This window comes from Cantharellus anzutake (assembly GCF_015039405.1).
Source record: "Cantharellus anzutake strain C23 chromosome Unknown EI90scaffold_110, whole genome shotgun sequence".
NCBI lineage: Eukaryota > Fungi > Basidiomycota > Agaricomycetes > Cantharellales > Hydnaceae > Cantharellus > Cantharellus anzutake.
Window position 1 is genome coordinate 91,560 of NW_024067060.1, and position 71,505 is coordinate 163,064.

The window sequence follows — 71,505 nt, forward strand, 5'->3', positions numbered from 1 at the left end:
TGCTCACCCCGCGACGGGACCGCCGCTACGCATAGCCGACACTTGTCCCATCAAGTCCCTCGCGCCGGGACCTCGCTGCTTTTGGAGCTGTCCCTGACAATAGTACATCGATACAAAGGAAGGTGGTCCGTGTAGATAGAAAGAAATAAACAGGAAGAGGAAGATGAGAAGAAAGAAATAAAGAAAGAAATAAAGAAAGGGGAAGGAGAGGGAGGAAGGAGGGGGGAGGGGGATAGACAGTGGGGAGCAGGTGTGGTGTGGCCAGGTGGGTCCGGGTGGACCCGGGTCAGGCGGGTGTGCCCTGACATCACCCCCTCCTTAAGCCGCTTCGCCTCGAAGCAGCCAGGGGGTTCGTTCTCTCCCTTCCTGGGGCGTGGGGGTGTGTTTGGTGGAACTCCTCGATCCGGTCAGGGGCATGGATTAGTTGGTCTCGGGGGAGCCATTCATTCTCTGAGTTTGGCCAACCCGCGAACTTTACTAAGTACCAGAGCTTCCGGCATAACCACTTAGAGTCCAGTATTTTTTCCACTTCATATTCCTCCTCTCCATCTACGAGTTCTGGGCCTGGGCAGGGGTTGGGGGGTCGTTCTACGATCTTGTCCGGGCGGTAGGGTCTTACGTTCGTCACAGATATGACTGGGTGAATTCCCTTTTGCCGTGCGGTGAGCTGGAGCTTGACAGCAGCCAGGGAGACAACCTTGACAACTTTGAAGGGGCCTAGCCACTTATGGTCTAGCTTCTTGGTCGGGCGGTCAGTCGTATAGTTTTGGGCGCTGAGCCAGACTCGGTCACCCTCCTGGTACTTGGGGGCTGTCTCTCGACCTCGGTCGTAGTAGCGGGCCATCTCGTCTGCTGCGTGCTCCAGGGCTGCCTTCGCCTCTTCCTGCATCTTCATCATCCTGGACAAGAAGGCGTCGGCGGCTTCTACCTCGGACGTATGCGTGGGCTCCGTCCCCATCCTGGGGTGCTGCCCGGTGTCAAGCTCGAAGGGGGTTCGACGGGTGGACGAGTGGATGCGGTTGTTGTAGGCAAATTCTGCCAGTGGGAGCCAGTCCGCCCAGTCATCCTGGTGGTGGTTGACGAACACCCGAAGATAGGCTTCGATTTCCTGGTTAACCTGCTCTGTCTGTCCATCAGTCTGGGGGTGGTAGGGCGTTGAGGGGGTTAGCTTGACCCCCAGAAGATCTGCAAGTTCTTTCGAGAAGCGCGAGATGAAGGCGCTCCCTCTGTCGCTAAGGATCTCTTCCGGGGGCCCGTGGTGTTTCCAGACGTGCTCTAGGAAGAGCCGGGCAATACCAGCCGAGTCCACGGATGTCACGGTGGGGATCACGTGGATGCATTTGGACAGACGGTCCACTACAACTAGGATGGCGTTATAACCTTTCGACTCTGGGAGCTCCCCCACCATGTCTACCGAGATTACCTGCCAACGGTGGGTGGGGACTTTATTTGGGGTGAGCTTCCCGACCTTCCGTGCGGGGAAGGATTTGACGCGGTTACAGGTGTCGCATCCACGTACGTATCGCCCGACATATTCTGCCATCCGAGGCCACCAGTAGTCGCGGGAGACGAGCTCTAGGGTTTTCCATCGCCCTGGATGTCCTGTCACCTGCACGTCATGGTGTAGCCGTACCAGATCGTGGCGGAGTTGTGGGTCTTTTGGAACGTACACCCTGCCTTGGTAGAGGACCAACTCTCCCTGTCTCTCCCACTCGTCCGGCCTTAACGTTCCTTCTCCCAGTTCCCTCATGGCCTTCACCACCTGCTTGTCGTGATCTCTTGCTCCTCGTACCCTCTCTAGGATATCCGCCTCCTCACCCTCCACTGAGACTGCTTCCGTCGCACGGGCCTCAAACCAGGCCGGTTGGAGGAGGGTCAGCCCCTCATTGTCGTCCCTTCCCTTCGGGTGGTCAGCACGGCAGGAGAGTGCATCTGGTTTCCCCATGAGCTTCCCTGGGCGGTGGACGAGGGTGAAATGGAAGCGGGAGAGGAAAAGGGACCATCTGGCCTGACGTCGATTTAACCTCTGGGCCGTCCGGAAGTAGCCCAGGTTACGGTGGTCGGTGTAGATCTCGACTTTCTCCTCAGCACCTTCCACGAAGTGTCACCATTCCTCGAGGGCTCGGACGATTGCAAGCATCTCTTTATCGTACACTTTGTAGTTGCGCTCTACATCCGTGAAACTTTTGGACATGAATGCTACCGGGTGGAACTCTCCATCCGGTTGGAGTTGGGAGAGGACCGCGCCGGTTGCAAAGTTGGATGCATCGCACTCGAGCCTGAAGCGGCCATGGTCGGTAGGGAAAGAGAGGACGGGGCTGTGGTGACGGCTTCCTTGAGGGCATGGAAGGCGTCGTCTTCATCTGGGCCCCAGTTCCAGGTTTGGGTCTTCCGGGTCAGCCTGTGAAGGGGGCAGGCCTTCTCAGAGAAGTCTCTGATGAACCAGCGATAGAAGTTTACGAATCCTAGGAAGGATTGTACTTCTTTAACCTTGGTTGGGGGGGGCCAGTCGAGGACACCCTGGATCTTCACCGGGTCCATCGTGACGTTACCTTCCGAGATAACGAGGCCCAGGTACTCGATCCGGGTTCGCTCAAACTTACACTTCTCTGGCTTGAGGAAGAGCCTCCTTCTCCTCAGCGTCTCTAGGACTTCTCGGACGACCCTTCGATGTTCCTCCAGGGTGGCCATGAAGATCAGGATGTCATTCATCATGGTCTGGAAGGTTGCCGGGGAGTTACACAGGCCGAAGAACATCACCATGGGCTCGAACAGCCCCCGGTTGGTCGCGAATGCCGCCTTCCACTCGTCTCCATCCTTGATCCGGACGTTGTTAAACCCCCAGCGTAGGTCCAAGGCTGAGAAGTATTTGGCGTTGTGGAGGCGGGCGAGGACGTCCGAGATGAGGGGGAGCGGGTACGAGTTCTTCACTGTGATCTCGTTCAGCTTCCTGTAGTCCTGGACCAGGCGTAGGGACCCATCCTTCTTCTTGACGAAGAAGACTGGTGCTCCCATGGGGGATTTGGACAGCCGTATGCGCCCGTTCTGTAGGTTCTCACGTAGGAACTCGTCCAGCTCTTTCTGTTCCGGGCACGAGAGTGGGAAGGTCTTCCCCCTGGGCAGTTTGGCATCCGGTACCAGGTCTATAGCGTGGCTTCCGGGGGGGCAATTGGTCAAAGGCTTCTTTGGAGAACACATCCCGGAAGTCCTGGTAGTGCTCTGGTACTAGCGTCTCAAACGATGCAGGCTCAGCCTCCGGGTCGCAGGCCTCTTGGGCCATCTGCTGCGAGGGGGTCGTGGTGGCTCTCAGGTCATGGCCCCAGCTTGGGGGAATGATAGCAGCGTAGATCCCATCCCCAGGCTCCAGTGCCGGGTCCTGATCATCTCGTATTCACGGTTGTCTGCAGGAGGATGGGCAGCGGGACATGATGACTCTCTGTCGTACCCAGTCCACTTCTGGGTTGTGGTGCAGCAACCACGAGTGTCCTATGATGAGGGACTGTCGCCCGAGATTTGCAACCACGAAGCATGCCCGCTCTGTGTGTCGTCCGAAGGTCAGTAGGGCTTCTAGCTCTTCTGTTATAGCTCCATTTTCGTTCGGGGTTCCATCAACATTACGGATGGGAACGGGCTGGGGAAGGGGGGTTGTCTCTAGGTTGTGCTTTCAGACGAACTCGGGGCTTACAAAGTTCCCGGTGGCTCCTGAGTCCAGGAGGGCTGATACAGATACCGACGCGAGGGAGGTTAGGGCGGTCAGTTTCACTGTGAGGTTAAGTGATCTGGGGGACTGCTTGGAAAGGACGTAAATGGCTGGGGGGGAGACTGCTACCTCGGGCGTTGCTGCCTTTGGGGTCTTCTTGTTCTCATGGGTGGAGGATGCGTTTCTCCTCTTTTTCTTCGTGATGACTCGGTGAAACTTTGGCATTGGCATTGGCTTATGCGCACTGCGGTATTTACACAAGCTATCTTCTATGGGCGGCTGGGACGCATCCCTTACCGGTCGCCTGCCTGAAAATCCCTCTGAGGTTCTTCCTCTGGTTCCCCCTCTACCGTCTCTGTCCCTTCGGTTAACTGTCTCTTCAGCCCTTCCATCAGCGTTCTCACCATCAGCGTTCTCAGGTCTTCCGGGTGGAGACGTCGTACTCGGCTGACCCTGGGGTGTGGGCATTCTCGCGCAAGATGACCTGGGGTGTTACAATTGTAGCACCGCCTCTGGTCAGTCCTCGACCTGTCGAGATCCATCAGCTGGGGGCCTGTCCCTGGTGTAGGACGGCTGCTGGGGTGGGGGGCGGAGGTGCGGGAGCAGGTCGTGGGGGGGTCTGTGTGGGTCGGGCCTGGGATGGGGTCGCGGTCAGCAGAGGTCGAGCTGGCGGGAATGGGGGTCTAGGTGGGGGTGCGCGTGGTTGGGTGGCTTGGAAACGTTGCCACTGGTTGTCCAGAAGTGTGGCTTCGCGCTTCCACTCAGTCCAAGTGGTGGGCATGGGGCGGAGGCGGTATATACTCTCCCTGAGCCGCAGGTTAATCGCTTGCTCAAACCGGTTGACCAGCCCGACATCGCTTAGCCTCGAGGTGGGTCCCAATATCTCGAACTCCTGGATGACCTTATCCACGGAGTCAGTCCCCTGGCGGATGACTGCCAGCTTCTGCCGAGCTGTGGCCTCCTGGTTCGGGTCTTGAAACATGGCATCGAGTTCCGTGTTGAACTTGTCCATGGTTATGGTGGGGGAGCTGGCTGTCAACAGGGTGATCGTCCATTGTGTCGCCCACGCCCCTGCGGGTCCTCCTTTCATGTAGGAGAGGACGAAGAGGATCTGGGATAGTTCAGTAGGGAACTCGGCTGTGCGGACATGGAAGTAGATCCTGCACTCGGCCTTGAAACGATCGAGGTCTTCACTGGCTCCCAAGAAGGGAGTGGGGGCAGCGACCTTCGGTGGTTTGGGTCTAGGCGCGAGTGTGGGTACGGGCACGGGTGGAGGGGCGGGTGCGGGTGCAGGTGCAGGTGGGGGTGGTTGCAGGTTTGGCTCTCCACAATGGCTTGGAGCTCCTCGAAGCGGGCCAGCAGGTTGTCATACTGTTCTTCTGACACCATGGCTGGGGAGATGGGGGAGGCAGGGGAGATAAGGTTAAAACCTTCTTCTGCTGTCAGGGACACGTCCGGGGTCAAGAGGGCCCGGGGGTAATGTCCGGCACTGAAGCCATCGCGGGGTGTGGAGCGGGCGTGCGTACTGGCGGGCCCGATCCGGGACAGTGGTCCCTGGCCACTCAGTCTGAAGTGGAGAATGTGTTATTATTATTAAAGGGGAAAACTATACTACTTACCTGAAGTGGAGAATGTGAGAAGAAGGTTACTTCTTCGGTTCCCACTTCAGGTACATTTATGTACATGCGGCTTGAGTCACATGATGAGTGCCACGTCATCCTCGGAGGCAGCCGCAGGCATCCGGGTGTCCCTGTGGGGGATCCCGAGAGCGTCCGCTGCATGCGCACGTGCTGGGCACAGCGGGAAGCCATCCGGGGTGTGTGGGTCGGACGGGTCAATAGTACATCAATACAAAGGAAGGTGGTCCGTGTAGATAGAAAGAAATAAACAGGAAGAGGAAGATGAGAAGAAAGAAATAAAGAAATAAATAAAGAAAGGGGAAGGAGAGGGAGGAAGGAGGGGGGAGGGGGATAGACAGTGGGGAGCGGGTGTGGTGTGGCTGGGTGGGTCCGGGTGGACCCGGGTCAGGCAGGTGTGCCCTGACAATATCCATACCAACTCCACCCAACCTCCAACCTACTCCACCACCATTCTGGTTGACCTCTGGTTTGTCCTCTCCCTCACCTCCACCATGTCCTCCAGTATACTTCCGGTCCACCTCTGGTGCCCCTTATTCTCATCATAGAAGTTTATTAATATTTCTATCTGCCCAACATTACTACGGACCTCCTAGGACCTCCACCAACCCCACAAAGGTTTTCCCACTATCCAATAGCTGTCACCAATCCCACCCTTCATCTACCCACTCCACATTGCTCAATAAGGCAATTCTCTCACGAGCTCGCCAACCCAGCAAGTGGGTAAGTCCATCTTGGGTTTTCCCTTTGTTCTTATTTGTCTTGTATTATGTATATAAGTCATGTATCGTAGTTGATGGCACTTCAGTGCAAAAATCAACAACTAGATCCCCCCAGAGTTCATGCCCCCTTGTTCTGAAGTTAAGGACCCAACACTAGGGTTACCAAATGTAGGTACAGCCCTCCTCTCCGAGTCACTGAGGCCATGGTCCCTCCACTCGTCCTCTACCTCTGGCCTCCCTTCTGGGGAAAGGTCCAGACATGCACATTCCCTCCTTGCCATGTCCTGACACATGGGTCTCAGAGTATGGTGTTCGATTGGGATCAGCAGTGGCCACACAAAACAGATCAGGACAATTCTCAACAATATCACCTGGTGGTAGAACAGAATAAGAAAGATGTATATGGCCATCCATACTGGATTCCATGGCAGTCATGGAACACCTGATCAGTGCAGCCAATGAGTGCTTGTCACTACTTGAAGTGTCACTCTCAATCTCCTCATCACTGGGAATGTCATGGCAAGATGTCAGAGCACCACTTCAGGTCCATGCAGATGGTAGTGTGTGGGAAACGCACTTGGTATCATTGGAAAGCTACCATCAAGATGAGTAGAATGAGTCCAAGATCAGGATATTTGGTGCAGTCATTGTGGAGATTGTCAGAATTTATTGATTGTGTGGCTGTTCCTATATATTTTTTATGTTTTCTGTTGTTTTGTTTGTTCTATGTTGTTCTGTCTATTTCTGTCCATCCCTAACACCGTTGGATTGCTCAGACTTTAGTTCGGATGACTATGGTTTATATACAACATGTATCTAGTATGATACAGAGATTCTCCCCTCTGCTCCACTAAGTACTAGGTCCATGTGCCTGGGGTGGTGTCTGAGTGCTTGCTGTCTTGGGGACAGTGCTTTGCAGGCAGTACTGCTAGCTTGTCTTCCAGGGAGGTCCACCTAGTGTTGATTTTTAGGCTGAGTTAGTCCAGACCAGGGTCACAGTGAGTCCGAAACCCTAGGTGCCCTTTCCACCCCCCCTTCTTCTTTCCCTTTGGTGAGGGAGCAGCTGAGAGTGGCGACCCTTGACTGTGGTCTAGCCTTCCTCCCTGCTTGCATTTCGCTCTGCAAGCAGGGAGCAGAGCACAAGGGGTTGGGGACCAGATAAGAATGGATGCGCAGCACAGCAGCGCACCAACCTACCACCACCACCACAACCTCTACTACTTCACACCACACCTACTCCCACCCAGCAGGATGAGAAATGAAAAGGGGGCCAGCAAGCAGCTTCTTTGGGCAGAATTAAGACCAAACTAAAAACTCAACTGGACTCGGTGTCCTATAACTCGGTGTGGATCTCCCTGAGGACACTGTGAGGCTACCTTGCCTCCCTCAAGCCTACTACACTCGACCACACTTCTAGCACACTTCACTTGGTGACCAGATCTGAATGTAGTGGATGGGAAATCTCTGTTACAAAACTAGTTGAACTGCCTTCAGCTGGTTGCAAACTCCTTAAGCACCCATTCACAACTACTCTTAACATGTTCTCAGATGCACATGAGCCACCCAGTGGCGGCTGTATTCATGTTGTACAATGTCAAGCTTTTGCTTGCTCCTTGACCCAATGACCTTTTGTTGTATGCCACACCACATTGTTAGGAGCCATCCATTGGGTTTTGTGTTTTGGTACACCATTGAGTTTCACAGTTACAGATCATTTTACAATGAGTTACAGTACAATGGCACAGTCAACTACAGCAGAACAGTCAAATTGCGTTCGGAATGACACCCAGTCTCAGGAGCTCACTCTCCTTTGGCACCTTGGGAGGTGGGAGGAGTTGTGGTACAGATGGCATGGGTGAAGGCATTTCATGTGTCTGAGAATGTGTTGAGGTCGCATAGTCATTTCGCTGGATAGTAGTACCTACTGTGACAGCATCAGTGAGGTGAAAGTCCACAACATATAGAGTGATTCGAATCATGGCATCTGGTTGGGAGATTTTGGTCACAAAGTTCCAATTTGTTGGACGCTATGGGAGAGATGTGATCCACTGAGGAATGTTTAGACTGGTAACAGATGAACCAACAAACACATGGGGAGGTGAGGTCAACTGTTCACCTGATGTTCTACAAAGGTGACCCATCCTTGGTTTGTTTCCCAATTCTACACTGATGTAGGACCCAGTGGTTGTGATGTCATGATAAATATGAACTCACTGCAGTCAATAACATACCACCTCATTGCTGAAGGGTGAAGTTTGCCATCGATCTGTTGGTGTCCATAGTCTTTTAGTATTGTAGTTCAGCAGGAAGAGCAGTGGAGGTTGTGTGGTCTGAGGTTATGGCTGTTGCTGGCCATAATGCCACATGCATTTAGATGAATGTCGGACCCACCATGGTGGTGTGGAACACACTGAGGGACCCAATGTTAACCACTTCATACTCTTTAATGTACTGACCTGTAGCTCAGACTCCATCACCATGTCTGTACAGATGCTTATGCTTGCTCTTTCATGGTGGATGACATTGGTTTGCCAGTGATTCAACTTCACCTTCTGGCATGTGATTGAGGCAGACTGAATGGACTCTATGGTGCTTCCCAAAAGGGCAAGGCCAAGAGGGGAAGGAGTGGAGTGGGTTGTGGGGAATGACAGCTGACATAATATGGAAAGGAAGCAGCCATCTAAAGAAGGAAGAGGCAACAAGAGGATTAAATGGCACCATACAGTAGAGACTGCAGGGTCTGGAGTAAGTTCCAGAGGTCTGGAGTTGGAAGTCTAAGTCTGGAATATTGGCAAGATGTAATAAATGAAATGCAATAAGGAATACAAGGAGATAAGACAGAGGAGGAGGTCAAAGTCCAGGGGCAGAGATGTGACCGGAGTTCCGGAGGTTGAGGTGCGATGGGGTTCTGGTACAGGAGTCTGGAGCTGGAGGTGTGGAGCATCACAAGCTCTGGTCTGGAAGGTATGAGGTTGGGATCAGACTCGGAGTAAACTGGAGTCAGACTGGAGGTAGTGTTGGATGTTGTGTTGGAGCCAGAGGTAGTGTGGGCTCTCAACAACCAACAGGGGGAGGAGGAGGTGGAGGATGTGGAGTTCTGGAGGAGGAGATGGAGGTCCAGAATCAGGAGTGGAGGTCCGGAGTTGTATGGGTGTGGCATGCTTAACCTGTCAATATTGGCACTTGATCTGCTTTGCTTTAGTTCATTTCTTGCCTCCCATTTCCCGGGCTCTTGTCCTTCATTCAGTTTGACAATCTCCGCTTATTTCCACACCGGACTGACTGGCCTTCTATGTCTTTCCTCCTGCCTATTTATATCCTGTAAATACTTCTGGGGACCTCAGTCTGAAATCAACTAGAGTACCCCCCTGTTCTGGTCTGAGTCCCTCCTTCTGCAAAGGGGGCTTCCCCCCTCTGAGTCCATGCTTACAGAGTCCATGGTCATGAATGTTCCTGGGGATAGATCCGATCGCTACCCAGGCAGCGCTGTCTGGTGGAGCTCAGTATTCCGGGTCATCCAATGGTGGGTCGGAGACAGACCAGAGGTGGGGCGGAGCTCCGAGGGTGACAGGGTGTTGAAGGGACTCAGCTTCAGCAACTCGGAATGGAGTGCTGTGCCCGTTATGTTCTTGTTGTCCCCAATTTGTCAGGGGAGCTGGTGATGGAGGAACCAAGGCCACCAGCAGAAGGGGGCCGGAAGCCCCCCCTCACTACTTAACGATGGAGGCATTAGTGAGGGTCAATCATTCATGACACAATTCATTTGGGTTTTATACCAAGGCACCTTTAGACATGCCTGTTACTCAGTTCTTGGTTCAGGGTAGAGCAGCAGACAAGTGGGATGCAATAGACCTCCCAGAGAAGGTTTGGATTTGAGGACTTAAGACTCATATTATAACTGGGGGAACTATTTACTGGAGGGGTATGTGTGTACATATATCAGAAACAATTGGATCTGAAGGTAAACAAAGGTTACCAAGGGGAAGGAGAAGCTAAGAATAAGCAGGGGACTACAGAGGAAGACATCCAGAAAGGTCCAGAGCCCGGAAGTTGTAGTCCAGAAGATTGGGGTTGTAGGAAATATCAAATGGTAAAACAATAAAGATTATCAAGACCGGAGGTAAGGTAGGAGTGGGGAGGTACCAGAGGTGTGGAGACCAGAAGTAAGAAGGAGGGGGGATAGGCAAGTTGAGGTTTACCAACAATGAGCAGGTCCATCTCCTTTGAACAAGAGGTCCGAGGAGGTGGAGGTGTGGTAGTGGAGGTCCGGAGGTGATGTGGACGTAGATGGGAGGCAGAGCAGGAGAGAGTCGAAGGAGGAGGTAGTCCTAGGGTCATTGGCATCGACTGGAGGCAGCAGAGAGAGATTGGGAGGGCTGGTGGAGGTCATAGGAGTCATATAAAAATAGGGCAGAGGGAGGTGGAAGATCCAGGATATGACATCCACACTCCTCCTACATATCCGCTCTGCCCACAAGTCTTGTTTGAAGTCTGCTGTAAGTGTCAATCTGTAAATACAGGATCTCCCCCAAATGTCAAGCTCAGGGCACAGTGCTCCACTTGAGTCGCTGAGGCCATGATCCCACTCTGCTAACCTTGAACAGCGCTTCCGGAGGTGCCGCATATTTCCACCTGCACATCTGCATGTGTGTGCTCCCACAGACCTCTGCCACAACCTCCGACCCTGACTCAGACAGAAACCAGTCTGTCTTCTGCCTGTCTCTGACACCTCTGCAGTGTTGGTGCTGGTGGCTGAGGATGTTTTGGTACCTCCGAACTTCTGTTTTCATTTGTTTGGCGAAGTTGCTGTGCTTCCACTGTTGCCTCCCTCCACCACAGACACTGCCCTGAGGTAAGCAATGTTTTCGATCAGCCAGTGGGTACGATTGCTGGAATCGCATTTCCATTTGGCTTGTACATTCACATTTGTTCCTGGACAGGGAACACGGAAGTTGTCAAAATGTCGGTTGTTATCATCAAAATGCAGTCGGACCTCAAACCGGACTTCCATTTTTTCCTGATTCCACAGTGCACATATGAGCTGAAGTTATGGCCCCACACCTGAATCTAAGCACGCACCTTGGCACCATAAGTACTCAGGTTCAAACCAAATTCTTGACTGGAACTGTTAGCTATGGTTGTCACTTGGCCCACGAAGTGGGTGGCAGCGAGTTGGGCATTGGAGGGCTGCATGTCATCTGTCAGAATGCCCACATTTTCCACCATTGAAGTGTCCAAAATCATGACTCGACCATCTACTATGTCCAGACGATGAGCAAGGAACTGGACACATAAGCCACGGAGTCCTCTTCAGCATTGTCCATTGCACATAGACAGACATTGTGATCTCCTGAATGTTCTGGTCTCCAACAGGCCTGTCACTGGCCAAACCTAAAGTGTAAGAACAGTGGGGCTATCGGCAATGGCACAAACAAATGGGAAAAATACCTGATAGATGGGAGGATGACATCAGAGAGAGTTGAGGTGGCAAGCAGAGGTTTCAATGGATAGTTGAAAGAGAAGTGGTATATTATGGGAAAGCCATACTATAACAGAAATCCCCAGAAAGAATGCCAACCCAGCTGAACACATGGGCAAACACTTTAATGGGACATCAACATCATGATCCATCCTGATTTCCAATTTCACTCATCCATATGAAAATGCAGTGAGACAGTGTACGAAGTTCCTAACAGTTGTATGACAATCTGTTCTGATTTCCAATTAAACTCATTCCTACTAGAAAGGCTGCTTCACAGCCATGACCTTGCTTTCCAATCACATGAACACTGCTAGGCTCACAAGCTCAAGATGATGTGGTTTGACATTTGGTTCCTGATTCAAGGGGTGTTGATTCAGCCATTGCCAAACCCCGGGTTGGAGGGTGGGTGGCAGGCTGCACAACTGGTGTATTTTCAGACACCATTACATATGCTACATCTATGAATCTTGTCATATCCATACATACCTGATCCCAATTTGACTTCCAGACCCTGCAGCATCACCTCCCTTTCCACTATCTCCAACCCTCCTGGCCACTTGGCTACACCCTACTCATTTATTGTCGAACACCACATGCCTTTTCCTCGCTTAGCCCTCTTGTTAATATTGTCGCTTATATATATATTGACACTTGATCTGTCGCCATATTGGCATCAGGTTGTCAGCCCCCTCAGTCTTTCTCTCTATGCCATCTCCATGTTAATATTGTTTATTTCACTTCCATCCGTTCCTTAAAAACCTGTCTTCCTGGTTCATGCCACTCATTCAGTTCGCCATGGTTACCACTCCGCTTCCCATTCAGGTGCCAGACCGACCAGCCCCTTCTTTGTTCTCTTTTCATATTTATACTTGTAGTTTACTATCAATAGGGTGGTTCATGGTTGAGTAAATTCGTCTAGAGTGAACCTAAAGTGAAATTTCTGAAGTGAACAAAAGTTCGGGCAAACTGGATCTAAAGCGTGACTTTTGATCTTTTTCAACTTGGGGCTCAAGAGCCCCAATTCATGTAAAGTCACTCACCTCAACTGCCTCTAGACTCGGCTTTACTCCCCAGTAAGTCCGTGAACCATGAGAAGTCAAGTACTGTACAGTTTCTCAGCTCAGGTCACCTGCCCTCACCATCCGCATTCCCATCACATACTACTGCATCAGACTGTTGATGCCACCAAAATGAAAGAACCTTGCAGAGGGTGTTACTCCATCTCAGCCACGGCCTGGCTGCCATCCATGCATGCCCAGGGATGGTGAGGCTGATGCCACACTGACCATTGTCAAGGCCGAGGCTAAGTCAGAATCAAGGCCTCCGAAAATCCAATGGGATTCCAATGAACACTGGACTTACCGCTTGATTGATTACCTCTCAAATAACTTGGATGTTTGACTGAAGATGTTCAGTGACTCAGTAAAGGACGCAAAGAAGCAGTCTCGTAAAAAAGTGAGTATTCCGACATTTCATGGACAGCTTATTGTTCACCATTACCTAGGTTGTTGGTAGCAAGCCTAAGGTTGAGTATTATCGTGAAATAGCCAAGGCAGTTTTTGATGTCGAGGGTGAGGGTGAGTGTGCAGTGTACCAAATGGAGCCTGAACGTTATGCAACATCTGTTATGGGTCGGATTACCTAGTAAGTCATCTCACGGTGCCTGCTTCGGGCCATCTGATGGTTCCTCAACTCAAAAGACATATACTGCATGTCGCAAGATGCTGAGGAGTACTGGTGAAGGCTTGAAAGACAAAAACCTTGGTGATGCAGGGGATTCTGAGTCTTACCATAACCAGTTAGGTGAAGTGTTTTCCAATTATTTCCATACTACTACTGATGTTTTGGATTCAAGAATCAATTCGATCATTTTTCCCTTGGTGGGACACACTGAATGGTTGGTGGTCCGAGCATCCCAAGTACGCATTTCAGATGGTGTCAAACTCAGTAAGCGGTGTTGAAAAGATGGTTGGCAACTTGGAGCAAGCTGTCTCCAGTCCTGCTGAGCTTGACAAGCAGGTTCTGGATGAGGAAGATGAGAATGGTCTTGATTCAGTGAGTTTGTGTGCTTTAATCCCCCTTTTTTTCAACTAATGGCAAGTTTAATTAGGTCCGGGGAACTACTTCCCATCCACCCTCACTTTCCAGGTCATCTCCACCTCTTGAATCTCCGATCTTGTTCCAACCCAGCCCACTTCCTCACATTGATCCAGCACTTCTTGACATGGAACCACCACTTTTCTGCATGGATCTACCACTTCCCCATGTGGACCCACAGCTCCCTGATATCAAGCCAGGGCTGGATTTGGAAGATCCTAGCATGCCATCCCAATCCTCTTCTTGTACATTGGCACGGACCCCCGCATCTATTGTGGCAAAATCAAAGGGTGACCCAGCCCGGCAAACATCGTGCACTCCAGGCCCAAAGGCCCAAAAGGATTTTATGACTGACTTCCATGAAGCCACACGGATTGACCAGGCTCAAGCTCAGCAAGAGGCACAATACCACCATGTGCAGCAAATGGCATGACTTGAACTCAAGAAAGAGAAGATGCACCGAAAATATGAAATTGAGTCCCTCAAACTTCAAGTCCAATTAGCGCAGGTTCAAGCGCAGCAACACCAAGCATGATTGCAGCATTTTTATTGAGGCACTAAGTCCACCATGTTTATATACTTTTTGCCAATGAAATTTCGAGTTCTAGTACAGAGCATCAAATAGCGCTTCTTGTACATGACGGCACTTCTGTTGCGCTTCTGTCTCCCCTGGCAGAGGTGGTCCTACCCCACCCCATACAAAACCTTCAACAGGTCTGTCCTCCTCCCTCTCATCTTCATCAATCCTACCCTCATCAACCCATTCCCAAAAATCACTCTCATACTCATGATCCTCCACATGTGCCGCAAATGAGTGGATAATCAAGCAGGTGCAGACCCATGCAAGTGCAAGTACGTAGTCACGCTCTGAATTAATTTGTTGATGGAGTCCACGCAGTGACTGAAACTGACCTTTAAGGTACCCTACAGCATGCTCAGACCTGATGCGTACCTGGTTTGCACAAGCATTAGGTAATTTATAAATCCATATTAGATATGTAACACACCATTGACAGGTGGTAGTTGAATTGGTGGTTATATGGTATGAGTGACTGTGGGTGCTTATAAGGTACCATGCACCACAGCAACAGTGCATATGCTGAATCGGCCCACAACCACTCACCTTCACAGAAGAGCTGGCTGGAATCCTTGAAAGCGCGAGATTCCTTGAATGCTGTTGAGTCGTGCATGCTGCCAGGAGGGCCAAGCACATAGTCAATGATCCGAAGGTTTGGCAGTGTCACAAGCTAGAAAATCCATCAGCACCAGTAATTCACACTAAGGATTGCACGCACTGAAAGACTAAGAGAATAGTTGGACTTATGATCAAAGAATTGCTCCCCAAAGTGCCCAGGTTTTGATGCAAAAGGAATCAGTGTGCCATCAACCATGCAAAAACCTGGCCTCCAGGCTCGGCACGACACACTCTCTACCCAATCTGATGCTTCTTGCTTTTCATCTACATTTGGCCATTGAATGGCCTGGTTGTGAAGCGGTAAAAAGGCGATAACGATGCAACATGTGGCCTTCACAACAGTCCCAGCACTACAACCTGCCCACTGTGCAATCGCATCAACAGATGCAGCACTGCCAAAATGACCAAACCGAAATAGGGCAATGGCAAGCTGCTGTGCAATAGGCCATTGGTTATTTTGAGAGTCGTTATAAAAGCAGGGGTGATCTTGAATAAGAGTGAGGAGAATGTTGAATGTACAAGGTGAGACATGGAGGTTTCGACGAAAGCACACATGGTCATCCTCTTTATAACACCTAAGAACAAGCCCTAGCTGGCTGCATTTTGAGACATCATGTGGGAATAGGACACAGATGGAAAGGAGAGTGGAAAGGAAGTGTTGAACATGGAACAAAGACTGGAAATATGAGCAGTGGAGAGTTTGCAGCGCTTGGTCACATTCCGCATTAGAAGATGCGACAGATAGGCAACAGGAGCTGTTGTTGTTGCTGTTGTTGTTGCTGCTGTTGTTGTTGCTGCTGTTGTTGTTGCTGCTGTTGTTGTTGCTGCTGTTGTTGTTGCTGCTGTTGTTGCTGCTGCTGTCGCTGCTGCTGCTGTCACTGCTGCTGCTGCTGGATAAGGAGTCTACACTGGCACTGTGTCCGTCGCTAGGGTCATAAGAGCCACCACTAGAATTCGAAAAATTGCTGGATCTGAGATGTCGGCATTGATGATAGTAATGGGCACGTAGTTGGAGGGCATGCTGGGTGGCAGCATGTATGAGACGCTGGTGGTCAGACACAACAGGCATCAGAACTGTGGAGTTATTACATAATACAGTGCAAGGTGATGAGTGATGGACTTATGGAAATCGGGTCCGAGCAACTTTAGACACAGTTTAGAAGCAGTGTGACTGTGAACACCCGACCTGATGTTCTAAACTCAACCTGAACTCACTCTGAACTCATGTCCCATGTGAGGTGAAACTCGGGCCAATCTGGATGCAATTTAGAATCAGTTTGGGCCCAATTTAACCCACTGTGAACGGCCCTAATGTACCTTAGTTCGAATATTGACTAGAAATCCCCCCCAAGTTCTCTTGTCTCTAAGTTCGCCTCTAAGTTCCATCTTCACCTGAGTAAACATCACCGCAAGGTCCTCCTGCTAACCTGAAATACAGGACAGCCTGGAATGTGTGGTGCAACACTCCAGTTGAGTTGTTGATGTTAGAACAGGTGGATACAGATGACTCCGGAGTGGAATCGGAGACTTAGCATGGAGGGACCTTGGCCTCAGCGACTCAAGTGGAGCGCTGTGCCATTGCTGTTTGTCCATTTGGTCCTTAATTTCACAGTAGGCAAGCAGGAAGTCTCTAGGGGGCATTTCAGGTCGATTTCAGACTGAGCCCAAAACGAGTATGTACAAGCGCCGATATATATAATGGAGGGGGCAAAAGCACAAGGAGACAAAGGGGGTCTGAATCAGAATGAAAACGTCTGAATGGGAACAAAGGGTAGACAGAAGCGGAGCGGTACCGAAGGTCATAAGGCAGGACCTGTGATATGTCCAAAAGGAGGTAGGGAGGGCAAGGCCCAGAGGGGCAGGAGGATGAGGAGAAGTGGGGATGATGACTAACTGGCTAGAATGGGAAGAAGCAGCAGTCCAAATAGGGATGAGGGGAAAACACAAAAGATACATTACAAGCGGTGAAAGTGCTGAAGGTGATCCACGAAGCTCGGAGGTTGCAGAGCTTACGGAGGTTATGGAGGCAGGGTTGAAAGTCCGAGGAATATTGGCAATGGTGTTTACATAGTATGAGGTCACCAATGCAATGGACTAAGACTGAGGTGGAGTCAAAGTCCGAGGTGTTAGAAACCACCTCCGCCTAATGCGGGCATTTAGTGTAATGGTAACACACTCAAGGTACCTATGCAGGGCTCTGCGGTTCGACTCCCAGAATGTCCATATTTTATGCATTAAGGTTCCTGAGACCACGTGTACAAATTCCAACATGGTGGACATTCTGCGGAATACACCGAGCACACCCAAATCCGGTTGCTGCCACGTGAGCTGGGCACGTGAAGTCAAGCATTAAATTAGCCGGCCTGACAAAGTTTCAGGGGGTGTAGCTCAGAGCACTAAGGACCCAAAATCCAGCTGCTTCAGACCACATGACATGGACATGTAGGAGATTAGCAGTAAGTCTGGCCTGAATATGAATTCAGGGGGTGACGGCTCACGGGTTGTTGGAACCCCGGTGGTTTGGGTCACATGTGGATCACATGGTCGATCCAATGTGAAGGGGGTGTGTTGAAATAACCACCTCAGCCTAACAGGGCGTATGGTGTAATGGCTGTGCACACTGAGTTCGCGATCCAGAGGACTGGAGTTCGATTCCCAGTATGTCCAACTTTTAGGTTTCCCTAAAAGACCACGTGCAAATTCCAACACGAGGTAGGGACTATGATGGAAGCTCGGAGCAAAGGTACAAGCAGTGCCAGAGTACGAAGTATGGGACAGCGGTGGAAGGTCATAACTTGGCGGGAGGTCAGCGGAAGAGTACCAGAGGGAGGAGAGAGGAGAAAGGGAAGAGAGAAGGAGTGGCGGAAAGGAGAGTTGTCAGGTCCGAAGGTGAGTATCGGAGCAGATGGGGGAAGCGTAGGAGGGTGACGGAAGGGTGGGGGTGTTGTGAGGGAGGAGCGGAGGAGTAGGAGGAGGGTGGCGAGGGGGGCGGTGTTCGGTCCGAGGTGAGTATCGGAATGGACGGAGATAGGGGAGGAGAGGGAAGGAAGGAGTAGAGGTGGCATGGGAGGTAGAAAGAGGTGTATTGCCAGGACTGAAGGTGAGTATCGGAACGGCAGCGGTAGGGTATGACTCTGGAGGTGAAGAGGGTGGAGGTCCAGAAGTTGGGTCGAGGTCGGGTATGCATGGATATGACAGTTGAAGCCGAAGTCCCATCTCTCAAGATGCCTTGCAACAGAGTTGCACACTAGCTAAGTGCCCACTCATGCTGCCACACTCTGCTCCACTTCCTGCGATCACCTCGAATACCGTTTCTGACAGTGACCTCATTTCATGTAAACACCATTGCCAATATTCCTCAGACTTTCAACCCCACCTCTGTAAGCTCCATTACCTCTGAGCTTCACAGACTTACCTTGGCACTTTCACTGTTTGTATTGTATATCTTGCACTTCTCCCTCACCCTATTTGGACTACTGCTTCTTTGCATTCAACCAGTTAGTCATCAACCCCACTGTCACAACCAACAAGTCCTGGGGCTCTGTCAGCGGTGAATCAATGCCAATAGGCGAATCCGCCAACATGAAACCCATCTCAACCAGCCCCCAACCCAATGTCTGGCCCCTGTCCTATCAAGTGAGACTTGGTCAACAATTCAACCCTGGACCTTGCTGGCATTCTGACCTTACCTCCAGTTCCCGAGCCCTTGGCACTCCCAGCATAGTCCCTCTAGTTCCTCTTGCCTCATCTCCATCTGAACCACATGCATCACTCTGCTATGTGGTCACAGCCATGCACTGCATCCAGACCTCCACCCGCATCCAGACTTCTGCCTGCATCTGGACCTCCACCCACATCTGTACCTCTGTGTTAGAACAGGGCTGATACAGACGACTCTGGAGTGGAATCGGAGACTTAGCGTGGAGGGACCTTGGCCTCAGCGACTCAAGCGGAGTGCTGTGCCATTGCTGTTTGTCCATTTGGTCCTTAATTTCACAGTAGGTGAGCAGGAAGTCTCTAGGGGGCATTTCAGGTCGATTTCGAACTGAACCAAAATGAGTATGTACAAGCGCCGATATATATAATGGAAGGGGCAAAAGCACAAGGAAACAAAGGGGTACCAAATCGGAGCGAAGACGTCCGAACGGGAACAAAGGGTAGAAGAAGCGGAGCAGTACCGAAGGTCATAAGGTAGGACCTGTGATACTTCCGAAAGGAGGTAGGGAGGGCAAGGCCCAGAGGGGCAGGAGGATGAGGAGAAGTGGGGGTGATGACTAACTGGCTAGAATGGGAAGGAGCAGTAGTCCAAATAGGGATGAGGGGTAAACGCGAGAAATACATTAAAGGCAGCGAAAGTGCCAAAGGCGATCCACGAAGCTCGGAGGTTGCAGAGCTTACGGAGGTTATGGAGGCGGGGTTGAAAGTCCGAGGGATATTGGCAATGGTGTTTACGTAGTATGAGGTCACCAACGCAATGGACTAAGACCGAGGTGGAGCCAAAGTCCGAGGTCGGGACTATGATGGAGGCTCGGAGCGAAGGTACGGTCAGTGTCCGAGTAGGAAGTACGGGACAGCGGCAGAAGGTTGTAACTTGGTGGAAGGGTGGCGGAGGAGTACCAGAGGGAGGAGAGAGGGGAAAGGTAAGGGGGAAGGAGTGATGGAGAGGAGGGTTGTCAGGTCCGAAGGTGAGTATCGGAGCGGACGGGGGAAGTGTAGGAGGATGACGGGAGGGTGGAGGTGTTGCGGAGGGGGAGTGGAGTAGGAGGAGGAGGAGTAGTAGGAGGGTGGCGAGAGGGGCGGTGTTCGGTCCGAGGTGAGTATCGGAGCGGATGGAGATAGGGTAGGAGAGGAAGGGAGGAGTAGAGGTGGCGTGGGGGGGTAGAAGGAGGTGTGTTGCCAGGACCGAAGGTGAGTATCGGAACGGCAGCGGTAGGGTATGACTCCGGAGGTGAAAAGGGGTGGAGGTCCGGAAGTCAGGTCGGGGTCAGGTATGCATGGATATGACACTCTGCCTGCCTCTGATGCTTCCAGTTGCCCTCCACACCCTGTGGTCAGGTCAACACCCCCACTCCCCTCAGGACCTCTGCTGGTCATCATGCTGTCCTTGTGACAGTACTGATGGATCAACCCCTGTTTCGCAGACTTGTGTCAGCACCGCACCAACCCCACTTTCTGACCTGTGGACTTGTATCGGCACCAGCACTGACCTCCGCTTTGCCTCTGGCTGTTTTGTCACTTGGCAGTTGACCATTTATTCCTTGCTGAGTGCCTTTTATTCATTCACTTAACTTGCCAATATCAGCATTTGATCCACTCTTTATTGGGACTAGGTTATTGATCTCATTCAGTTATTGTTCTTCCCATCAATAACCCTTGCCACTTATTGTTTACTGATCCATTCCTCACTTCCAGTTCCTGGGCTCTTGTCCTTTATTAGTTTGACAATCCCTACTTATTTCTGTGCCAGACCATGCCGGACTGACCAGCCCTTCTATATTTCCTCTTGCCTATTTATATCTTGTAAATACTTTTGGGGACCTCAGTCTAGAGTACCCCCCCTGTCTGGTCTGAGTCCCTCCTTCTGCAAAGGGGCTTCCCCCCTTCTGAGTCCATGCTTGCAGAGTCTGTGCTCCTCCTACAGGTCCGCTCCACCTGCAAGTCTTGTTTGAAGTCCGCTGTCATGAACCCACCTGGGGATGGATCCGATTGCTACCCAGGTGGGTGCTGTCTGGTGGAGCTCAGTGTTCCAGGTCATCTGATGGTGGGTTGGAGACTGACTGGAGGTGGGGTGGAGCTCCAACAGTGACGGGGTGTTGAAGGGACTTGGCTTCAGTGACTCAGAATGGAGCACTGTGCCTGTTACATTCTCGTTGTCCCCAATTTGTCAGGGGGGCTGGCGATGAAGGAACCGAGGCCACCAGCAGAAGGGGGCCTGAAGCCCCCCCTCACTACTTAATGATGGAGGCATTAGCAAGGGTCAATCATTCATCACATGATTTGTTGGGTTTTATACCAAGGCACCTTTAGATGTGCCTGTTACTCAGTTCTTGGTTCAGGGTGGAGCAGCAGACAAGTGGAATGCGATAGACGTCCTGGAGGGGGTCTGGGTTCAAGGACTTAGGACTTGATATTATAACTGGGGGGAACTATTTACTAGGGGGTACACATGTACATATATCAGAGACAATGGGATCCGAAGGTAAACAAAGGTTACCAAGGGGAAGGAGAAGTAAATAGAAAAGAATCCACAGGACAAATAAGGAATAGGCCAAAAGCCCGAATTACGTCTGAGGTTTGTGGAGTGGGAGGATTAGAAGCCAACTGAATGGTAAGGCCTGGGCCCGTCTATGAATGAGCAGGGGACTACAGGGGAAGACATCTGGAAAGGTCCGGAGCCCGGAAGTTGTAGTCCAGAAGATCGGGGTTATAGAAAATATCAAATGATAAAACAATAAAGAATAACATGACTGGAGGTAAGGTAGGAGTGGGGAGGTACCGGAGGTGTGGAGACCGGAAGTAAGGAGGGTGGATAGACAAGTTGAGGTTTACCAACAACAAGCAGATCTGTATCCTTTGAACAAGAGGTCTGAGGAGGTGGAGGTGTGGTAGGGTGTCAGGGATGCATCCAGGGTCGAGGTGGTCCAGGTGTAGCATCTGGCACTGAGGACCTCACAGGGGGTGGATCGGGCATGTGTACTGGCAGGCCCGATGTGGGGCAGGCATCCCTTGCCACTTAGACTGAAGTGGGAATGATGAGTTGTTATTAAAAGGGGGAACTATACTACTTACCTGAAGTGGGAATGATGAGAAGAAGGTTACTTCTTCGGTTCCCACCCCAGGTGTGTTTATATACATGTGGCTCGGGTCACATGAGGTTTGCCACGTCACCCCACATACAGCTGCAGTCATCTGGGTGTCCCCATGGGGGATCCCAAGGGTGTATGCTGCACATGTGCGTACTGGGTTGCACCCTGGGGCCATCCGGGGCTGGGTCTGTTGTGCGCACATGGTGGGTGGGTCAATAGTACATGGATATAAAGGGAAGTTGTCTGTGTAAGATAGAAATAGAGATAGGAATAGAAAGATAGGAATAGAAATAGAAATAGAAATAGAAACAGAGGAGAAGATGGAGAGAAGGAGGAGCAGGAAAGGAGAACATGAAATAAAGAAAGGGGAGAGAGGGGGCATCAGGTGGTACTGGGTCAGGCAGGTCCGGGTGGAGGCGGGTCAGGCGGGTGTGCCCTGACATAGGGATGTCCAGAGGTGATGCAGATGTAGATGGGAGGTGGAGTGGGAGAGAGTCAAAGGAGGAGGTAATCCTAGGATTGTGTCAGGGCACACACCCTGACTAGCCCAGACCCAGACCCGCACCTGCATGTGCGCTTCCGCCCCACACACTCCGTGCACTGTAGGCAGGATAATCGCCCACACGCAGAGCTGGCTCAGATACCTGCTTCCACCATTCAGAAAACCCCTTTTGTCATATCCGTGCATATCTGATCCTGACCTGACTCCCGGACCTCCTTCACCACCTCTGGAGTCCTACCCTACTGCTGTCTGTTCCGATGTTCACCTTCGGTCCTGGCACCACACCTCCTCTCACCTCCCATGCCACCTCCACTCCTCTGTCCCTCTCTGTCCTATCTCCGTCCGCTCTGATACTCACCTCAGACCAAACACCACACCTCTTGCCACCCTCCTCCTACTCCTCCTCCCACTCCTCTGCTTCCTCCCCACAACACCTCCACCCTTCCACCACCCTCCTACTCTTCTCCCATCTGCTCCGATACTCACCTTCAGACCTGACACCTTTCCTCTCCTCCACACCTTTCCTCCTTCCTCCTTCCTCTCTCTCCCCTCTGGCCCTCTTCCATCAACCCCCTGCCAAGTTACGACCTTCTGCCGCTGTCCCGTACTTCGTACTCGGACACTGCTCATACCTTTGCTCTGAGCCTCCATCATAGCTCCTACCTCGGACTTTGACTCCACCTCGGCCTTAGTCCATTGCATTGGTGACCTCATACTACGTAAACACCATTGCCAATATCCCTTGGACTTTCAACCCCGCCTCCATAACCTCTGTAAGCTCCATGGATCACCTTCAGCACTTTCGCTGCTTGTAATGTATCTCTTGCATTTTCCCTCATCCCTATTTGGACTGTTGCTTCTTCCCATTCTAGCCAGTTAGTCATCATCCCCACTTCCCCTCATCCTCCTGCCCCTCTGGGCCTTGCCCTCCTTACCTCCTTTTGGACGTACCACAGGTTCTGCCTTATGACCTTCAGTACCGCTCCACTTCGGTCTTCCCTTTGTTCCCGTTCAGACGCCTTCATTCCAATTTGGATCCCCTTTGTTTCCTTGTGCTTTCGCCCTCCCATTATATATATCGGCACCTGTACATACTCGTTTTAGGCCTTAGTCTAAAATCGACCTGAAATGCCCCCTAGAGACTTCCTGCTCGCCTCCTATGAAATTAAGGACCAAATGGACAAACAGCAATGGCACAGTGCTCCGCTTGAGTCGCTGAGGCCAAGGTCCCTCCTTGCTAAGTCTCTGATTCCCCTCCGGAATCGTCCGCCCTTGCCCAGTTCTAACACCTTTCATTCATGCGACAACTCGATACGAATTTGGTACGTAAAGATAGGACTAATTCCTACGATCCCATCGATACCAAGAACATCCTAATCAGTGGAGAATTGATGGAGTTCTGTGTAGGGCAAGTTAGGCATGGTAGGTCACAAGCATGTGCAGGCATGGGAATTTCAAGCAGCAACCCAGAATTCCTGCCTCACTCGTTCCCACGGCGTCTAATAAATTGGTAAAAATGCTTATTGGCTGCGTGAGAGTTATCTCCACCTGCATTTCTAATTTCGGCTCTTAACTCCGTAAATCCATTGAGATATCGCTTATTTTCTTATTTTTGCCATCATTTCAGTTATTGATCAATATTCATTTATTGTTACTGTTACCCTTTTTTTATTATTTCGCCTAATAAGGTACCCAGGTGTCAGGGCACACCCACCTGACCCGGCCCCAGCTGACCCAGTCCCCCATCACCCACCTGACCCAGTTCCCTGCTACCCACTCCTTCCCTACTTCCTTTCTCTTTTCTTTCTTTCCTTACTTATTACATGGATGACTCCCTCCTATCAGTGTACCATTGGCCTGGCTGCAGTATGACATGCCCGGACCCGCTGGGCGGCCTCTCACACACCAGGTGCTCCTGGGATCTCTTGCGGAGATACCCAGATGGACGTGGCTGTGTGCACAGATGACATGGCCTTAACTACATGTATATAAACACAGCCTAAGTGGGAACTGAGAAGCAACCTTCTTCTCACACTTCCCACTTTAGCCCAAGTGGCCAGGGACCCTTGTCTGCCTTGGGCCTGTTGTTACACACGCCTGCACTACACCCTACCAGGCCCTCAGCCCTAGGCGATATACCCAGACGCTCTTGACCCCGGGTTGGTCCCTGACACCAGGTGCCATATGGCACCAATATTTGCCATCTATTCTTTCTAAAAATAATTATTAGATATAATCCTGTACATACTGGATTTTGGCAAAAGAAGTTCTCCCCTCCCCCAATTTCTCTAAGGTGCTAGGATGCGCTAGAGTTGGTGTGAGTGAGTGGAATTCCAACAGTAGGAATAAGGGCAACAATCTAGCCTGCAATGAGTGGGTAGTGGATTTGTTGAGCCCGGACCTTGCAGAAATCCCAGAGAACCCACCACGGAGTTTAAGGATCAAGCATAGCAAAGTTAAGTCAAGAAAGTAGGATTTTGGAGAGTTTGGCCCCATGAACTTCATCAGCATCGAGAGCCATGAGCCCTCTTGCAGCACCACATGCTCCAGGCCCGGTTCCCATCCTTCATGTGACTTCCAGGTATCCCTGGAAGTTTTGCTGATATGGTGGCCACTGTGGGAAGATGAGAAGTTAGCTTCCTTCTCATCTCCTTACCCACAGTAGGTTGTGCCCTGGATAGGGCTGGTTACACCAGAGGCTGTGGACTATAGGGAGGGCCATGGGGACCCAGGAGTCATCCCCTGACAGATCATTGGCATCGACCAGAGGCAGTAGAGAGAGATTGGGAGGGCTGGTGGAGGTCATAGGAGCTGTATAGGAATAGGGCGGAGGGAGGTGGAAGATCCAGGATATGACACCCTCCTTATATACAATGTACCTAGTAACTTGTAACCTCAGTCCGAAATTGGCTTGATTCCCCCCTAAGAGACTTCCCCTCTGCTAGATCTGAAATTAGGGACCCCCAGGACAACCAGCAATGGCACAGTGCTCCACATGAGTCACTGAGGCTGAGGTCTTTCCATGCTAAGTCTCTGATTCCATTCCGGAGTCGAATCTGCCATATCTAACAGCTTTATTGGGTGGTATTTTTAATTTACTTCATTTGGAACACCTTTTTAAAACTGATTTATACCCTACATAACATGCATGGTTACATTGCCACACTTTGGTAAGAAATGAGATGAAAGATAAAGTTCAAATTTTTGGATTTCAGAGTTTTCCTCATATTTTGTACATAGCAATAAACAAATAAGGTGCTGATTTTAGTAAACACAAAAGGTATATGAGCTCATAGAGCTTTCAGAGCAATGACAATGGCCATTTTACACACACATATACAGTTTTTCACCCCCCAATGAGACTGATTTCACTAATCTGCACCTCAGAGTTGCAAAACATCATTAAAAATTTCATTAAAATTGTAGAGTAACAAGAATGTGAATACCTGCCAAAAAGACCCAAAATTATGAACAATGTTCTATTGTGAAGTACATGTGTGAGCAGGCCTCCCAAATACCCATTTCACCTCTCAATGATATTGCATGACATCATGTGACATTGTACTCACACACTCATGCCGAACCCCTTCCACCACTTGCTCCATGTCCCCTGATGCCTCCAATGTTGCAGGAGGCTTGATCTGCTGAAGTTGGGGATAGTTATAAGCCATCCAGTCCCTCATTAGGATCTCGGATGGCTTTGTGGTACCTTTTGTTCCACCTTCATGCCACCTCCCTGGCCCTCTAATGAGTGTGCATGCCAACCCATTAAAAGAAACAAGCAAGACAGAATCTGACTTAGGGAATACAGGGATGGTTAATTGGTGGATTGTTTGGGTTAAAGTTATGAATGGTGGATAGCAACATGCTCCCAACTAGCTTCCATGTATCATCAAAACAAATAAAGCCTGGCATGTATAATGATGGCCTTTTACCCACTGGCTGCTTGGCTAGCTCTTGGTAAGGTGGAGAGAGCTACTTGAGGTTGGCATGGTTAAGTGGTACACATGGCCACTTTTTTATGCCCAAGTTTGCTATGCTTCCTAATTTTCGCATCCATTTGGCCTCAAATTTGGTACACAAGTAGCCCTAACAACTATGTACATACACACCAAATTTCATTATCAAATGTGAAGAAATGAGAGAAATTTGTGGTAATGTATCATTGAGCAGGCAATCTCATTGGGGGGTGAAAGACTGTATCCATATCATCTTTGCGCTACTGGTTGGACATCCTTAACCTTATGGGGCTCAGGCCAGTCCTGAACAGCCTTAACCTTCTCTGTGGACATGGTGAGTCCAGCTGGAGATAAGCAGTAGCCAAGATACTCCATAGTATCGGTGTGGAATTCACATTTCTTCGGATTGGCATAAAGGCTGTTAGCACGGAGTCTCCGGAGAACCTCATGGACATGCTCCTGGTGAGAAGCAATGTCCTCGGAATAAGTGAGGATATCATCCAGATACACAACCATGGAAATGTCCAAGAGGTCACCAAAGATCGTGTTGATGAATCATTGGAAGGCTGCAGGGGCATTAGTCAGACCAAATGGCATGACTAGCCATTCGTAGGATCCATAGTGGGTGCAAAAAGAAGTCTTCCACTCATTGCCTGCAGCAATACGGACCAAGTGGTATGCATGGTGGAGGTCGAGTTTAGTGTAGACTTTGGCACAGCTAGGAGCGTCAAGGAGGTCTGATATGTGGGGAAGTGGATAATGATCCTTCTTTGTGATCTTGTTCAGTCCTCAGAAGTCAATGCAAGTGCTGAGCAATCCATCCTTCTTGTGGACAAAGAGAACTGGTGCTGCATGGGAGGATGTAGCGGGGCAGATGAAACCGGAAGCTAAGTGTTCCTCCAAGAACATGTGAAGAGCTTCAAGTTCCAGGAGAGAGAGGGAGTAAAAGGTTCCTAGGGGTGGTGTTGTGCCTTCCTCAAGGTCGATCTTTAAGTCGTATTCACGATGTGGTGCTAGTATAGAGGCTTTGCTCCTGCTAAACACATCTGCAAAATCATGGTACTGCTCTGGAATGGCTGAAAGGTCAACAGTTTCGGAGGATGAAGCAGCATGGAGCTTAGCTTCTATCGGGAGTGTGCTCAGGCTATATGAAGTAGAGCCTTCAAGTTTGCACAACTTCACAAACATGGAGTGGCTAACAAACTCGATGGATGGAGCCTGGCAGTCAGATGCAATCGGTGTAATCAGGGTAGAGGAGTCAACAGGTGGCATAGGTTCCAGATGTGACAGAGGGGTGCACATGGAGGCAGGACTGGTATGTTTGGAGGTTCGGAACAAGATACTGCTCTTTACCCAGTCAATCAATGGATTGTGGCAGGTGAGCCAGTTGTGTCCTAGAACCATGGAACAAGTACCATCCAACAAGGTGATGTAGAAATTCATCTGGGTGATGTTACCGGAAGCAAAATGGAGTTTTATGTCTACTGCTTCAGTGATGATGGAATTTGTGGTCCCATCAAACAAGTGGAGAGACAAAGGTGAAACCAGATAGGTCGACAGGTTGTTTTTGATCACAAACTTTCATCAATGAAACAATCCGATGTCCTTAATCAACGAGAGCTTGGTATTGCTCATCAGGGGTGTTTTTATTAATGGGAGGGACAGAAGTAACAGACAAAGGAGAAACCGGAAGTGAGGACAAAGGTGTTAGAATGGGCGGATTCGGACGACTCCGGAGTGGAATCGGAGACTTAGCGTGGAAGGACCTCGGCCTCAGCGACTCAGGCGGAGCGCTGTGCCATTGCTGGTTGTCCTAGGGGTCCCTAATTTCGGATCTAGCAGAGGGAAAGTCTCAAAAGGAGCGAGGGTAGGACAAAAGGAGACAAAGGGAGATGGAAAGAGGAACAACACCAAGGGTCAAGGGTTTGACTCAATGGTGTTTCTCAAAGGAGGAATGAAGGGCCAAGGCCCAAGGAGGAAGGAAGGAGGTTGGGAGTGGGGAATGGCTAGCTGACTGAATAGAAAGGAAGCAGCAGCCCAAATAGGAATGAGGGAGAATAGCGGAATTGAATAGGACAATGCAATAGTTGCAAGGTCCGAGGTAAGTCCAGAAAGTCCGAACTCGGAAGTTAAACTCCGGAATATTGGCAAACGTAATTAAATGGAATGCGCTAACCAATACAATGGGTATAAGCGGAGGTGGGGTCAAAGTCCGAGGTCGGAGCTAAGACCGGAGGTTCCGGAGACAGAGACGCGAACGGGATTCCGGAGCATAGGTTTTGCATACTCGTCTGGAAGGTGTCGGGGTTGGGGTCGGACCCGGAATGTTCCGGAGTCGGACCAAAGGTGGTGTCCGAGCCGGAGGTGGGATAACCTCTTGGGAGTCGGCAAGGAGAAGGTGACGGAAGGGAAGTAGGACTCCGGAAGTCGGAGTTCGGAGTTCCGGGAGCCCGGAGCGGAGGTCAGGATTGTATGGATATGACAAAAGGATTCGGAGCAACAGATGATGAAGGAGGTAGACCATTTGGAGAAAACAGTTTTCCTGGATCAACAACAGATGGGAGAGAAAGAGGAGAGAGTAGACCATTTTCAGAAAAAAGAGAAGAAGAAAAGGGACAAAAGAAATGGGAATGGTGAGGGAGGATGTTTCGGATATTGAGGTGGCACTTTGTCAGGGCTCGGTCCTTGATCAGGGACAGCCTGACCTCAGGCTTAGGTGTGTGTGGTGTTCTGGGTGGTTGGGCGCTAGACCCTGTCCTCAGCTCCTCAAACTCACTGAAGGGACTAAGCAGGGATTGAGTTGTCATGTATTACAGAGGGTAACTACAACTTGCCTAAGCGGGGATTGAGTTGAGAAGAAGGGTAAGTTTCCCTATTCCCCGCTTGGCTACTATAAAAGGGAAGTGTATTGTACAGTTCATAACGTGACTCCGGGTAGAAGCCGAGCATGTTCCCGCGACTCGGAAAAGGTGTCACATGGGTTAAGGCGAGTTGCTCGCCTTGACCCACGTGATTTTTCCCGCGGGCTCACATGCGGGCTGAAGTTGTGAGAGATATGTAGGGATGGGGAGGTCAGGGAAGTGGGGGAAGTCTGGGAAGGTGGTTCTGGGGTGTGGTTGGGTGCCCTGACAGTGGGGTCAGGGGCCGATCCCTGACACACTTAAGCAAACCTCTTTGATAGCATGTGAGGGAGTAATGCAACCCCGGGTTTGTGCTGAGTCCACAGAGTCGCAAACTAATTTTTTGGCTCTAAAGGAGGAGCCATAGAGCATGCAGTTTGGGCAATTCGTGCCTTAGAAGCATGAGAAGATGATTTTGGGCAGTCCTTGACCATATGGCCAGACAAACCACAAAACATACAAAGATTCCCATCGAAACGGTGCTTACGCTCTTCCGGTGTTAGCTTGTCATGCTCACCGAGTTTTGAAGAGAGGTCTGGTTTGGCTGCAGGGCATCCTTATGGTCTTTAGGAGGCTTTGCAATCACAGCAGAAGTGGAGGCAGAGGGAGTAGAGGAAGGATGGAAGGGAATACTTGCCAATCGAGAAACAGTAGACTTGTTGAAGGTAGTGGTGGAGGAGGAGGTCTAACATGTCATCCAGCTTCAGCCTTACACTTCCAATATCATGCATTGAATGTCTGTGCGAGTTTTCGGAGGGCAGAAAGTGAAGTAGGCTTGGTGATGTGCAAGAAATTGTCCTTGAGATGCTCTGGCTATCCATTGTAAAAGAACCAACGAAGTGCAGGCTTGCCATAACCATGCAACTGCATAGCATATCGATTAAACTCAACAATGTACTTGTTTATGTGATGTCCATCTTTCATACTCAACTGGAGGATCTCATCTTCAGCGTCACCCATTGGATCATGGGGACCAAAGTTCTCCTTGAGCTATAAGACAAACTCCTGAAAGTTATCCATCCACAAAGGTCGAGTGCTCTCAGGCAGCCCTTCCAAAAGGTCCGGTTCGAAATGATCAAGGACATCCCTGTCAAGAATGACTGCACATAAATAATCTTCAAGCGGTCACTCATGAAGGCCAGGGGGTGGTCCTGAAAGTTCAGTTCACACTGGACCACGAAGGTGCGGAGTTTGCAAGGATCAACCCCATCAAACTGGTTGGGTTCTCAAACCTTAGTTCAAAGGGAGGTGGATGGAGCAGGAGGTTGTACCAGAGCAGGAACTGGAACAGGGATTGGAGTGGGACAAGTGGTGGAGCAAGCAAGATTGGTGATCGCCTGTGCTAACTGGGTGAGTACCGGAACAGGAACTTGCTCAACTTTGTTGTCATCACCAACGAGAATAGGAATAGGTGGAATAGGGAGGTTGAGGTCAATGAGAGGAATGGGTTCATGAGGAACCAGCCCATCTTCATTAACAGCCTTGACAAAGATGGCCAAGTCGTGCATGCTACTGGCAACATGTCAGGGCACACCCGCCTGACCCGGCTCCACCTGGCCCAACCTGACCCGGTACCCCGCTGGTCCACCCTTCCTCACCTCCTCCCCCTTTCCCTTCTCTCCCCCTCATCCTTCCCTCCTCAGTTTCTCCTTATCTTACTTCTTCTTTATTTTCTCTTTATTCTACATGGACGACTTTCTCTGTATCAATGTACCATTGACCCATCTGCAGCGTGCCCACCATGTACCCGGCCCGGGCACCTCGGGCGACTTCCCGCTGTGCCCAGCATGCACGCCTGCACCGGATGCCCTCGGGATCTCCCACGGAGACACCCGGGTGGTTACGGCTGTGTGCGAGGGTGACGTGGCACCCGTCATGTGATCCAAGCCGCATGTATATAAACGAACCTGAAGTGGGAACCGAAGAAGTAGCCTTCTTCTCAACTTTCCACTTCAGTCTAAGTGGCCAGGGACCGCTGTCCCGCATCGGGCCTGTCAGTATGCACGCCCAATCCGCCCCCCGCCAGGCTCTTGGTCCCGGACGCTACACCCGGACCCCCTCGACCCTGGACGAGTCCCTGACACAACAACACAGTTGAAGTCGGAACCTATAAAAGAGTGGTTTGTAGCTTGAGAGTGGGAGCATGAATGTCTAGGTCACAAATGTAAAGAACGTGAACGTGAATGTCTTTCGGAGCAAGATCGTGAGCTAGTAGTAGATGGAACAGTACGAGAAATAGGACTAGGAGACTCAGCTCCAGCACATCTATCTGGAACAGGACGACCAGAACTGGTGCCTGCTCTCAGTGTCGCATCTATAATCAAGCCACGAGTCTGTGAACAGGTATGAATCACTCTAGACATAGTCAGCATTAAAGGAACAACTTGAGTGCAAAATACTGTCAGAACATGGCAAGGAAGGAACATGCCTGTCTGGACCTTTCCCTGGAAGGGAGGCTGGAGGTGAAGGACAAGTGGAGGGACCATGGCCTCAGTGACTCAGAGAGGAGTGCTGTGCCTATGTTTGGTAACGCTAGTGTTGGGTCCTTAACTTCAGAACGAGGGGGCATGAACTCTGGGGGGATCTAGTCATCAATTTTGCGCTGAAGTGCCATCAACTATGATACATGACTTATATACATAATACAAGACAAATAAGAACAAAGGGAAAACCCAAGATGGACTTACCCACTTGCCGGGTTGGCGAGCTTGTGAGAGAATTGCCTTATTGATCACTGTGGAGTGGGTAGATGAAGGGTGGGATTAGCAACAGCTATTGGATAGTGGGAAAACCTTTGTGGGGTTGGCAGAGGTCCTAGGAGGTCCGTAGTAATATTGGGTAGGTAGAGATATTAATAAACTTCTATGATGAGGATAAGGGGTACCAGAGAAGGTACCGGAGATTGGAGGTGGAGGTGAACCGGAACGGTGGTGGAGTAGGTCAGAGGCTGGGCAGAGTTGGTATGGATATGACAACCATCCCATACCCCGAACTCAGACACTGCTCATACCTCCACTCTGAGCTCCTGTCATGGTCCCAACCTCGGACTTTGACTCCACCTTGGCTTACGTCCATTGCATTGGTGACCTCATTTCATGTAAACACCATTGCCAATATTCCTTGGACTTCCAACCCCATCTCTGCAAGCTCCATAAGCTCCACTACCTCTGAGCTTCACAGACCATCCTTGGCACCTTTGCTGCTTGTAGTATATACTTTGCACTTCTCCCTCACCCCTATTTAGACTACTGCTTCTTTTCATTTAGCCATTAGTCATCACCCCCACTTCCCCTCATCCTCCTGCCCCTCTGGGCTTCACCCTCCTTTCAGATGTACCATAGAGTCTAACCCTTGACCCTCAGTACCATTCTGCTTCCATAATCCCCTTTGTCTCTGTTCAGACACCTTTGTTCTGTTTTGGACCACCTTTGTTTTCCTGTGCTTTCATCTCTCTGTTATATGTACATACTCGATTAACCCTCAATCTAGAATGCCCCCCAGAGACTACTACCTTTCTATGTCTGAAATCAAGGACCAAACAGACAACCAACAATGGCACAGCACTCCCCTTGAGTCACTGAGGCCAAGGTCCCTCCTCACTAAGTCTCTGGTTCCACTCTGGAATTGTCTGCACTTACCCTGTTCTAACAGGAGGGGACACTCTGCAAGCATCAGTTGGTTCAGGGTTTTGACATAACAAGCATTGCCCCATTGGCCAGACCCACAAACATGACCTCAATAGCCTACTTACTTGAATTTGGCCACCCCAATGTTGTTTTAGACCTTGCATGTAAGTACATGTCCAGGCCCCCCCCTGGCATACCTTTCAACTGGGAAATGCTGACACCCCCTTGCATGCAAGTCTGCACAGGAGCCACCTTAGGTAGATTTCCCTCAATTCCTCCCTTTGTATATATGCATGAACCTTAACCATTAGATCATAATGATAGTTTGTATAGTGTCAACTACAGCTGAGTTAATAATGTCAGCATTAGAGTTATGTTTAGAAAAGAAAGACTATGTAGTGTGAGCTCAGTCAGACTCAGAGAAGAGTTCTTGTTGGAGGGCAGTACATGTAGTGCCTTTAGGCACTAGTGTGACCTCTTCCAGACATTGCTGGAAGGTTTGAATTACTTAGTTAGGCCATGTGACTTGTTCCCAAAGTCATGCTTCCTTTCTTATTTTGGCTATTTCGGACTTATCTGTGATGGCTGCATACTATATTCAATCATTTGAGTTAATTTCTTTTTCCCTCAGTTCTCATGCATTATTGCTTGAGACTGAGGTCAGTTACTTGCTCTTTATTTCTACATCTTGTTACTCATTGTACATATATTTATATTATCCAACAATTATTCTGTTAGTTCTGAGTGGAAGGTCTGCTGTAAATGTGATGTTCCAAATATGATAACCCACTTCAGCAGCTCACTTGCAGTCCAGAATGTACTTTTCTCAATAATTTACTGGTTGATTCAGTCCCAAATTATATATTTTGGAAGCTATTCAAATGGGCTATTCATTAATGTAAAGTGTGTTGACACTGTGGGAAACAGTCCTGACACCCCTTTAGTGTCAGGGCACACCTTCTGGGCAGCAGCATAAGTAGTGCAGTGCCATTTAGCCTGGATTCCCACATAGTTCTTCTTCTTCTTCACTTCTTGATCTCTGGTGTAGGAGAAATAACAGTATTGGTTGTTTATTGGCATGCAAGTATAAGTGCCACCTATGCCATGTGAAGTCCCATTGTAACAGTGTGCCTAAGCATCAAGATGTGGTGCAATGCATAGCAACATGTTGTCAGAAATTGGGAATCGCCGTTGCAATGCGTTACAATGATTTCTGAGGCTGTATCCATTACAACGCTGTAGGAGCGCATAACGGGTGTGCTCAATTTCATGGAACCTTATGCAGCAAATACATCAAAATTGGGCTCCTGCCCTTGTACATTATTAGGAAAAAGGAATCATAGGGGGGAGTAATAAGAAGGAAGAAAAAGGGTTTTCTTACGAACCGAAAGAGCCTTTTTGCGAAGGAATTGGTGGAGATTTGGTGGAGAAAGTCAACCTGAGATGTCCTCATGTGCATAGTCCATGCACTTGACTGCAACCATGGAAACAAGGTCAAAAGTTGACGGAAGAGGACGATCTTGGCGGTCATTAAATCCATAAAAATGCCCAAAGACTCAGTATTAAATTTCACCCTAATCGGTTCAGTGGTTGTGGAGATATTCTGATTATCAGGCATGATGGGAGTCACAGGATGATATGAACTATGCAGATGCTCACATGCAAGCTAGTCTCAGTGAAATTCCAAGGGAATACGGGCTAGTTAAATGATACGAATGCTAAAGAAGTCATTGGAGAGGTCTTGGAATTATGGCATATTATTTGGTCCAAGTTTCCCTGTGCACGGATAATCAAGATATATATTTCATGACAGAGAATTCCCATTCTCAGTCAAATCTCCACCAAATTTCACAAAATCGGTATCGTTAGAAAGCTATGGATGAGGAGAGTCGAATGGAATAAAGGGACGGAGTTTTGACGCAGTGTTTGGAGTGGTATGAGGAAGTTTGTGTTTTTCTTTTCATTTTCTTTTGTTGTTTGGAATTTTATTCTAAGCCAACAGCAGCTGAACCTTACTGTTGTTGTTGGTGGAGGCTTAGCTCAGCCAAACCCATATATTTCGGACTCTTTTCATAAGTTGTATGTCTGGTGTATGGGTATATGTACCTAGTGATTGAAACAGAATAGACAATTCCCCCTCTCCCTCCATTTTTGAAGTCTGTGTACTAGTGTGTTGTGAGCGGCCACTCGACTGGTAAGGCCCTTAGGGAAATCCACCACGACAAGAAATTCATAGTGTTACCTTGAGTTCCCCCCCCTAGTTGATTTCACGGACCTGTCAATCATGACACCCCTAGCCCCTGTCATTCCCATACAACTCCGGACCTCCACTCCTGATTCTGGACCTCCATCTTGTGATAACTGTGCAGTGTGATACCTCAATTAGTTAGGTATGAGTAGTGATGGACGGACTTGCCTGTGCAGCGTGATACCTCAATTAGTGAGGTATCAGCTGCTAGCGCAAGTCCGGTCCTTATATACATCTTGTAATGACTCTATGCCACTGAGGTGAAACATGAGTGGTAAACAACAAGTTGAAAACAAAAGCACAAAAACAAAGAGTCAAAGAGGTTGCTGCTGTTTGTGCCTCAAAGCGCCCCTCCCCTTCCCAAAGCATGAATGTCTGGCCTGGGTGACTCCCTTGACCACCAGTGGCGTTGGGCTGCAACTTCTAACACTCCCCCACAGTCCAATGTCCACGCATCTATCTAGGCCACGAACTCCATCCCAAGCATCAGGCAGAAGCGATCATGCTTTGCCTTGACTAAGGACTTCATAAGTACATCAGCCGCCATATCATTCGTTCCAATAAGCTTCAAATCAACCGTTCCATCTGTGACACATTCCCATATGAAATGATACCTGACGTCGATACTTTTGGTCACAGCGTGATTGACAGGGTTTCGAGCAAGTAGGTTTGCAGCTTGGTTATCAATGTGTAACGTGGTTGAGCTGGGCATTCCTTCATGTAATTCCTCCAGGAGGCGTTGAAGCCAGACTACTTCTTTGGCTGCTTCAGATGCTGCAACATACTCCACGTGTGTTGAGGATGATGCTATGCCAGCTTGCTGCTTTGACATCCACAAAACCACTCCCCCAGATAAAAGAAAGGCATATCCAGATACTGACTTTCTGTTTACCATGTCATTCACCCAATCTGCATCGGTGTGTCAGGGCAACCACACCTGACCATACAACCCCAGAACCACCTTCCCTGACCTCCCCCCACCTCCCTGATCCTCCCATCTTTACACACCTTTCACAACTACAGCCCGCATGTGAACCTGCAGGAAAAATCACGTGGGTCAAGGCGAGCAACTCGCCTTAACCCATGTGACACCTTTTCCGCATCGCGGGAACATGCTCGGCTCCTACCCCTAGTCATGTTACGAACTGTACAGTACATTTCCCTTTTATAGTCGCCAAGCGGGGAATAGGGAAACTTACCCTTCTTCTCAATTCAATCCCCGCTTATGTCATATCCCGGAATCCCGACCCCGCGCACTCCCACCACACCACACCTTCCTAACAACTTCACCATCCCCTACACCATGCCTCCCCACTCCCCAAGTCACCTTCCCTCCTGACTGTCTCAGCTCCAGTCTGGTTGCGGTACACCGAACCTTGGCCACTCCCATCCCGGAAGCTCGGTCCCGAGTCGGAACATTCGGAGATCCCGGATTTGCTCCAATATCCTGACGGACCTCCGACATCCCGTGACATGCCCTTAAACTATTCCTCCACCCGTTTCGTTTGTTTGAGTCACCTAACATCCTTTGGATACGCAACTCCACTTTCAGAGCTACCTGCATCCTTCGGTGATCTCCCTCACGTTATCACTTATTAGTCACCTTCCATTCTTAGCACGACTACCTTCTTACTACCATTCAGTCGGCTAACCTCCTTTACCCATTTGTCTTCCCCATTCATTTTCCAGCCTCCAACTCCGCCCTCCTTGGCCTGACACCTCGGTTCCCCATTTAAAATATCGTTCAGGACCTTTCGGTACCTCTCGGTATCATTCGGCACCTTTCGGTGTTGTCCCATTTGTCATTTCGGACTTTGACTAAGTCCTCGCCATTCTCCTTTATAAATACCCATAGATTAGAACCTGTAGTTCCTCAGTTCTAATCTCGACTAAAATGCCACCCAAAGTCCCTCTGAGTGAATCCTGTTCCTGTTCTACAAGATACCTCAGACATAAGAAATACAAGGACTAACTGAGACGTAACGGAGGCACAGTGCTCCCTCCGAGTCGCTGAGGCCGTGTCCTTCTTAGAGCCTCTTGTACCACCCAGCAGAACCGGGCTCCCTGAGAAGCTTCGGTTCACTACCGGAGCCCTCGGACCCCCCTCTAGTTGAGCCCTGCCTGCATTCGGACTCACGCATTTACCCCCTTTCGAACTCGGGTTTTTGACAGCTTAGGCAAGTTGTAGCTACCTTCCATAATACATGACAACTCAATCCCCACTTAGTGAGTTTGAGGAGCTTGGGGTAGGATCCAGCACCTGGCTGCCTGGGACACCGTGAGTGTCCAGTTCTGAGGTAGGGCCACCCCCAGACAGAGGCCGGGCCCTGACATGGTGTAACCTACGAGGTCCCTGCTCCCAGCTGTATATACTATCCCTCGGTTCATAGTCCCCACAAGATATTTCATTATGTGCCTAAGTCCCTCGATGTGTTCTTGTCCGAAGGTTGATGCGAATGGCGCCAGCACTCTCACGGATGTGCAGATGTCTGGACGGGTTCCTAGAGCAGCATACATGAGAGATCCGATGACTTCGAGGAAGGGGTATGAGGAAACTCTCAAATGGTCTTCCGTTGGTACTGGTTTGTAGTGTATCCCAGTGGGTAATGGCATGGTGCATGGCGTGCAATCTGTCATGTCGAAACGAGCAAGAATATCCTTGATATACTGCGACTGGTCAATCGATAGCATGCCAGCCGATATGTCTTGGTGAACTCGGATCCCAAGGATCCATGATGCTTCCCCTTTGTGAAACGGTCCCCGATGGTGTCTTGGATAGATGTAAGCAGTTTTTCGTCATTTCCAGCAAGGAGTTTGTCGTCAGCGTAGACAGGAATGATTACAATGGATCATCCTCATTTGAATACGAAGACTGAGTGGTCAGCATGTGTTTGACAAAATCCAAGGTGAATCAAGAAGTCATGTAAGGTTGCATACCACTCCTGTCTGGCTTGCTTCAATCCATAGAGCCCCTTCTTAAGTTTTGCAACCATTTGTTCCCTCCCCTTTTCCTCATATCCCTTTGGTTGATGCATGTATATATCTTCCGAGAGCACCCCGTTGAGATATGCCGATTTGATATCCATCTGGCAGACTTTCCAACTGTGACAGGCACATATGGCAAGAAAAACGCGTAGGGAGGCTGATTTCACGATGGGGGTGAACGTCTCTGAGTAATTGATCCCCTCCCGTTGACCAATGCCTTGAGCCACCAGATGAGCCTTAAAAAAGGTTACCTTTCCATCAGTGCCACGCTTCTTGGTGAGCACAAATCAACAGCCGATGACGTTACGGATACTTGGAGATGGGTCAACCAGATCCCAGGTGCCAGTGTCCCAGATGGCAGCAAGCTCTTCTAGCATGGCAGCATGCCATTGGTCCTGCTTGGGGCCAGCCAATGCTTCCCACAAGGTCGGAGTGTCTGGCAGATCGGCGTCTTTATCTAATATGGGGTTCGCCAGATGGGCCTCATCCAACACAATATCCAGGATGTCTTCCATGGTGACAGTCGCTGCAATCGGTACCTCATTCAGGAAGTCTTCATACACATTGGCAATCAGGTCCTTGTGCTGGCCATGTGCACTGTAGTCTGATGGGTCGAAGCGATGAGGTGGACATCGTTCCCTCTGTGGTCGAGCAGTGGGCTGGGTGGCAGCAGGAGGTACAGTAGGGGGTACAGGCGGAGATGTGGGTCTGGAAGATGCCGCCTCAGTCAGGTGATCTGAGTCATCTGACTCATCACCAGAATCATCATGTGCCCTTGACTCAAAGACGGCACATGGCTGGATCTTTGCCTCCTCCTGGAAGATAGGCGAGCAGATGATCTTGACCTTGTGGGTCAGCTCATCATATGCCTTATACCCAGAAGAATTCTCTGGATACCCCAGAAACTTAGCTGGTCGCCCCCTCTCCCCCAACTTCTGCACTCCCAAATCTTTCGGCTGATGAATAAACATGTTAGCGTACCAAACCCTCATGTGCACGACACTTGGCTTCCTTCCGTGGAATCGTTCAAAGGGCATCATTGTATTCAACTGGGTATCAATGGTCCGGTTCATAGCGTAGACAGCTGTGGCGAAAGCGTCAGCCCATAAGTTTGGAGCCTCAGCGTCCTTCAGCAAGGTGCATCCTTTATCCAAGATCTTCCGATTAGTCCATTCAGCCACTCCATTTTGTTCAGGGGTGTGCGGAACTGTCTGCTCCATGGCAATTCCCTTGTCTTTACAATACATCCGAAGGGTCGAGTTCAAGTACTCTCCTCCTCCATCCGTCCTCAAAACCTTGACATGGGACCCATACTGATTCGCAAAGTGTGTGTCCATCTTGATGAACCACCCTGTGAAATCTGACTTAAGTGAGCACGGATAGAACCAGGTGAAACCTGTCTTGTCGTCCACAAGTGTGCAGAAATATTGCCTCTTTCCAAGTGACATCACCTCCATCGGCCCGCAGATATCGGAGTGTATTCGCCCTAGTCTCTCACCAGCAACCTCATGTCCCCTTCCAAACGATCCCCCATCATCTTTCCCCTGATACACGCTTCACAATCGAAACCTCTCGAGTCATCCCAAACATCTTCCATTCCCAGAACCGACCCACTCTTTATCATAATTTCCTTTAATGCATCCTTCCCAGGGTGGGCCAGGCATTTGTGGAGAAGGTCGAAGGAGGGGGTGGAGGCTTCCGCAGCCGGGTTTGCCCTTTCGGATGCAGTGGGTGTCAGCTGCGAGGTTGGGTAATTCAGGTAGAACATCGGTGCAAGTTCTTTTAGCGTTTCGGTGATCAGCTTCCCATCTTTTTCAATCCTGCAGACATTGTCAAGGCCAAAGGTAATCCGGGCACCCCGACGGATGAGGACTCTACAGGAAAGGAGACTGTACTTGAGACTAGGTACATACTGTACGTCTGGTATTCGACAGGTGAAGCGCCTCCCTCCGGCAGTGCAGGCGATCAAGATGGTCCCCTCCCCAAGCGAGGGAATGCGGCTATCGTTTCCCAAGGCAATCTGGTGTGGAGGATCAAAAGGTGTGTATTCCACAAAGTTGTTTTTGTTTGGGCAAAAATGGTTACTGCATCCTGAGTCCACGATCCAGGGTTTCGGCATGTCTGTGTTCCTGTCGGTGACCAGTGCAGTGTCCATGATATGTTCAGCACATAGAGCCTTTTTGTCAGGGATTGCTTGTCAGTCCGAGTCGAATATCGCCCGAACACCTAGTTGTAGACAAAGCTGAGGTTCCAACTGTCATATCCATGCATACCCGACCCCGACCCGACTTCCGGACCTCCTCCTTCTCCACCTCCGGAGTCCTACCCTACTGCCGCCCGTTCCGATACTCACCTTCGGTCCTGGCAACACACCTCCTCTTACCTCCGATGCCACCCCCACTCCTCCTTCCCTCTCCTCCCCTATCTCCGTCTGCTCCAATACTCACCTTGGACCGAACACCCCCCCTCTTGCCACCCTCCTCCTACTCCTCCGCTCCGCCCCCACAAAACCTCCACCCTTCTGTCATCCTCCTACACTCCTCCCATCCGCTCCGATACTCACCTTCGGACCTGACAACTCCCCTTTCTGCCACTCCTTCCCTCTTCCCTTTCTCCTCTCTCTCCCCTCTGGTACTCTCCTGCCGACCTCCCACCAAGTTACGACCTTCCACCGCTGTCCAGTACTTCGTACTTGGGCACTGATCGTACCTTTGCTCTGAGCCTCCGTCATAGTCCCTACCTCGGACTTTGACTCCACCTCAGTCTTAGTCCATTGCATTGGTGACCTCATACTATGTAAACACCATTGCCAATATTCCTTGGACTTTCAACCCTGCCTCCATAACCTCTGTAAGCTCCGCAACCTCCAAGCTTTGCAGATCACCTTCGGCACTTTTGCCGCTTGTAATGTATCTCTCGCGTTTTCCCCTCATCCCTATTTGGACTGCTGCTTCTTCCCATTCTAGCCAGTTAGTCATCATCCCCACTTCTCACCATCCTCCTGCCCCTCTGGGCCTCACCCTCCCTACCTCCTTTCAGACATATCACAGGTTCTGTCTTATGACCTTCAGTACCACTCTGCTTCTGTCTACCCTTTGTTCCTGTTCGGACGTCTTCGTTCCAATTCGGATCCCCTTTGTTTCCTTGTGCTTTTGCCCCCTCCATTATATATATTGGCGCTTGTACATACTCATTTTGACCTCAGTCCGAAATCGACCTGAAATGCCCCCTAGAGACTTCCTGCTCGCCTACTGTGAAATTAAGGACCAAATGGACAAACGGCAATGGCACAGTGCTCCACTTGAGTCGCTGAGGCCAAGGTCCCTCCACGCTAAGTCTCCGATTCCACTCCGGAGTCGTCTGAATCTGCCCCTTTCTAACACCAACCCTCAGCAGCACATAGAGCTATATACACAAGTGACATCAATCAATCGGAAGAGATAGGATCAAAGGAACTAAACAATGATCCGATAGAAAACGAAGTGAATAGAGATGAAGGAACACTCGGATCAGGGGGCAGAGTTGGATCAGGAGAAGGTGAGGGATTTACGATATATGAGGGCTGATGCAGCTACATGCGGTGATATAGTCTTACGCAATATCGATAGGGTAACAGAGAACTGCTTACGCTATGTCCCCTGACACTTTTCCTTGACACTTTTCCTTGGAGTCCTCAGTAGTGTTTGCACTTTCTTTTTCGGCAGCTCTCTTTTTCTGGTAAGTTTCCTTTTCGGCTTCTGTTGCCATGCACTTTGTGCAAAGATGGCCGGTCTTTCCACAACTCCAACATGTTTTGCACGTTAGCCAAGATGGATCACCCTTCCTTCCCTCTGTATCGCTCTCTGCAGCAAGGGCCTTTGGTGTGAGTGCAAGTTCAGTTTTCGTTCCAAGGTTCTCTCCCTTTGCCCAGGCCCGGAGTTCCTTGGTCTCTACCTCCCCCTTCAGTTTGTTGAGGTCCCAGCTCATGTCGTTAGTTGCTGCTGGGGCGTTCTGGATGAGCAAGGTCTGCAGGGTACTCATGCAAGATGGGAGGGTATGGAGTTGCATGGCAATCATTCGATCTTCGATCCATCCTCGATCGCCAGGGACAAGTTTGTTTACCTTGTGAGCGAGGTTCATAAGGCCAGATAAGAAGTTCGAGATCGATTCATAGTTGCTGACTTTTGCCTCACAGTACCTAGTTCTCGCATAGTATTCAGCGGAGGCACCAGTCTGCTGGTAGGCACCTTTCAAGGCTCTGAATAGTGTTGCAGCAGGACTTTCGGAGTGGCGAAAAATGTTGTCTTGGACTGAATCGCTGAGAGATAGCCATAATCTTTGGTGAGTATTCCTTTCTCCTTCAACCCATTCCACGTGTTTGGGTATTGTCTTATCAGATGGTTCAATCAGGCTTCCATCTAGGTAGCCCCAGGTGTGTCCCATAGCAAATCAGAGGTTGATAGACCACCTATTCCAATCGTCACGTCCCTTCAGCTTAGCGATAGCAAGGACAGCCTTATTGATGGTCGAGTCTTTCAGAGTCATGGTACGTTCTTCGGGTCTGATCCAGAACGAGTAGGTAACAGCAATTCAGAACGAGACAGCTCCTTTCTGAGCAATAGTTCAACAGTGCCAGACAACTTTTAAAGTGGTGGAGTAAAACTGGGCTGATAACCTGTGATAACTGTGCAGCGCGATACCTCAATTAGTTAGGTATGAGTAGTGATGGATGGACTTGCCTGCACAGTGCGATACCTCAATTAGTGAGGTATCAGCTGCTAGCGCAAGTCCGGTCCTTACTGAAGAAATTTCACGTTGCCCCACGGGACTTACTCCGTGAGATCCAACTGAATGATACAGTTAAGGTCACAAGACAAGGACATAAAATCATGGACAAGCCTGGCATCGAAACCAGGACCTCTCAGTGTGCTACCATTACACAACTCGCCCGTTTGACCATGCCGGTATAGGCTGTTAAACTCTATACCGATGGGAACAGATATCCATTCTCCAACACTTACATCTTGTAATGACTCTACACCACTGAGGTGAAACATGAGTGGTAAACAACAAGTTGAAAACAAAAGCGCAAAAAGAAAGAGTCAAAGAGGTTGCCGCCGTTTGTGCCTCAAAGCGCCCCTCCCCTTCCCAAAGCGTGAATGTCCAGCCCAGGTGACTCCCTTGACCACCAGTGGCGTTGGGCTGCAACTTCTAACACATCTCCTCCTCCAGAACTCCACATCCTCCACCACCTCCTCCCCCTATTGGTTGCTGAGAGCCCACTATACCTCTGGCTCCAACACAATGCCCAACACTACCTCCAGTCCGACTCCGGTTTACTCCAGGTCTGACCCCAACCTCATACCTTCCAGACCAGAGCTTGTGATGCTCCACACCTCCGGCTCTGGACTCCTGTACCGGAACCCCATCACACCTCCACCTCCGGAACTCCAGTCACATCTCCACCCCTGGACTTTGACCTCCTCCTCCATCTTATTTCCTTGTATTCCTTATTGCATTTCATTTATTATGTCTACCCAATATTCCGGACTTTGACTTCCAACTCCGGACCCTGCAGTCTCTACTGTATGGTGTCATTTAATCCTCTTGTTGCTTCTTCCTTATTTAGATGGCTGCTTCCTTTCCATATTAGTCAGTTGTCATTCCCCACAACCCACTCCACTCCTTCCCCTCTTGTTAGATACAGTGGATTTGGACAACTCCAGAATGGAATCAGAGACTTAGCTGGAAGGACCTTGGCCTCAGCAACTCAGGCAGAGCACTGTGCCATTGCTGGTTGTCCTGGGGGTCCCTAATTTCGGATCTAGCAAGGGGAAGTCTCTTGGGGGGAAATCAAGTCGATTTTGGACTGAGGTTACAAGTTACTAGGTACATTGTATATAAGGAGGGTTCCAGAATCAAAAGGAACAAGGGTAGGATGAAAAGAGACAAAGGGAGCTGGAATGAGGAACAACACCAAGGGTCAAGGGTTTGACTCAATGGTGTTTCTCAAAGGAGGAGTGAAGTGTTGATGAGTGACACTTGATCTCGGAGCTGGACTATAAGCGTGAAGCTCAGTCTCAGCTAATATGCGTGAAGAACTAATTGTATTACCTATAAGTGTGAAGCTAGAGGTAATGTACATAGTGTAAGTTACAATAGTAAATTAAAGGACTGTTGTAACTAACCTCAGTCTCAGCTAATATGCATGAAGAACTGAGGGAAAAGGAAATGAATTCAAATGAATGAATATATCTGTGGCCTGGCATGGGTTAGTCCGAAATAATATAAAAGAGGTGTTGTGACTAAGTAGTCACGCTACTGTGGGAATGTGGCTGTCCAGGTGAGTTCCTCACTCAGATGCGGGAATGTGGCTGTACGAAAACTTGTCCAGCCTCCCATAGCACACGGTTCCTCCATGTCAGGGCACACCCGCCTGACCCGGTTCCACCCGGGCCCACCTCACCCGCTCCCCGCTACCCATCCTTCCTCCTTCCTCCTTCCTCCTTCCTCCTTCCTCCTTCCTCCCCCTTTCCCCTTCCTCCCTTTTCCCTCTGTCCTCTTCCTCCTTTATTCCATTCTCCCTTTCTGTTTATTCTTTCTATTTACATGGACCACCTTCCGTTGTATCATTGTACTGTTGACCTGTCTGGCTCAGACACCCTGGACAACTTCCTGCTATGCCTAGCACATGTGTCTGCAGCAGATGCCCTCGGGATCCCCTGTGGGGATACCCAGATGGCGGTGGCTCCCTCCATAGATGACGTGGCACCCATCATGTGACCCAAGCTGCATGTACATAAATGTACCTGAAGTGGGAACTGAAGAAGTAACCTCCTTCTCACGTTTTCCACTTCAGGTAAGTAGTGTAGTTCTTCCTTTCAATAACAATTCATGTTTTCCACTTCAGTCTAAGTGGCCAGGGACTACAGTCCCAGATCGGGCCCGTCAGTATGTGTGCCCACTTCACTCCCCAAGAGGGTCCCTCTGCTGGGTGCTACATCCGGGCCCCCTCCACCCCGGACACGTCCCTGATACTCCAACATGAAGGGCCAAGGCCCAAGGAGGAAGGAAGGAGGATGGGAGTCAGGAATGGCTAGCTGTCAGGGGACGACTCCCGGGTCCCCATGACCCTCCCCTATGGTCCACAGCCCTATGTGTAACCAGCCCTATCCAGGGCACAACCTACTGTGGGTAAGAAGATGAGAAGGAAGCTAACTTCTCATCTTCCCACAGTGGCCACCATATCAGGAAAACTTCCGGGAATATCCGGAAGTCACATGAAGGCAGGATCCGGGGCTGGATCATGCGGTGCACAGAGCATGTGGTCCAGGAATGCACGTGGGAAATGTAGCAGGTCCAGACACAGGTCCGGGTCCAGGCTAGTCAGGGTGTGTGCCCTGACACTAGCTGACTGAATAGAAAGGAAGCAGCAGCCCAAATAGGAATGAGGGAGGATAGCGGAATTGAAATGGGACAATGCAATAGTTGCAAGGTCCAAAGTAAGTCCAGAAAGTCTGAACTCGGAGGCCAAACTCCGGAATATTGGCAAAGGTAAATAAATGGAATCAGCTAACCAATACAATGGGTATAAGCAGAGGTAGGGTCAAAGTCCAAGGTCAGAGCTAAGACCGGAGGTTCTGGAGACAGAGATGTGAACAGGATTCTGGAGTGGAGGTCTGGAGTTGGGAGCATAGGTGTTGTGTGCTCATCTGGAAGGTGTTGAGGTTGAGGTCAGACCTGGAATGTTCCAGAGTCGGACCAAAGGTGGTGTCAGAGCCGGAGGTGGGATAACCTCTTGGGAGTCGGCAAGGAGAAGGTGATGGAAGGGAAGTGGGGCTCCGGAGTCAGTTTCGGAGTTCCAGGGGCCCGGAGCAGAGGTCGGGATTGTATGGATATGACACTTCTTGGCCCTGCCCTTTTGGGAAGCACCATAGAGTTCCAACCCTTGACCCTTGGGGTTGTTCCCTCATCCAGTCCCCCTTTGTCTCCTTCCAGTTCCCTTTGGGTTCTCTGACTCCACTCCTGTATTATTATATATACACTCTGTACTTAGTTTCCTGTACCCCTAGTCTGAAATCGACAACTAGAGTCAACAACTAGGAACCAGAATCGACTGGATTGTCCCCCCAAGAGACTCCCTTTGCTAACCTGAAATTAAGGACCACCTTAGACAACAAAGCAGCGGCACAGCGCTCCACTTGAGTCACTGAGGCCAAGGTCCCTCCTTACTGAGTCCCTCCTCCGCTTCCAGACAATTGCGTGCTCTATAACAGCCCCTACTTTCTTCCCTAATCCTTTGGGGAGTGAGTGAGAGTGCTTTCCAATCATCTTCCGAGTTTTTTTCTGGTCACCACTCCCGCTTGCAACGCTTGTAACATTTGCTCAAATGTTGCAACGTTTCCCAAGTGTTACAATGTTTCCCAGGTGTTATAATGTTTCCAGTGCATTCTAACACATTGCAATGTGCATCAACTATGTAGTGTCAACAAAAAGAGAGGACTCTTTGCATGCAATGTCCCACACTTTATCAGGCAACATCCTCAATTCTTAGGCAACCTCCTGGAATGGATATCATTATCATTTATTAAATAATAGTAATTGTTATGGGTGAGACTTGAACTGAAGAGCACCATGACTATCATAGTAAGTACAATATTCATAACTGTCATATCCGTACATACCCGATCCCGATCCAACTCCCAGACCCCCATCTTCACCACCTCCAGAGTCCTACCCTATCTCTGTCCGCTCCGATACTCACCTCGGACCGAACATCACTCCTCTCACCACCCTCCTCCTCTTATTCCTCATGACACCTCCACCCTTCCATCACTTTCCTACCCTACTTCCATCCGCTCCGATACTCACCTTTGGGCCTGACACCTTTCCTCTCCTCCACTCCTCTCCCCACTCCTCTCTTCTCTCTCCTCCCTCAGACCCTCTTCCACCAAACCTCCAGCAAGTTACAACCTTCTGCTGCTGTCCCATACCCAGACACCACTCATACCTCCACTCCGAGATTCCATCATAGTTCCAACCTCGGACTTTGACTCCACCTCAGCTTAAGTCCATTGCATTGGTGACCTCATATTACGTAAACACCATTGCCAACATTGTAATGTATCTTTCGTGCATTCCCCTCATCCTTATTTAGACTGCTGCTTCTTCCCATTCTAGCCAGTTAGTCATCATCCCCACTTCACCTCATCTTCCTGCCCCTCTGGGCTTCACCTCCCTATCCCCTTTCAGATGTACCACAGGTTCTAAACCTATGACCTTTGGTGCTGCTCCACTTTCATCTTCCCTTTGTCCCATTCGAATGCCTTTGTTCCAATTCGGATCCTCTTTGTTTCCTCATGCTTTTGCCCTCTCCATTATATACTGGTGCTTGTACATACTTGTTTTAGGCCCTTAGTCTAAAATTGACCTGAAATGCCCCCTAGAGACTTCCTGCTCAATGCCTCAGAAATTAAGGACCAAATGGACAAACAGCAATGGCACAGCGCTCCACATGAGTGTCAGGGCACACCCCACCTGACCCCACGCTGCACCGCCCTACTCCGCTCCCCTGCTATCACTCCCTGTTTCTTCTTTCCCCTTTCCTTCTTTCTTTCTATTTCCGTTCCATGGTTGACTTCCCCTTCTCTATGTATCACTACACACCTAACCCCGCTTCCCCAACCGCCACGCGCATTCCCACTCACAGAGCGGCACACCTCCGGGATCTCCCATGGAGATACCCAGGGGAGTGCGGCTGTGTGCAGAGATGACATGGCCCCTCCCATGTGACCCCAACTGCATGTATATAATAGTGCCTGGGGTGAGAACAGAAGAAGCAGCCTTCTTCTCAACTTCCCACTTCAGGTAAGTACTGTAGCTTCTCCCCTTTAATGATAATTCAACTTCCCACTTCAGACTAAGTGGTTGGGGACGCTCACCCTGCGACGGGACCGCTGCTATGCATAGCCAATGTCTGTCCCCTCGAATCCCTCGCACCAGGACCTTGCTGCTTTCAGAGCTGTCCCTGACAATGAGTCGCTGAGGCCAAGGTCCCTCCTTGCTAAGTCTCTGGTTCCCCTCTGGAATCATCCGCCCTTGCCCAGTTCTAACAATAACCGTTACTGTTAGAATGGGCGGATTCAGACGACTCCGGAGTGGAATCGGAGACTTAGCATGGAAGGACCTTGGCCTCAGCAACTCAGGCAGAGCACTGTGCCATTGCTGGTTGTCCTGGGGGTCCCTAATTTCAGATCTAGCAGAGGGGAAGTCTCTTGGGGGAATTCAAGTCAATTTCGGACTGAGGTTACAAGTTACTATGTACATTGTATATAAGGAGGGGTCCGGAATCTGTTAGAATGGGCCGACTCGGACGACTCCGGAATGGAATCGGAGACTTAGCATGGAAGGACCTTGGCCTCAGCGACTCAGGCGGAGCGCTGTGCCATTGCTGGTTGTCCTAGGGGTCCCTAATTTCGGATCTAGCAGAGGGAAAGTCTCTTGGGGGAATTCAAGTTGATTTCGGACTGAAACCAAGACGAGTATGTACAAGCGCCGATATATATAAGAAGGGGCAAAAGCACAAGGAGAACAAAGGGTGACCGAATCGGAACGAAGACGTCCGAACGGGAACAAAGGGTAGAGGGAGCGGAGCGGTACCGAAGGTCATAGGGCAAGACCTGTGATACGTCCGAAAGGAGGTAGAGAGGGTGAGGCCCAGAGGGGCAGGAGGATGAGGGGAAGTGGGGGTGATGACTAACTGGCTAGAATAGAAGGAAGCAGTAGTCCAAATAGGGATGAAGGGAAATTGCGAGAAATACATTACAAATGGCGAGAGTGCCGGAGGCGGTCCGCGAAGCTCAGGGGTTGCGGAGCTTACGGAGGTTACGGAGGCGGGGTTGGAAGTCCAAGGAATATTGGCAATGGTGTTTACGTAGTATGAGGTCACCAATGCAATGGACTAAGACTGAGGTGGAGTCAAAGTCCGAGGTAGGGACTATGACGGAGGCTCGGAGTAAGGTACGAGCGGTGTCCAGGTGCGAAGTACGGAACAACGGTGGAAGGTCGTAACTTGGCGGTAGGGTGGCGGAGGAGTAACGGAGGGAGGAGAGAGGGGACAGGTAAGGGGAGAAGGAGTGGCGGAAAGGAGAGTAGTCAGGTCCGAAGGTGAGTGTCAGAGCAGACGGGGGAAGCGTAGGAGGATAACGGGAGGGTGGAGGTGCTGTGAAGGGGGAGCGGAGTAGTAGGAAGGGTGGTGAGTGGGGCGATGTTCGGTCCGAGATGAGTATCGGAGCGGACGGAGATAGGGTCGGAGAGGTAAGGGGAGGGGTGTGTTGCCAAGACCGAAGGTGAGTATTGGAATGGCAACGGTAGGTTATGACTCCAGAGGTGAAGAGGGTGGAGGTCCGGAAGTCAGGTCAGGGTCGGGTATGCATGGATATGACAGAATCAAAAGGAACAAGGGTAGGACAAAAGGAGACAAAGGGAGATGGAAAGAGGAACAACACCGAGGGTCAAGGGTTTGACTGGAGGAATGAAGGGCCAAGGCCCAAGGAGGAAGGAAGGAGGATGGGAGTGGGGAATGGCCAGCTGACTGAATAGAAAGGAAGCAGCAGCCCAAATAGGAATGAGGGAGTATAGTGGAATTGAATGGAGCAATGCAATAGTTGCAAGGCCCGACATAAGTCCGGAAAGTCCGAACTCGGAAGTTAAACTCCGGAATATTGGCAAAGGTAATTAAATGGAATTAACTAACCAATACAATGGGTATAAGCGGAGGTGGGGTCAAAGTCCGAGGTCGGAGCTAAGACTGGAGGTTCCGGAGATGGAGATGCGAATGGGATTCTGGAGCGGAGGTCCGGAGTCGGGAGCATAGGTGTTGCACACTCATCTGGAAGGTGTCGAGGTTGAGGTCAGACCCGGGATGTTCCAGAGTCGGACCAAAGGTGGTGTCGGAGCCGGAGGTGGGATAACCTCTTGGGAGTCGGCAAGGAGAAGATGACAGAAGAGAAGTAGGGCTCCGGAATCAGTTTCGGAGTTCCGGGAGCCCAGAGCGGAGGTCGGGATTGTATGGATATGACAGTTACACTATTATGCATTCTCGGCTTCAGTGAAATGTTATAATGATAAAGTAGAGATAATCACAGGTCTTTTTAACATTACTGTAATGAGGCCAAGGCAAGCAAGCCACAATAACATGCTGGTATGCATGGTGGGAAGCAAATTACAGTAAAACAAATATTGGGGAAAATCACAGTGGGAGACCTTGGCATTATGCCTGGGGTCACAGGTAAAATACTCGGAATGTGTGTGCTGTTTAAAACTCTTCCTTAGTTTCTTATTTTGGAAACCATTGCATTCGATGTGGTAGGAACATATTTTATTTACTTATGCCAATACCGGTGCAAACAGGATGGCATGGTGCACTGTTGTGATTCCTGGAAAAGCAGCCAACGTGTGAACAGAGGGAGTGCTTGTATGATAAGAACTTAAGCATGAGATGAGCGTTGACAAGACTGTGGTATTGGATAACTCAGAACTTCTCTAAGTCCAATTTCCCACGCTCAACTTTGGTTCCAGATCGTGCACGCTTCTCAACATGCTATGCTATGCCTACCCCTCACCCTCATGGCCAGTTGGGTAATTGTATCTCCTGTATCCTATCTGGTGTGCCATCCACTCAAGCGCTGGGCATCAAATTGTTGATCTTAGTGCCACTTGCACTGCCAATTCAAATATGGGGCCATTTAGCAATGTTGGGTTATTATCTGTTATTATTGAGTGCAGTACAGATAAAGGCAGACCAGTATTTAGTGATTGAAGTGTGTATATTACATTCAACCTCGATGACGCTTTCTTCCAACCAAACAGAACCATGGTTGCCCCAAGTAAAACACCGACGGCACGAAATCCGAGTTTGATGACCCAGGTATTTTTCTAACCGGGTTTTTTCCACAGAGAAAAATCACATAGGTAAAATACCGCGATTTAGAAAAAACTATTACCTCGATTTACTCCCCACTGTGTAACACCCCATAATGCCTTGTCACATCCAGCAACATTCCATAATGCGCAGCAAAATTCCCGTAACGCCTTGTAACATGGAGCAAAATCCCGTAACACCTCGTAACACACAGCAAAATCCCGTAACGCAGTCGTACCGCGTTACAACGAAATCCCCAGCTTTCCGACAGTCGCAACGAATATCACGTGACGTTGCGGATTTCCGACAGCTTCCACTCCATCTATGATTGCGACATCTGACCCCCACCTTCTCATTGGCTGCTGGGCAGCTGTATCACAAAAACAATGACTGGCATTTTTCCCACATGTCATGTACATGATACTGAATTGATGAACAATATCAAATGGTATATTACTCTCTTACCCATAAGCGCACCTTGGATATGCAGAGATTGTTGCCATTTTATGGGGAAGATTATTTCTCCTTAGACACTGGAATATAATCTCTGAGGGATGCGCCTCCCTTCTCCCCCAGCCCTCTAAGCACATACGTTCAGGGCGTAAGTACTCCTTGATTCATGTTACGTACCTACTGACGCCACGCATATTACCCAGTGCCATTATTATACTTGCAGCCTTTCTCCAAAAGTCACAATGCGATTCTGGAATGGTTTTGTCCCAATTGCCCTAGTTCCCGTTGTCGCAGCTAGTTTCCACTATGGCGTTGTCAGTTGCAAATCCCCCATGAACTTGGAACCTCTAGAGTATGGGATAATCCTCCCCTCATACAACGGTGAGCCGGAGTCCAATATGGATTTTTCTCCTGCTTGACCCATATTTGCCCAACAGACACTTGCGAAGCTGCAACGAGCTCGAACCTTGAGGTGCAGCAGCAGTACAACCTCGGCGAGTCTGACCACTATCCAGTGGTCGTGTCAATTTGCAATGTTTTCGTCGTGTGGTCACGCTCCACTCACAATTGGACGAGCCTACATGGAACCACTGCTGGGGTGTGTTACGATCTTTCTGGCGGTCCGCAAATTCAGAACTGCAATGTTGGGGTTGCTGCATGCCAATACATTGACGAGGGCTACTGCACGTCGCACGTGTGCGCTACACCAGGATCTAGCGAAGCACAGTGACCAATGCAGAAGTCCGAAATCTAGACGCTAGCTCTCGTCACAAGCCCTGTTATGTTCAGAGCCGTTGTAAAAAATGATGATGGCAGTTTTCGTCAAACTTGATAAGTCAGATAGAGCACTGGTGCACCGGAAGTGGGGAGAATGACTCCAGTGAGAACTTCACCGGGGTTGGATGAGCACTAGGACCAGCCTCTTTTGGCCCATTGCATCATACCTGATTCCTCGGTGATCTGGAGACCAGTGCATGACGCCGCGTCCATCTCTTGGTCACCTCACTTGAGTAGAAGTATACTCGCCAAGCTTGAGGTGACAGAAGTTTCGTCGAACGCGTCCCTGACTCTGAACGCCTTATTGTGAGAGAACTAGCGGTGCGCTAGCGCGAAGACACGTTTAGTACTAAGTAATGTCTGGATGATCGAGAACATGGTCTTACTCACTGCGTTCCGAGCTGTCGTTTCTCCTGATGTTTCTAGTCGCGGAAATAGCTGTCCTCTACTTTCTACTGATATTTCTGAACGGGGCCTTTTTTGACACAACGGAAATTACTTGCTGCGGCCGAAAGGCCCTGCCAGCCAAGCTAGTCCTGCTCACCTGGAGCGGGAACCTCCACGATGAAGGGAAACTGCCGGACAACTGGCTTAACAGCCCCGGGGTTTTAGTGGGTATACCGGACCCCCCATGACCGGGGCCGGGAGTCCCACACCGCGCCGATAACCGGCCAGTGCGCAACGCATTTCCCCGCGGTGGCAGACCGGCAGACCACTCTATGGGATCTTATCTCCCTACACAAACCCCAAATACGCGACCATGTATTGCGAAAGCTACTGGGGTTCCACTATGGCTCCTAGCGGATCGGATCGGATCGGGATCAGAATCCGCGGATATGCGGATCAACCGCGGATTGTAGATAAAGTTGCATTTCTCAGAATTGTCCTTGACGAGAGCTTTCTAACAATCCCAAATTTGTCCATATTGGTGGAGAACTGATGGAAATATGGGGAGAATGGTGGAAAACTTGGAGGTCAAATGCCTAATTTGGGAATAACAGGCCTGGGTGGTCAAATAAGACTTGAAAAAATTGGAAGAAAATATGAAACATAGGAGGGGTATCTAGAACAGTAGCGACAATAGATCTGCGGATAATCCACCCATCCGCGGATTAGAAACCGCGGATATTATCCTGTCAAAAGCCAAATCCGCATCCGCGGATTTTCGGATAAATCTGCGGATATCCGAGTGTTATCTGATCCGCTAGGAGCCCTAGGTTCCACCAAAAGAAAAAAAAATTACGTGCTGTGATTTCTGTTGTTGTTTCTCTGAGCACTCCGATTTCTCCAGCAATTTCCGTTATTGTTTCTTATGCGATATTCTGGACATGGAATTGTGCTTCTCTAAGTCCACCTTACTGGTGTGCACTTCCAACATGTTCATGCAAAGCACGCCGTTCACATGGTCTCTGACACTTCAGAAGGTGTGCTTATTGTGCAGGAAATTTAGATGCTCCATTGATTTATGCTAGTAACCAGCACAGAAGTCTATAATTGGGGTCTCATCTCAATCGTTGACGATTCCGGTGGTCCTGTCAGGGCACACCCACCTGACCCGGCCCCACCTAACCCGGTGCCCCACCATCCACTCCTCCCGACCTCCCCCCTCTTCCCCTTTCTCCCTTCCCTTTCTTCCTCCCCTTCTTTTCTATTCTCTTTCCCCTTTATTCCTTTCTTATCACATGGACAACTTCCTTTGTATCAATGTACCACTGACCCGGCTGCAGTGTAACGCACCCGAACCCGGACACACCGGACCACCCCCAGCACACCGGATGCTCCTAGGACCTCTTATGGAGGTACCCGGACGGAGGTGGCTGTATGCTTGGGTGACGTGGCGCTTCCCACGTGGCCTCCAACCACATGTATATAAACACAGCCTAAGTGGGAACTGAGAAGCAACCTTCTTCTCACATTTCCCACTTTAGTCTCAGTGGCCAGGGACCCTTGTCTGCTTTGGGCCCGTTGTTACGCATGCCTGCATCATACCTACCGGACCCTCAGCCTCAGGCGATACACCCGGGCGCTCTCGACCCCAGGTCGGTCCCTGACAGGTCCACACTGACATAGCACAGGTAAGTTGGGCATTAAATGTTGTACATGTTTCTCATCTCCCTTCACTAGGGAAAACATGACCCCCTCCTCCTAGGGGTACTGTGATTTGGTTCAGTTTGGGTTCAAACCTAGAAACACCAAGACATGTATTTATGAATAAATGTTTAAACAAAAAATCTGATTTTCCCTGCATGCTTGGCTGCCTCTATCGCTTCGTACTCCTTCCACTTCTGAAGCTGAGTGCACTTTTTTGGCCTCCTTCCCTTCCTGGCAACATCGCAACAAGTTTGCCTTGGAAATCTGGATTTCCCCAAGGTGCTGGGGTAACAGGCAGTTGCGACTGTCTGTATCCATGTGTTTCACATGGTACAGATGATCCAGGGACTGTCATATCCATGCATACCCGATCCTGAACTGACAGACCTCCATCTTCACCACCTCCGGAGTCCTACCCTCCACCCTTCCGTGGTTCCCTATCTCCATCCGCTCCGATACTCACCTCGGACTGAACACCTCTCCTCTCACCACCCTCCTCCTGCTCCTCCTCTCACTCCTCCTCTTCCTCCTCATGACACCTCCACCCTTCCATCACTCTCCTACCCTTCTCCCGTCTGCTCTGATACTCACCTTTGGACCTGACACCTTTCCTCTCCTCCACTCCTCTCCCCTTTCCTCTCTCCTCTCTCTTCCCTCTGACCCTTCTCTGCTGACCCTCCACCAAGTTATGACCTTCCACCACTGTCCCATACCCCGAACTCGGACTATGCTTGTACCTTTGCTCCGAGATTCCATCATAGCTCCGACCTCGGACTTTGACTCCACCTTGTCAGGGACGCGTCCAGGGTCGAGAGGGCCCAGGGGTAATGTCCGGCACTGAGGCCGGAGCGGGGTGTGGAGCGGGCGTGCGTACTGGTGGGCCCGATCCGGGACAGTGGTCCCTGGCCACTCAGGCTGAAGTGGAGATGTGTTATTATTATTAAAGGGGAAAACTATACTACTTACCTGAAGTGGAGAATGTGAGAAGAAGGTTACTTCTTCGGTTCCCACTTCAGGTACATTTATGTACATGCGGCTTGAGTCACATGACGAGTGCCACATCATCCTCGGAGGCAGCCGCAGGCATCCAGGTGTCCCCGTGGGGGATCCCGAGAGCGTCCACTGCATGTGCACGTGCTGGGCACAGCGGGAAGCCGTCCAAGGTGTGTGGGCCGGATGGGTCAATAGTACATCGATACAAAGGAAGGTGGTCCGTGTAGATAGAAAGAAATAAACAGGAAGAGGAAGATGAGAAGAAAGAAATAAAGAAAGGGGAAGGAAGAGGGAAAAGAAAGGGGGGAGAGGGAGGAAGGAGGGGGGAGGGGGATAGACAGCGGGGAGTGGGTGTGGTGTGGCCGGGTGGGTCCGGGTGGACCCGGGTCAGGCAGGTGTGCCCTGACACACCTCAGCTTTGGTCCATTGCATTGGTGACCTCATACTATGTAAACACCATTGCCAATATTCCTCGGACTTTCAACCCTGCCTCCATAACCTCTGTAACCTCCATAACCTCTGAGCTCCACGGATCATCTTCAGCACTTTTGCCACTTGTAATGTATCTTTCGTGTTTTCCCCTCATCCCTATTTGGACTGCTGCTTCTTCCCATTCTAGCCAGTTAGTCATCATCCCCACTTCACTTTCACATGAGGTTTGCCACATCACCCTGGATACAGCTGCAGTCACCTGGGTGTCCCCATGGGGAATCCTGTCAGGGCACACACCCTGACTAGCCCGGACCCGGACCCAGACCCGCATGTGCGCTCTGCCCCGCATGCTCTGTGCACCGCATGCTCCGGGCCCGGTTCCCACTCTTCATGTGACTTCCAGGTATCCCCGGAAGTTTTCGCCATATTGGGCCACTGTGGGAAAGTGAGAAGTTAACCTTCTTCTCACTTTCTTACCCACAGTAGGCAAGTGTACATTACTTGCCTTTATCTTATTCACTTTCTTACCCACAGTAGTTATGCCCTGAGATGGGCTGTGTTTACAGGCCAGACTGTGGACTGTAGAGAGGGGTCATGGGGACCCAGGGTCCGTCGCCTGACAGATCCTGAGGGTGTGTGCTGCATGTGCACATGCTGGGTTGCACCATGAAGCTGTCCAGGTTGTCTGGGGCTAGGTGTGTTGTGCATGCATCATGGGTGGGTCAATAATACATAGATATAAAGAAAGGTCGTCTGTGTAGATAGAAAGAACAAAAGAACAAAGGAAGGAAGAACAAGAAATGAAGAACAGTGATGAAGGGTGAGGAATAAAGATAAGCGGGATACCAGGTGAGGGTGGGTGGAGCCAGGTTGGGTGGGTGTGCCCTGACAAGCTTACACTCCAAGAACCCCTTCTGGAACCCCCAGAAGTGGCAATGTAAACTGGGGAGAGTCACTACTTGCTGTCAGGGCACACACCCTGACTAGCCTGGACCCGGACCTGGATCTGCCCACTGTGCTTCCTGCATCTCTGCGCACCGCATGCTCCAGACCCCATTCCCACCCCCTCATGTGACTTCCGGGTATCCCCGGAAGTTTTTGCCATATTGGGGCCACTGTGGGAAAGTGAGAAGTTAACCTTCTTCTCACTTTCTTACCCACAGTAGTTATGCCCTGAGATGGGCTGTGTTTACAGGTTAGACTGTGGGCCATAGAGAGGGGTCATGGGGACCCGGGGTCCTGTCAGGGATTGACCCCTGACCCCACTGTCAGGGCACCCAACCACACCCCAGAACCACCTTCCCAGACTTCCCCCACTTCCCTGACCTCCCCATCCCTACATATCTCTCACAACTTCAGCCCGCATGCGAGCCCGTGGGAAAAATCATGTGGGTCAAGGTGAGCAACTCGCCTTAACCCATGTAACACCTTTTCCGAGTCACAGGAACATGCTCAGCTTCTACCCGGAGTCACGTTATGAACTGTACAGTACACTTCCCTTTTATAGTAGCCAAGCAGGGAATAGGGAAACTTACCCTTCTTCTCAACTCAATCCCCGCTTAGTCCCTTCAGTGAGTTTGAGGAGCTGAGGACAGGGTCTAGCACCCAACCACCTGGAACACCGCACACATCCAGGCCTGAGGTCAGGCTGTCCCTGATCAAGGACCGAGCCCTGACAGCAGAAGAAGGGTTCAACCTACTTCTATCCCCCCCGATGTCGCTGGAAGATCAGATAGTGGAGCTGACCCGCCAGCTCCAAGATCTCCAGGCCCAACTGGCCACCCAGACCAGACCCACAGCCCCAGCCCTGGCCCCTACACCCACTCTGGCTCATAGGCCACCCAAAGTAGCCACCCCTACCCCCTTCTCTGGGTCACAAGATGACCTAGACCGCTTCAAGGCAGAGTGCGGACTCTACATGAGCATGCGCCATGCCGAGTTTCTGGACGAACACAGCCAAGTCCTGTTTGTCCTGTCATACATGAAAGGAGGGACTGCCGGACTGTGGGCCACCCAATGCATCAACACCCTCCTTGCCCCAGGAGCCCCAGCCATTTCCTTTGATGACTTTGCAGAGGAACTTGATTCTATGTTTGCAGACCCAAACTGACAAGCCACAGCCCATCAAAAGCTTGCCTCACTCCGACAAGGGAATGAGTCGGTAGACAAACTGATCCAGCAGTTTGAGCTGCACGGCCCAGTGTCACGAATGGGAGATGTTGCTCTGGTGGACCGATTTGAGCACGCCCTTCACCCACACCTTCGCGAAAACATCTATTGCCTTCAGCCCATGCCCACAACATGGGCAGAATGGAAGCGTGAAGCCTCCCTCCTTGACAATCAGTGGCGACGATTCCAAGCCACCCAAGCTCAAGCCCGCCCCCTGGCTGTCAAGCCATCCCCATTTCACTCCCGACCTCCTCCCAGACCCGTTCCCCCTCCTGCTGCATCCACACCCTCAGCCCCAGCCCCGAAAGTCGGCCCCCAACCCATGGACCTGGACCGCATCCGCCCCCCCAGGACTGAGCAGAGGCGCACTGGACCCTGCTATAACTGCAATCGGCTAGGGCACATAGCCCGAGACTGCCTGAGGCCGAGACCCTATCAGGCCTGGGCCACATTACAAGGGGAGGCCCCTAGGGAGATGACCCGCCTGGCCACGGAAGACCTCCAGGCGATCGCAGACCTGCTAAAGGACCGCCCCCTCACCCAGGAGCTGGACCATGCAGAGGAGGAAGCGGGGGAGGAGAGACCTGCTGAGGATTTTCAGGAGGATGACCGGTGAGGGATGTGCCCCGGTTGTCCCCCAGCGTCACTGTACCTGCATGTAGATACCATGGCAATTCCAGGACTACAGCGCAACCTAAGTTACACCGAGTGATCGCTAAGAAAAAAAGAGCCACACCCACAAAACCCTGCAGAGAGAACCCACAATGTGCCTCGGCTGAGGTTGCTGTTCCCCCACCTGCAATCTACGTACTATCCAAACGCCCTCCCTGGTCCCTCAACCTTCTGGTGAAGCTGACTGCAACCACCTCTCTCGCCTCAGTGACCACCTCCGCCCTCCTAGACTCAGGGGCCACAGGGATGTTTGTCAGTCGTGAATTTGTCCAGAAGACCCCCCTACCCAACCAATCCCGGTCCACAATGTGGATGGCACCCCAAATGAGAATGGATCCATCATGGAGGAGGTGGATGCACTCCTTACGTTTGGTCAACACATGGAGCGAGCTCACTTTGCAGTGACCAACTTGGGGTGCCAGTCAGTCATTATTGGTCACTCGTGGTTGACACACCACAACCCAGAAGTGGACTGGGCCCGACAAAAGGTCATCATGTCCCACTGCCCACCTGCCTGCCAAAGGCTCAGGGTGGTGCCGACAGCTCCGAAGGAGCCTGACCTCACAGTAGAACCCGGGGATGGACTGTATGCAGCCATGATTCCCTGTCAGGGACTCGTCCGGGGTTGAGGGGGTCCGGGTGTAGCGTCCGGGACCGAGAGCCTGGCGGGGGGCGGATCGGGCATGCGTACTGACAGGCCTGATGTGGGACAGCGGTCCCTGGCCACTTAGACTGAAGTGGAAAGTTGAGAAGAAGGCTACTTCTTCAGTTCCCACTTCAGGTTCGTTTATATACATGCGGCTTGGATCACATGATGGGTGCCATGTCACCCTCGCACACAGCCGTAACCACCCGGGTGTCTCCATGGGAGATCCCGAGGGCATCCAGTGCAGGTGCGCATGCTGGGCACAGCAGGAAGTCGCCCGAGGTGCCCAGGCCAGGTACATGGTGGGCGCGCTGCAGATGGGTCCATGGTACATTGATACTGAGAAAGTTGTCCATGTAGAATAAAGAGAAAATAAAGAAGAAGTAAGATAAGGAGAAACTGAGGAGGGAAGGATGAGGGGAAGAGAAGGGAAAGGGGGAGGAGGTGAGGAAGGGTGGACCAGTGGGGTACCGGGTCAGGTTGGGCCGGGTGGAGCCGGGTCAGGCGGGTGTGCCCTGACATTCCCCCAGGATGGGGACACGACCTGAGGGCGGCCACCACCCCATTGCAGCGGACGGCCCAAAGAGTGCAGGACCCCACCCCAGGGGAAAAGCCTCTCGAGGAGATGGTGCCCGAGTGCTACCGAGACTTCAGGGACATCTTCTCGAAAGAGGCCTTTGACCAGCTACCACTCCAGAAACCTTGGGACCACGCCATTGACCTCATCCCTGAGGCTAAGCTGCCATGAGGAAAGACCTTCCCACTGTCCCCTGCAGAACAAGGAGAGCTCGATGACTTCCTCAGGGAGAACTTGGCAAATGGGCGGATCCGCCCATCCAAATCCCCCATGGGGGCCCCAGTGTTCTTTGTGAAGAAGAAGGACGGCTCCTTAAGGCTGGTCCAGGACTATCGAAAGCTGAATGAGATCACCATCAAGAACTCCTACCCCCTCCCCCTAGTTGCCGACATCCTCACCTGCCTCCAGGATGCCAAGTGGTTCTCAGCCCTCGACCTGTGGTGGGGGTTCAACAACGTCCGCATCAAGGAGGGAGACGAGTGGAAGGCAGCCTTTGCAACCAACCGAGGGTTGTTTGAGCCAATGGTGATGTTCTTCAGACTGTGCAACTCCCCGGCCACCTTCCAGACCATGATGAACGACATCCTCAGGGATTTCATAGACTGAGGGGTCGTCATCTGCTACATGGATGACATCCTGGTGTTCACACCCACCCTGGAGGAGCACCGGAAGGTCGTCCAGGAGGTCCTATCCACAGTGAGGGGCCGGAAGCTGTTCCTCAAACTGGAGAAATGCAAGTTTGAGCAGCGGAAGATCAACTACCTGGGCCTTGTCATCTTGGAGAACCATGTTGCCATAAACCCAGTGAAGGTTCAGGGAGTGACTGACTGGCCAGCACCCACGAAGGTCAAAGAGGTCCAGTCTTTCCTGGGGTTCATCAACTTCTACCGCCACTTCATCCAGGACTTCTCCAAGAAGGCCCGGCCCCTTCACACACTCACCCGGAAGTCGAAGCAGTGGACCTGGGGGAGGAAGGAACAGGAAGCATTTGATGGGCTGAAGGAGGCTGTCACCTCAGCACCAGTCCTCACCTTCCCATTGGACTCAGGTCAGTTCCGACTGGAGTGTGATGCCTCCAACTTCGCAACAGGGGCGGTACTCTCCCAGCTCCAGACAGATGGGGAATTCCACCTGGTGGCATTTATGTCAAAGGGCTTCTCAGATGCAGAGAGGAACTACGAAATCTATGACAAGGAGATGCTTGCCATAGTCTGAGCCCTGGAAGAGTGGCGCCATTTCCTTGAAGGCACCCCTGAGAAGTTCGACATATACACCGACCACAGAAACCTCTCCTACTTCCGCTCAGCCCAGAGGCTAAACTGGCGTCAGGCACAGTGGTCCCTCTACCTCTCCCGCTTCCACTTCCTGCTAGTCCATAAACCAGGGAAACTCATGGGGAAGCCTGATGCCCTCTCACATTGGCCGGACCACCTGAAAGGGAAGGGCGACAACATGGACATGACCCTCCTGGCTTTGGGTGGCTGTACAAAAGCTCATCTGGCCATGCTGTTCTATGGCACACGGTATCTTGGCTGTGGGTGTTTGCCCTTTGGCTTCTCTTACTCTGCCTCTGTTTCTGGGGGTGTAGTAATGCTGAGAGTTCTTTATCTTCCTTGATTGGAAGATTTTTTGGTTCTCTCACATTTTGTAATGTGAGGTACTTGTCCAGGTGGACAAGTTCATTACAACTTTCTAGGGGTTCCCATGTGGTGTCCCCTAGCTCCCATTTAATCTTAAACCAGAGTTCATTACGAACCCATGCATGGTTTAGGATTTGCAAACTGTTGCTTTGTGATCAGGGTCTTTCTGAAATCATAGAAGATGTTTACTTCCCTATCTGGGAAGATTTCTTGGTCGTTTGGCTCATGAGGTGCAAGTTGAGATATGTGGAATCTTGGGTGGATTCCACATTGCTTGAGTTGTGGTGGCAACTTGAGGGTGTAGTTTGATGTTTCTGGAAATATTTCCAGAATTTTGTAAGGCCCTATATACAAGGGCTTTAATTTTCCTGCCCTTCCTTTGGGCAGGTTCAACTTGTCCATGGATAAGTATATGAGTTTGCCTGGATTGTTTGGGGCATGATTGTGTATTATTGCATCATGTGCTGCCATCAGGTTTTCCTTCACTTTCTGGGTGAAGTCATTTACTCCTGGGTAATCCAAGGGTGGTGCTGTTAGGCACATCTTTGGCATGTGGCCATGGATCAATTTGAATGGGGAAAACCCTGTCAATGCATTTGAGCTTGCATTTATTGTGAATTCTGCTATCGACAGCTTTGCTGCCCAGTTGCAATGATCTGGTCTGGCCATCACATGCAGTATCTGTACTACCCTTTGTATCATTCTTTCCACTTGGCCATCACCTTGTGGATGGAATGCAGTTGTGAATTTCAACTGCACACTGAGTATTCAGTGTAGTCCATGCCAGAATTTTGACATGAATTTGGAATCCCAATCTGATATGATCAAGTGTGGTGATCCAGGGAGTCTTACAACTTTGTGAAGAAATATGAATGCTAGTTCTAGTGCATTCATGGTTGTCTTTATTGGAATCAGGTGGATGTTGGATGTCAACCTGCAGATGATTACTGGGAGGTAGTCATATCCCAAGCTCATTGGGAATGGACCTGTGAAGTCCATGGCTATTGATGACCACAGTGTGTCCAGGGTCAGGAGCAGGTGAAGCAGTCCAGGATTTCTCCTCATGCATTTCTTCATTGTTTGACAGGTTCCACAAGATCTGCAGAACTTGTGAGTGTCCTTCCTCATCGATTTCCACCAGGAATACTGGCAGAGGATTTCCACTGTTTTCTTGGACCCTAGATGTCCAAGGATTTTGTGTATGTTTTCAAGGATTATTCCTTGAATGTGTCATATCCATACAATCCTGACCTCTGCTCCGGGCTCCAGAACTCCAAAACTGACTCTGGAGCCCCACTTCCCTTCTCCTTGCCGACTCCCAAGAGGTTATCCCACCTCCAGTTCCAACACCACCTTCAGTCTGACTCCAGACCATTCTGGGTCCAACCTCGACCTTCACACCTTCCAGACAAGCACACAACTACACTCCTGACTCCAGACCTCCACTCCAGAATCCTGTTTGCCTCTCCATCTCCAGAACTCCAGTCTTAGCTCCAACCTCGGACTTTGACCCCACCTCCACTTATACCCATTGTATAGGTTAGCTGATCCCATTTAATTACCTTTGCCAATATTCTGGAGTTTAACTTCTGAGTTTGGACTTTCTGGACTTACTTCGGACCTTGCAACTATTGCATTGTCCCATTCAATTCCACTATTCTCCCTCATTCCTATTTGGGCTGCTGCTTCCTTTCTATTCAGTCAGCTAGCCATTCCTGACTCCCATCCTCCATCCTTCCTCCTTGGGCCTTGGCCCTTCACTCCTCCTTTGGGAAACACCATTGAGTCAAACCCTTGACCCTCAGTGTAGTTCCTCCTTCCAGCTCCCTTTGTCTCCTTTCATACTATGCTTGCTCCTTTTGAATCCAGACCCCTCCTTATATACAATGTACCTAGTAACTTGTAACCTCAGTCCAAAATCAACTTGATTCCCCCCTAAGAGACTTCCCCTCTGCTAGACCTGAAATTAGGGACCCCCAGGACAACCAGCAATGGCACAGTGCTCTGCCTGAGTCGCTGAGGCCAAGGTCCTTCCATAAGTCTCCAACTCCATTCCAAAGCTGTCCGAACTCGCTGTATCTAACATTTACATGAAATGAGGTCACCAATGCAATGGACTTAAGCCAAGGTGCAGTCAAAGTCTGAGGTTGGGACCATGATGGGAGCTTGGAGCAGAGGTATGAACGGTGTCTGAATTCAGGGTATGGGACAGGAGTGGGTGTCAGGGCACACCCGCCCGACCTGCCTCCACCTGGGCCCACCTCACCCGGCACCCCTTCTCTCACCCTGCACCCCTCCCTCTATCCCTCTTCCACTTCTATTTCTATTTCACATGGACAACCTTTCCCTTATATCTATGTATTATTGACCCACCTGCGATGTGCACACGACAATGCCTAGCCCCAGATGACCCTGGACGGCTCTAGGGCGCAACCCAGTGCACGTGCGTTGTAGGAGAAATAATATTCAAAGAATAAAACAATGATCTATCAGAATAGTCAACAAACAGGTGACAAGTTCAGACGTTTAACAGATCTCATGATCTTTATGAGACTGGACAGACATTAGAAGATCATTATAAATTATCTACACCCATGTAGCATGAGATTTAATCTACTACAAGCATGCCTAGAACCTGGCATAGGTGTAATATTCAATGAATATATCCCTACAACAAGAAAATAGCACATAGATGGCAGAATAAGAAGGAACATTGGGAAAGAAATGTGAATATCTCGGGAACCAGTAAACTTTTGACTGTAATCTTTTTACCATCTGAAAGAACCGTTTCTTAACTTTATCCACGGTTTTGTTTCATTCTAAAAGCTTCGAAACTGACGGAGATATTGCTCAAACGGCGAAACACCTTATAATTCATATATATTTATTTGCTAATTCTTACAAAAAGTAATGTGACTCAAGGGAAATATATTGGCACCCGGAAGTCTGGCGGACCAAATACCATATGACAGAATATTCCCCGGCGCGGGCGGACAGTTTGTGATCGCATCAGAAGAGGAGAGAATGCTAAAAGAATGGATCTTGTATATTTTCCCATGATTCATCAAAACTTTTTGATTTTAAGCTCAAATAAATCGGAACAAAGGAATGATTGATGATCTGGATCTTGGATCATAAGCATGAAGTAATTCAGAAGTCCGCGGATCGGGTAATTAATTGGGAAGGCTCTAGAACATTAGTAATGATGCGGCTTCACAAAAAGGGGTCAATTAGAGAACAGTCTAGAAAGTTCCTTTATAGCTGAGTCATTTCTAAAGATAACCGTTCGTAATTAAGGCGGTGTAGATCATAGCTTCAGCGCTACAAGATCCCGCTAAGATCGGCCCAAAAGACAAAGAAATGAATTACTTATTGCTGAGTCATGTGCTAAGTCCATTATTAAGCTTACACAGCCCAAGCCCCTATATCATTCTAGAACTATCTATAATACAAATGTAGCACATGTAACTAGTGCGAGGCGTGGGAGTAGAGAGGCCTCTGAAAAGCATAAAAGGCTGCCGCTTCTACCCCCTCTCAAACCTCAGGTAGAAATAAAAGTTTAATTCTCCTCACCAGTGGTTGGTTCGTTTGCTCCAAAAGATAAAAGCAAATATTAGTTGTTAGCTAATATAAAACTAACACGTCACTCTAAGCGTGAGTTAGGGTCAGTTAGACACAGCTGAACAAAAGTGTCATAGTGAGAATTAGTGAGAATTTGGTGGAGGGACTTCTTAATTGAATAATCTCTCAGCAATACTTGGTTATCACACCACAGGAGAAAAGTGAGCGATCCTGATCCTGCTAGATAACTAGCACGCACTCTAAGCGATAGAAAGAGCAGTTTGGTCACTCCTGTATTGAGTAACATTTATTGCAGAATTATTTTATTAGTAGTTTTCCTTCAGTAAATTATCAGGAAAATCACATCCTACTGAAAAGTGGTATATCTAGGCGTAATATTGACTAGAAATCATAGTAAAGTCAATATAGAATTTTATCCGTAGACAATCTATACGTCAGGTGAGATCGTTGGGGGGTGTTTATTGTTGTTTAGACAGTGAACAATTATATATTTGGCAACCAAAACACGGTCAGTAAGCAAATCAGCACAAACTCTAATATCGTTATTGGACATAGGAAACTGGTTACATAAGGTGATCCAGCTCTGCTCCTTCAGCGTGCAGCATACGCCCTCAGGATCCCCCATGGGTGACCACGGCTGTATGCAGGGTGATGTGGCAGACCTCATGTGACCCAAGCCGCATGTATATAAACACACCTGGGGTGGGAACCGAAGAAGTAACCTTCTTCTCAACATTCCCACTTCAGGTAAGTAGCATAGTTTCCCTTTTTAATAATAACTCAACATTCCCACTTCAGTCTAAGTGGCCAGGGACCGCTGTCCCACATTGGGCCTGCCAGTATGCACACCCGATCTACCCCCCATGAGGTCCTTAGCACCGGACACTATGCCTGGACTGCCTCAACCCTGGACACGTCCCTGACAGTGGGAGGTTGTACCTTAGCGGGGGTTAGTTGGGAGAGAGTCAGAAGGTGTCAGGGACAGCTCCGAAAGCAGTGGGGTCCTGGCATGAGGGACTCGATGGGACAGGTGTTGGCTGTGTGTAGCAGCAATCCTGTCGCAGGGTGAGCATCCCTGACCATTTAGTCTGAAGTGGGAAATTGAGAAGTAGGCTGCTTCTTCTGTTCCCACCCCAGGTGCTATTATATACATGCAGTGAAGGTCATGTGGAGGGAGCCATGTCATCTCCACACACAGCCACACCTCTCTGGGTGTCTCCACAGGAGATCCTGGAGGTGTGCTGCTGTGCAGGCAGGGATGCGGGCAGCAGGTGCAGCGATTGGGGGAGTGGCATTAGATGTGTAGTGATACATAGAGAAAAGAGAAGTCGACCGTGGAATAGAAATAGAGAGAAAGAAGAGAAGGAAAGGAGGAGGGACAGGGAGTGGTAGCGGGGGAGTGGAGTAGGGCAGGGTGGCACGGGATGCGGTGCAGGGTCAGGTGGGGTATGCCCTGACAGAAGGAGAGGAAGGTGGTGTCAGATTGGAAGGTGGAGATTGGAGGATAGGGTAGGACTCCAGAGGTGTGGAGAGGAGGGTCCAGAAGTGTCAGGGCCCGGCCTCTGTCCGGGGGTGGCCCTACCTCAGAGCTGGACACTTGTGGTGTCCCAGGCAGCCAGGTGCTGGATCCTATCCAAGCTCCTCAAACTCACTAAGCAGGGATTGAGTTGAGAAGAAGGGTAAGTTTCCCTATTCCCCGCTTGGCTGCTATAAAAGGGAAATGTACTGTACAGTTCATAACATGACTATGGGTAGAAGCCGAGCATGTTCCCGCAATGCAGAAAAGGTGTCACATGGGTTAAGGTGAGTTGCTCGCCTTGACCCACGTGATTTTTCCCACGGGTTTGCATGCGGGCTGTAGTTGTGAGAGGTATGTAAAGATGGGAGGATGAGGGGAGTGGGGGGAGGTCAGGGAAGGTGGTTCTGGGGTTGTATGGTCAGGTGTGGTTGCCCTGACAAGAAGTCGAATTGGGATCAGGTATGTTGTCATGGCCATGCATTCCAGCCCATTAGCCACCCATCCCAATGCTGCCTGAGCCCATTCCCACTGTGCAAGCATGAGTGTGAGCTGTCATATCCATCCACAGCCATCACCCTCAACTACCTCTGCTCCTCCAGATTACCTCCGCTCCTCCACCACTAACCTCAGAGCCTCTGGTTTCCGCGATCACCTCCAACCCCCCGATGGTCACCACCCCTCCAATTCAATATATTACCTATGCCTCCCTAAGTACGGAGCCCTGAAGCTCTCCAGACAGCTCCAACATCCGCTAGCACATTCCCGCCTCCACTGGGCAATTCACTTGCTTGCCCTGCAAGTCTACCTTCGGGCCTATCCCTCCTTTCCGCTTGTGGGTGTTAACCCATCATTCCGTTAAACCCGCAACCTGACTCGTCGGTAATATTCAGTCAGCTAACATCTATCCCCGTTAGCTCCACTCTGCTCAGCCCTTGTTACGGGGATGGGGGAAATTCCCCATTCCTCGATCTGTTCTTATAGTGGGAAGACGAAGGTCATGTCTAGTCTGTACCATAACGGGATATGTAATCAATGAGTGATCCCAGTCTTGTCTGGGAGGGGACGATCGAATTCCCATCGATCGCGATCGGTGATGTAGTGAGCTATTAAGGGATTGATGGTAGGTAGTCGGAGATACCAGGATGGACGGGTCAGCCACAGGTACTTGGCGCTCCTCAATGGAGTGTACTGTGTGCGAGGTCGCAACTTGTGAGATGTGTGAGGACTTCGTATAGCTGCCATCAGGTACTTGGCATTCACAGTGCGAACGTACCGGTAGTGGGTTGATATCATAAGTGTGCAATGAGGATTGACTAACAGGGCCTTCGGTGACTTGGCGTTCCCAAAGGGAACATACCGTTGGCGGAGAAACATGATGACTGACAAAGGAGGAAACAGATGGTGGATGGGTGGCTACTTGGCATTCGCATAGCAAACGTGCCGGCATCATGGGAAAGTGGGCCTCAGAGTATTCACCATCTCCATGATCGTGATGTGACATCATATGTCGAGTACTGGGGGGGAGAGTGGAGTGATGAGGACCCATAGGGTACAGATTCCATAGGACGATATACATGTCGAGAGTCTTCGACTCGCGACCTCAAGTTCTCACGGCGAGGGCCATTAGAGGACTCAATATAACCAGACTTATAAGACATGTTGAGAGTTGTACAATCACATGGGTTCAGTTGAGTCACAGGGAGGGTTGTTACAGAAGATGACACACAAGACAGTTGTAGAGCAGTTGTTAGTTAGCAGGAACCGCCTTTGGCGGTTTCCGTACAAGACGTGTGACTATCTATAAATGGTAAGGTCGCAGGAAATCCCGCAAAAGACAAGTAACCTCAGCCAGCACCAAAACCCCAATGGGGAAAGCTTTGCACGAGGGGGGAGGAAAGGGTAGAACGAATAAGGAGGGTAGGGTAGTAATGATGTGGCTTCACAAAAAGGGGTGAATTAGAGAACAGTCTAGAAAGTTCCTTTATAGCCAAGTCATTTCTAAAGATAAGTGTTCGTAATCAGGGCAGTGTAAAGCATAGCTTTAGCACTGCAAGGCCCCACTGAGATCGGCCTGAAAGACAAAGAACTGAATTACTTATTGCTGAGTCATGTCCTAAGTCCATTATTAAGTTTACACAGCCCAAGCCCCTATATCATTCTAGAACTATCTATAATACAAATGTAGCACATGTAACTAGTGCGAGGTGTGGGAGTAGAGAGGCCTCTGAAAAGCATAAAAGGCTGCCGCTTCTGCCCCCTCTCAAACCTCAGGTAGAAATATAAGTTTAATTCTCCTCACCAGTGGTTGGTTCGTTTGCTCCAAAAGATAAGAGCAAATATTAGTTGTTAGCTAATATAAAACTAATATGTCACTCTAAGTGTGAGTTAGGGTCAGTTAGACACCCCTGAACAAAAGTGTCATAGTGAGAATTAGTGAGAATTTGGTGGAGGAACTTCTTAATTGAATAATCTCTCAGTAATATTTGGTTATCACACCACAGGAGAAAAGTGAGCGATCCTGAACCTGCTAGATAACTAGCATGCACTCTAAGCAATAGAAAGAGCAGTTTGGTCACTTCTGTATTGAGTAACATTTATTATGGAATTATTTTATTAGTAGTTTTTCTTCAGTAAATTATCAGGAAAATCACATCCTACTGAAAAGTGGTATATTTGGGTGTAATATTGACTAGAAATTATAGTAAAGTCAATATACAATTTTATTTGCAGATGATCTATACGTCAGGTGAGATCGTTGGGGGGTGTTTACTGTTGTTTAGACAGTGAACAAATATATATTTGGCAACCAAAACACAGTCAGTAAGCAAATCAGCACAAACTCCAGTATTGTTATTGGATGTAGGAAACTGGTTACATAAGGTGATCCAGCTCTGCTCCTTCAATGCACATGTCAGGGGCCGCACCTCTCTCCCCCTCCTCTTTTCCTTTCTCTTTTTTCTTTCTCTATCTTTATATGGACAACTCTCCTTTTTCCTCACACCTGTAGTGCAGATGCATCTGATGCTGGAGACCCCACATGGGTACTGCCCTGCCAGACATTCCTACTTGTAACTCCCCTTTCTAATACTCAGGATCGCCCATGGAATGGCCTGCAATAGCTTGGCTTTGTCTGAGGCTGATGTGGCCCTCTGTCAGGGGACGACTCCCAGGTCCCCATGACCCTCCCCTATGGTCCACAGCCCTGAGGTGTAACCAGCCCTATCCAGGGCACAACCTACTGTGGGTAAGGAGATGAATAGATAAAGGCAATGTAGAATACACTTGCCTACTGTGGGTAAGGAGATGAGAAGGAAGCTAACTTCTCATCTTCCCACAGTGGCCACAATATCAGCAAAACTTCCAGGGATACCCGGAAGTCACATGAAGGGGTAGGAACCGGGTCCGGAGCATGTGGTGTGCGGAGCGTGCACGCATGTGGGAAGCACGGCAGGTGGACGCGGGTCCGGACGCGGGTCCGGGTCCGGGCTAGTCAGGGTGTGTGCCCTCACACTAACCCTGCAACCCGACTTGTCAGTAATATTCAGTTGACTAACATTTAACTCCATTAGCTCCACTCTGCTTGGCCCTGTCATTCACAGGCCTGCCCTCGCTGTAACTATATATACATAACTTGTAGATAGGTTACACCCTAGTGATAAAATCGACTAGAGTTGATCCCCCTTTTAGTTCTCACTGCCAGTAAGTAAATTAGGGCACAGATGTGTAACTAGGCACAGCACTCCTGGTCTGAGTCGCTGAGGCCAAAGCCCTCCACCATGGAGACATCTCCTTCGTCTTGAATCTGGTCTCTAACACTTATTAGTATATCCTTCCCTAAAATTCCCACCATGGTCCATCGTAGTTTTGTGGTTTTTTGTGGTTTTCATCCATTTCCCCTGGTTCCTGTTCATATTATTGCATCCTAGTCCTTTGTATGTATTGTTCATTGTTATAATAAGTCATCCTCAATGATATCATATTTTTATGAATTTTATTCGAGGCTTGGGACCTGTTAGAGACCAGATCGAGATGAAGGAGTTGTCTCCATGGTGGAGGGCTTCAGCCTCAGCAACTCAGACCAGGAGCACTGTGCCAAGTTACATGTCTGTGCCCTAATTTACTTACTGGCAACAAGAACTAAAAGGGGGATCAACTCTAGTCGATTTTATCACTAAAGTGTAACCCATGTACAAGTTAAGTATATATAGTTACAGCAAGGCAGGCCCATGAATAGCGGGACCGAGTGGAGTGGAGCTGACAGGGATAGATGTTAGCTGACTGAATATTACTGATGAGTTGGGTTGCAGGTTTAACGGAATGATGGGTTAAGACCCACAAGCGGAAAGGAGGGATATGTCAGGGACAGCTCCGAAAGCGGTGAGGTCCCGGTGTGAGGGACTCGATGGGACAGGTGTCAGCTATGCATAGCAGCGGTCCCATCGTGGGGTGAGCGTCCCCGACCACCTGAAGTGGGAAGTTGAGAAGAAGGCTGCTTCTTCTGTTCCCACCCCAGGCGCTATTATATACATGCAGTTAGGGTCACATGGGAGAAGCCACGTCATCTCCACACACAGCCGCACCTCCCTGGGTGTCTCCGCAGGAGATCCCGGAGGTGGCCGCTCAGTAGGCAGGAGTGTGCGTGGCATGTGCGGCGATCAGGGGGGCGGGGTTAGGTACATAGTGGTACATGAAGAAAAGGGAAATCGACCGTAGAATAGAAATAGAGAGAAAAGGGGAAAGTGAGGAAGGAGGGACGGGGGGTGATAGCGGGGAAAGCGGAGTAGGGCAGTACGGTGCGGGGTGCGGCGCAGGGTCAGGCGGGTGTGCCCTGACAGGATAGGCCCGAAGGTAGACTTGCAGGGCAAGCAAGTGAATTGCCCAGTGGAGGCAGGAATGCACTAGCAGATGTCAGAGCTGTCCGGAGAGCTTTGGGGCTCCATACTTAGGAGGGCATAGGTAATATATTGAATTGGAGGGGTGGTGACCATCAGGGGGGTTGGAGGTGATTGCAGAAACTGGAGGCTCCGAGGTTAGTGGTGGAGGAGTGGAGGTAATCCAGAGGAGTGGAGGTAGTCAAGGGTGATGGCCATGGATGGATATGACAGGACCTCTGAAAGTTGTCTTCCCACAATTGTTCAGGTTACTAACTTCATGTCCTTATATCTCACTCATTTCTGGATGGTTTTTCACGTTC

At 50.1% G+C, this 71,505-nt stretch overlaps 3 protein-coding genes and 2 non-coding genes across 5 annotated transcripts; 4 read left to right on the forward strand and 1 right to left on the reverse strand.

Annotated features, from left to right (window-relative positions):
• Window positions 1–12,948: 12,948 nt before the first annotated feature.
• EI90DRAFT_3021365 (uncharacterized protein) lies at window positions 12,949–14,071 on the forward strand (the record flags this gene model as incomplete). Its single annotated transcript, XM_039057641.1, has 4 exons — window positions 12,949–12,996; window positions 13,046–13,118; window positions 13,397–13,596; window positions 13,652–14,071. 4 exons carry the CDS (start codon window positions 12,949–12,951, stop codon window positions 14,069–14,071), a joined length of 741 nt encoding a protein of 246 aa, XP_038909435.1.
• Window positions 14,072–16,983: 2,912 nt separating this feature from the next.
• Window positions 16,984–17,056, forward strand: EI90DRAFT_t251. Its single transcript has one exon. It is a non-coding gene; the product is annotated as a tRNA-Tyr (tRNA).
• A 370-nt stretch (window positions 17,057–17,426) lies between these two features.
• On the forward strand, window positions 17,427–17,500 carry EI90DRAFT_t252. The gene has a single exon. It is a non-coding gene; the product is annotated as a tRNA-Ala (tRNA).
• Window positions 17,501–36,102: 18,602 nt separating this feature from the next.
• EI90DRAFT_3021366 (uncharacterized protein) lies at window positions 36,103–36,673 on the reverse strand (the record flags this gene model as incomplete). The annotated part of the gene is made up of 2 exons (XM_039057642.1): window positions 36,103–36,432; window positions 36,527–36,673. The coding sequence occupies 2 exons, from the start codon at window positions 36,671–36,673 to the stop codon at window positions 36,103–36,105; spliced, it is 477 nt and encodes a 158-aa protein (XP_038909436.1).
• A 14,620-nt stretch (window positions 36,674–51,293) lies between these two features.
• Window positions 51,294–52,033, forward strand: EI90DRAFT_3085286 (uncharacterized protein). The gene is made up of 3 exons (XM_039062124.1): window positions 51,294–51,361; window positions 51,417–51,594; window positions 51,651–52,033. Exons 2-3 carry the CDS (start codon window positions 51,456–51,458, stop codon window positions 51,941–51,943), a joined length of 432 nt encoding a protein of 143 aa, XP_038909437.1. The 5' UTR covers window positions 51,294–51,361; window positions 51,417–51,455; the 3' UTR covers window positions 51,944–52,033.
• Window positions 52,034–71,505: the final 19,472 nt, after the last annotated feature.

What these genes read in the sequence shown, in the direction of transcription:
- EI90DRAFT_3085286 (XM_039062124.1), top strand. Translation starts at nt 51,456, where the DNA reads ATGCGATTCTGGAATGGTTTTGTCCCAATTGCCCTAGTTCCCGTTGTC. An exon ending in AATCCTCCCCTCATACAACG is followed by an intron (nt 51,595 to 51,650) that starts GTGAGCCGGAGT and finishes TTTGCCCAACAG; the next exon opens with ACACTTGCGAAGCTGCAACG.